We start from the raw sequence: 61,377 nt of genomic DNA on the forward strand, positions 1-61,377 counted from the left end.
ACAATAGGGATTTAGGGATATGGTTTAGTGGGCAATATTGGAAGTAGGTGGGTGGCAAACTATATGATCTTAGAAGACTTTTCTAACCTAAATGATTCTATCATTCTATATGTTAGCAATTTTCAAGCTTATTATTTCTCTTTACATTATCAGGAAGAAATTAAAACAGAAAAATAGTTCAGTAGGTGATAGCTTCCTTTAATGTCCTAGCTAAATATGAAAAAAAAATGTGACCTGAAGTTTACACCAATTCTGTGTGTTTTGTCTGTACAGAACTCAAGACAGCATATAAAACAATTCTGAATTCTCTCCTCAGCTAACAGTAATTTTATTCATGTTGCCATGGGAAATGCATTCTCATTAATTAGTTTAAGCATCCTTAATATTTTTTGCAATAGCTTGTAAACAGGCTTTTTAAAGTAAAATCAATCATATGTCAAGGATCTGATGGGTTGGCCATGTCCTTGTTGGAGAAAATGGTCAACACTTGATTGAGGAAACTAAAAATTATCATCTCTGTTAATGGAAGAGAGAGAGAAATATGTGTAAATCTTCTGGAATTAATTCTAAAATAACAAGGCACACCAGAGAGGCTTTCATACATTTATTTTCCACCTCATAGTAGAGAACCAAAAGTGGTTATAGACACCTAAGCAACTGAAGCTGATGGGAAAGACATATGGCATTGGATACATCATGTGTTTGCCTGAATGCAAAATACTGAAGACATCTGAAAATGTCATCTGTGAATCTTGAATATTGGTGGGAACATCTCTCACCCAGAGATAATCTTTTTGAAGTGCGAGGCCTCAGCTGTTTCCTCAGCACTTCCTGCTGACATCGTCTTTGATGCCAGCTCTGGCACTGCTGCTTTTAGCATAAAGTGTCTTTAACATGAGGCTAGATTTTATTCATTGAACCTTAAACAACATTTTTCTCTTGTTCTGTTTTTCCAACCATATGTAGATGTCATTTGTTTTAATGCAATTCAGGCTGTGACTATTAGAATATCAAATCCCCAAAATGCTAAAATGGGATAGTATTTTTTCTAGTTATCGTACACTCTGCTTATCTGCATAATTGCCCCTTCTTCCAAACCATTAATTACAAGCCAGCAAGTTTTGGCTCTTAGTGGTTGAAAACATACAAGAAAATAGAATTCATAAGATAAATTTACAGAAGTCTTCCTTTCTGACTTTCCTCTCGTTGAGAAAATGAAGGCTATTGGTTTCCTATTATGTATTTTCTGCTGTTCATAGTTTAAGATGTTCATAGTTACAACCTCAGGGGATCTAAAACTGCAGTGCTGAAAGAGTTAAGCAGATTTTTAAGCAAAGAAAATGTGTGTCCAGACTTACTGAAGCGTTCAAAACGCCATCTAAAAATCAGTGTAGAGGAGTCAGTACAGGCTCAGCCACAGCACAGTATGTAGTACTTTGAGAAGAGCTCTTTGTGTTCAAGTACTTTAAAAGTGTATTTTTAAACATCTGGAGATGTGAAAACTGCACGACTGAGACTGTTTGTTACGGGAAGAGGCAAGGGATGGCAAGCAGCTGTGAGATCAACATTGTAACACCTGGTTTCTGTCCTGGAGTGACTAAGAAACTGAAGATCTCATCATTGGCAGCCGCAGCCTTGCAACATGATCTATCCTCTGATATATTTGTCTAATGCTCTTTTTAGGCCTCCTGTAGGCTGTAGCTGCAGAAAACAATCCCTCTGAGTTCTTTTTTTTTCTTTTTTTTTTTTTTTTCTTTTTTTTTTTTTTTTTTTTTGTAGAAATTGACAAAGAGATAAGAAACAAAGTAGGAAAGATAGCAAATGGATCTTGGGGGAGGGTGATGTAGGGGGAGCCCTTCTCCACATTTAAAGAAAAGCCTGTTCCTACAATACAGAAATTCAAGTTCTGACTTTCAAATCTTCAGGCATCTCCTAGACCTCATGGATTTCCTAATTTTTTTTCTGTTTCTACTTTTAGCATTCACACTTCCTGTTGCAAGGGACTAACTGCATCAAAATGTTTTTAATCTGCCAGAAGGTTAACTTATAAGTGCTGTAGATTCATTTCAGTCCTACGCACATCTGTACGTTTTTTTGGTGCAGACGTGTACAAAGTTAGTGGGAAATATGCCTGTGTATGCCACAGCTGAATATGGCCCTAGATTTACTGTGTCATCAAGCATTTGCAACACAATAGCATTTGTCAAAATGCCTGCGTGAAATGCAAGTGGGTTTCAAACAGCTGTAGTACTGACATATGCTGCCCTTTGGTTAAGCCATGACTTAAAGTTCAGCTTTCCATTTAGAACAAAAATTGACAGATTCCTCTTTTCCAGATCTTCAGAAGCAGTCAGGCTCTCAGCTGTGCCTTTACTCATCTAAATCATTCAGATGGGCACTACCAACACCCTCTGCTCCTATTGAAACAAGTAGGTACCTTGATTGCTGAAAAAAAACTCCTAATAGAGTTCACTCTCCAACGTCAGTGATGTGTTTGGGATCTCAACTCAAGCCAAAAGCTCAGAGACCTTGCAGGTAAGTGCACTTCCAATAAGATATATACTGCCACTTATATACTGAATTGGTATAATGGAATATATATAATGTATTATTTGCAGTCTCTGCTGTGATGTAAGCTTTGTCTTCTATATAGAAAGGTATTTCCCTAAATGTCAGGTTTTGAGTTGTTTTCTCTTACCAAAGAGCAACAGAACGATGCCACTACCTATAAATCATGAGGCTGGATGAGCAGGTAAGGATCTCACTCCCTAGATCACTGCTTAATAAACTGCTGTTAGAGACTCTGTGCCCTCCCTAGCTGTTCAGCTATCAAAAGTGTTGATAATCCAACAGAAAAGAGAGAGAAACTCAAAAGACTTGATACGGCACTTACGTGAAATCCTATACTGATATCTCTGCTCTGAATCATACTGGCCATGTAAGTAAATGCAGGACTCTTGCATCCCTGTTGGATAAACTAAAATGGAAGGCAAATGAGTGTTTTTAGAGGCATAGGAGATGGTAGCATTGTGGCAGTGACACATAGTACCTATGAAAGTATCCAGCCTTTGCTTCAAGCATGATCTGTCTGCAAAAGATGGATTGAGGAGTAAGGCAAATTGTTGATGTGTGGATGATTCACTTGGTTTGTGAGGAAGGAAATGGATTAAAGTGGATATTTGAAAAAGGAGTTTTATGCATCAAGTTGAACTATACAATGACAGAGTATACAGAGAAACATTTCCAACCAATGTATTGTGAAAGAAATCCTGATTTTGTTATAGAAAAATGCAGGTAGAAAACCTTTAAATCTTTTTTTGACTGCAGTCAAAAATATAATCCTCTCTGGATAAGATGCATAAGAGGTGCTGAGTAGTTTCAAATCCAGCTACTATTAAGGCAAGCTGAAAGTGCTTATCGCCAAGCAAGATACAGATGTTTTACAGGAACAGTCTGCCACAGTGCTGTGGACAAAATAATTGGTTATGATGGCACCCAAACTGTTTCATATGCAGTTCTTACTCAGCCAGTCTAAGATTGCTCTATCAGAAAAAGCCATGTAATCTCAACTAGGAAACTATATATTCTTGGTGTCTTCGCTTTGTATGGATACAGCAGAAAGTAAGATTTCAAAGTACAGAGTGAAAAATAGTTTAGGGCATGCAAAAATCCATAAATGCAAGTAGATTGAGAAAAAAAAGAGTAGTATCAGAATGAGAATGAGATGAATGAACTGTCAAAAAAAAAAAAAAAAGTCTAGATACGCTAAGAAGTGATAGAATTTAGGAATTTTCCCTGTCTCAGAAGACACTAATAGAGTTTAAGTACATTAAAGGCGGAATGCTAAAAACTGATCAAAAAAATTGTTCTTCTGCATGATGAGTGACTGAACGACGAAACTCAGCTCCACAGAAAGCCACTAGGCATAGGATTTAGTAAGATTTAAAAAATCCTAATTCAAACACTGATTAAGAACGCTCAAGAGTCCTGACTTTCACTGTTTTTGGAGAAAAGAACTTGCTACACTCACATTCACCTTAAAATAGAGGGTGACAGAAGTTTTACAAGAGTCGTATTTGTAAGAAAACAAGGGCCTGAACCATTCATGCTACTGAAATCCGTCAGTGGCATGGGTGAGAAATTCTGCTTCACATTCAAGAAATCCCTTTGGCTCCAACACTGTTTCCAGGAGCCAGCAGCGCATGGAGTTTGTTCATGCTGAGTACCAGTCCTCCCTGCATCACTCAGCAGCATGCTGTCCTGAGAAGCCAGTGCCCACCCCCAGGTCTGTGAAGGCCTCACTGTGACATTGACATCTGCTCCTTCCTGCCTCGGTGGTTTGCACCACGCAGGCTGGTTCTGAGCTGTTAGTCAAGCCAGTTCCTCCTCGTTTATTATTTCTGGCAAAATAAAGCTTGGAAAGAGGTACAGAGGGAGAAGTCAGATGAACTACACATGCTGAAAGCCCTCCATCAGCCCCCACCTGCACTCCTTAGATGATCAGTCACTCTGAGGGATCTTTTGATTTCCAAGTGGTCCCTTTGTCACTGTCATCTGCAGGAAGCTGAACTGCTTGTCACCACTGCTCGGCCTCGCACTTATCTCTGCTCAGTGCAACCACCAGTGCTGTCTGTGCAACACAGAGCAGCTCTTTGCTTTGAGAAAGAGCCATCAAAGCGCTCAGCACTGAGGCCTCCCTACCTCCTATCTGCCTCCATACAATAGCCCAGGCAACCCAGTGCAGTCCCTTATTGAGAAAATAAGATCAGTCCTTACAATGCCTGCAGGCCTAGACAAGGCCCTTCGGCACCAAGCTGTATTTGTGCTTCAATCTGTCAGCGATGTGGCACAAGTGAAATGTGGCAGTCATGTGACAGTAAGTGATTTCCCAAAGCCTTGATATAAAATTAGCACAAAAATACGTTATCTTGAGTCTCATTTACATATTCGTAAGCTCTGCTCTATTAACAGTGACTTCACTGAAGGGATGCTGTGAAAACATTGCAATCATCAGTCAGCTACAGAGAAAAACAGAAGTGTTATATAACTTGATGAATATAGTCCTACCTTTAAAGTATTGAGGCTGGGGGAAAAAACTGTTTGCTGATTTAAAACGCATTAGAAAAGGATGGACAGAGGGGAACGGCAAAAGAGATTTATGTTTCTCCTGCAGAAACAGTGTATTTGTATAAATCTCTTGTATTGTGTGTAATCACATAGGTTACACCTACTGGTGGCCAAAGCATCCAGACTTTAATTTCACCACTGCTCATCATAAGAGACTTAAAAGCTACATAAATAAGCCCCAAGGTGGATGCCACCAAGCTGTTGAACAGACAGTAAAACCAGCAGTGCTTTCTGCTTTCCTGTACGCTCAGAAATAAAATAAAGCAAAATACTGTCTATTGGCAAAAGTCATTACATCTTTGCAACATCTTCACTCGTTTCTGAGCAGCACATCAATCACCATTTCTTAATTCTGCTCAAATAATTTCCAAAGCAAACTGCTTACACTTTTCTGGGAAAAAAAATAAAAATTAAAAATTAAATTAAATTAAATTAAAAACTTAACATTTTATTTTAAATCACAAGAAATATAGGAAAATATAACCTGAAATATTTTATCATAATATATTGATGAATGGAAATGTAAAACTAACCAGACTGAAATGCACTATATTTGAATTGCATTTAGGAATTTCGCTGTACACTATTTTCCTTAAGATGCAATTGAATAAATACAAAAGGAAGATACAAAGCCACATAAAAATTCAAACCAAAGCTGATTGGAAAATAAGGGGCTTAGCAGAAAACACACTCTTTGTACAAGAACTGTTTTCCATCAGAATGTTTTCTTTACAAAAATGTTACCAGCTGAAGTCCAGACCCGGTTACATAAAGGAAGAAAAGTCTAGGGTAACATTTGAAAAGAATCTTTCATAGTGAGCAACAAAAGCTTTGTCCAGAAGTGAAACCTTATCTTGGAAGATAAAGGGCTTTGAAACTGACAGGGCTGGTATACTGAGCAGGTGATCAGGGCATGGCATCAGGGTGCGTGATACAGGCTTAAAGGCTAAAGGAATGCAGCTACCATTTTCTGTCTTGGAAAGTCAGTAGAAGACCTCCAGAATTAGCAGTATGAATTTTACCGCCTGAAGCCAGTTTTGCAATCTGGAAAACTCACATCACAAAAAGGATATGTAGCGCATAATGCAGAGAATGTGAAACAAAGACAGCCCATATAATTTTATTTTTTTTTCATTTGTGTTATCATCATTTGGATTTCTTCAAACTTTTGAGATTTTTTTCAGACTGACATACAAGGAAACATTTTGCATCATATTCTGACTTCTGACCCTTCTGGCCTCATAGAGGATCATAGAATCATTTGAGTTCCAAGGGACCCTTACAGGTTGTCTAGTCCCTGCCATGAACAGGGACATATACAACTCAGTCAGATTGCTCAGAGCCTTGTCCAGCCTGACCTTGAATGCCTCCAGGGACGGGGCATCCATCACCTTTCTGGGCAAACTGTTCCACATCCTTTAGTGTTCTTCACTGTGACAAAGGCTGAAATGCTATTTCTTCTGAATAATTACTGAATTGTTCATGTCTTTCAACATGTCAAATTCCAAAAGTCAAATTTAAAGAAAACCAACTTTCAGTATTTGCAGCTAATTGTGAGATTTGGAAATACTGGGACAATGGTTTGTGCAGATGAATAGAAAACCTAAAAACAGCAGACAGCTGACCTGCCATTTATGTTTATGGAATAGGACTGAATGCAGGAGTAGGAAGGAATGAGTTTAAAAATTGCAAGAGAGGACAGAAAGGCACATTAAAATGTGAACTGTTTTTTATTATGTATTTGATAGTAATCCAACCTATTTTTAATGAACAGATACAACAAAATTGCTGATGATGTTCAATACTGTACAAATTACAATAGCTATAGAAGTATCTTAGAAAAGCATGTCATTGTTGATATGTTTTTTAGAACAGCCTTTATAATATTCAAGATGACACTCTTGTAAAGCACTTTCTCATAGTGTAAGAGGTATAATAAAATCTGTATGAGTATTGCTTATGCATGTGCACTTCTGAACTATGATAAGTAGGATCAGATACCAAACTGAACGATGCTAATATATCCACGGAAGGCCTGATCTAGAAGCAATCAGTTTTCCTACCCTCAATGGATTCTTCATATTATTAAATTTATGACTCCTCTTTAATGACTCCTCAACGTACTTATGAAAATACTGATTTTTTTCCATAGGTTTCAAGAGCCATGCACAATGTTCTCTGCTGTTCAGACTTTTAATAATCCATAGTTATTCACTTTTTTTTTTTGCAGACCTTTGACCCCCTTTCTCAGGATCCCATCTTGCAAACAACATCGAGTTCTGGTGTAGCGTCTTTGTCCTTCAGTGTCCAGCAGAGCAACCTGGTCTGGTCTCCTCACATTTTCATAACAGCCAACACAAGAAATTACTGTGTTTATTTGCCTTTCCTCTAATATTTTTCTTCTACTTGCTGTTACCTGTTCTCCACTGAACCCTCTATCAGAGCTGTGAAGACATTGTCTCTCTTCCTCCTTCCACAGCTGAGCTTGTCTTCTTGATCTGATTTTTGCCCAGGGATTTGTAATTACAGATGTCCCCAGACCTCTTCCCTGGGCAGCTGCTGCTAGCTCACTGGCCTTCTCTCTCCTCTCCTACTTCCTCTGCTCTGCATGAAGCCTTTCTCCAGGAAGAGCCACCTGCAGCTTCTCCCCATCCTCACCAAGTGTTGGCAGGCTCTTGCCCATAAGTTGTAAAACTTGCCAGTCCCCATTTAGAATCATAGATTCCTTAAAGTTGGAAGGAGCATTTAAAGGCCATCTAGTCTGACTCCTCTGAAATGAACAAAGACATCCACAGCTAGATCAGGCTGCCCAGGGCCTGATCCATCCTCACTTTAAAGTTTCCAGGGTTGAGGCATCCACCACATCTCTGGGCAACATGTTTTAGTGCCTCACCACCTCACTGTGAAAGACTTTTTCCTTGTATCTAACCATAATCTAACCTCTTGAAGCTTGAAACCATTTCCCCTTTTTCTATCACAGCAGACACTGCTAACGTCCACCCTCTTCTTTCTTGTAGCTCCCCTTTAGATTCTGAGAGGTGGCTGTCAGGTCACCTCAGTCTTCTCTTCAACAAGCATTTGCCACAACCTCATCTCTTATTGCAAGATCCAAGCACAGGCAAGGATCTCATCTGTACACTACACTTCCAATGGTAACTCTAGTTCCCCCATGAGTCCCGCAGTTTTATGTGTTGCATTATGCTTTAGTTAAGCATCAAAGTATATCTGTGAGTCATGTGAAAAACAGATATTATTTTATTTCATAGATCATAGCTCAGTCAGCTGAATCTGGCACCATACGAATTATGAATGGCACAACTATGAATACACTGTGGTATATTCTTCAACCTTCTTCTTTTTCCAAAACAAATATTACTTGATTTTTGATCTGATGCTTCATGTAATGACATGCCAACTGCATAATGAATACATTTGGTGTTTTTAAAAGCCTGGGCTTTTTCTCACTACAATTTCTATTTTGGCTACAAAGGTGAAGAATGTCTGAGAAAAAAATGAGTTTTTGTTTTATTTTGCTAACCACTACACAATTTTAAACTTTTCTGCAAAAAGGAAATTTACAGTGCACACAGAACAGAATGAGCATGCTGCTGACTGAGCAAGCATTTGATCAATGCATCACAGCACAGCTAAAGAAAGAGGTACAACATTTTAAACACAGGTAGTAACACTGTTATGCTTACATTGTAAAGTAATTTTTTATGTAATAGAATCTTATTCCACTCTATATGGATAACAACTGTGAATTATAATTTTATTTTCCACTTAGCAAAGCCTATTGACGTGGACTAGTTCTTGCCAGGGAGCCAGTTTCATAATAAAGGCAGTAAATTCTGATTTTGTGCTTGTTTGATAATTAATAGTGCAGTGTCAGCAGCAGTGCAAAATGCAACCATGATGTTTTTCTTCCTCTGCGAGTTATAAAAGACAGGTTATAAGTTAATAGCTTTATGCTATTTACTAAATAGCATTGACTATCATTAGCTACGATGAGTTTAACGGAGTCAGTGGGGGCTCAGTTTTATGTGTGAATGTGTGTGCAAGGCCCTTCCATTAACACAGCATCCTTTTCCCCAAGTGTATCTATACAGTTGCACCACCAAGCATTCATTCCCCATTTACAACAAAACTCCTTTGCCTTATTGCTAAAACAGTGACAAAAATAGGTGTGTGGGGGTGTCAGTATACATGCTAGCTAAAAATATTATAATTATATAATAATGTTTATCATGCATGGAGAAAAGAGGCACAGAAATGAAAATGACGTGTAAGCTTGACTCAATCAAATTAATTTTATCACTTTTCTCTGGGTGTTTATCAAGGCCTAAAATAAAAGCACTCAATCTAAACCTTAAATAAGCTAGGTAGTTGCTGTTCTAACAGACAAGCTGTATTAGAAAAGCTTTTAGTGTGGATCACAGCATTAAAGAGAGCCACGCAGCCACTACTGACATGGCAACTCTTACCACAAGCCACCAAGATGAGCAAGTGAAATTCCCCATGTGCAGGCACAAAGCAGGGAGTCTTGATCCATCTAAGTATTTCTGTACCTCTGATTACACAGGAATATTTCCTTTGAGGTAACTCATGGCCATAAATGCAGCATTAGGCCCAAGCGAATTACATGAGAAATCAGCAGATGCTCACACGTTGCACCAGGGCACAGCTTTCTGCTGGACAAAGGAATTCCCCCAGGGTCATATACAGCAGAGGCAGGAGGGGAACCTGAATGTGAATTGCCCTCCAAGATCAACCTCCAGCACTGATTCTGTGAGCTGGGTTGATAAAATGAGCTCCACCAGCAAGAGGCCATGCTAGCCCAACTATTAGTAGTCTCTAGGGCTTGCATAAACCTGCTTTGAGAACACTTGTGCTACTGCAACACATACAATGCCTCAAAGTTTACCTTTGCAGTCAGTCACTTTTTCCCTGACTAGTCATAAAAAAAACAATTTGACAAATGGGAATTGCAGGAGCGATACCATAATAACTTGCTGCCTTTCTTCAATGAAAAATGTGCATCAGTTGTTACAGTGATGAATGCATCTTTCCCCTCTGCTGATCTTTCCCACCTGTTAGTCCGTGAATGATCCTGCCGTTTATGCACTGCTAGCATGCTAAAGGTGGTTCCTTCACTTTCAAGGTGATTGGACTTTCCCAGAAATTAATGTATTTGTTAAATGCAAGGACTGATTAACCAAGTGAAAATTAGAGCAACGCAACCGTAAAATTTGTGTTAAGGATTGTGTCACCCGTGTACGTTGGCACCAAACTTCTTTAGCTTGGCTTTGACAACGGGTGACTTCAGACTGCCCTATTCGCAGCAGTGAAGCAGGGACAGGACATTGCATGGCCCCACTGAAAGACACATGCTCAGATGTTTTGACATCATGCTCTTTTTAATTCTTCACCATTCCTCCCAGCTTATTCCATCTCCTTCTCCTTCTTACTCAGCCCCAATGTCCCAGGCTTGGTCCTCCTCTTCATGAGCAGCAGCAACAGCACCCAGAAGTGTCCATGTCTTGTTTTCTTTTCTTTTCCTCTGGCTCTTCCCACAATATAAATCCTCCCCATAATTTCTAGGAGTTATCTGTATGTTTATAATCTCACCTCCCAGACGATCCAGGCAAGCTGTTTACTGTACCCGCTACAAACTCACTGACTTCTGTGTGTTTTAAATCCATTGATATGTGTAAGCAAAAGTCTGGAAAATAAGGAGGTTAACAGAAGTCAGTATGCTGTAAGGAGCTTGTTTGTTTATGAACCAGGTGAAACCAGGATAGAGAGATGGGGGAGGAGAGACAGACAGGAAAGGAAGGAGGGGCTGGCAGAGGTATGCTTGATGGCTTTCTTACTTAAATACATGACAAAAATAAAAAGAAGAACATACTTAGAAGGCGAGGTTTCCATAGGAAAAAAATATTTTATTTTTTTAAGAACAAATTCAGTTTGAAACAGACGTGGAATGTGATTTTTCATAATTTTAATTTTCTGGGAGCTAACTGCAGTGTGGAACTAAAGCAGATTTCAAACTTATTACCGGCTATTTTAAAAACAGAACAAAAAAAAACCAAAACAAAACAAACAAACAAACAGCAACAACAACAAAAAAAAGAAAAACAAAACAAAAAAAGAGAAGAAATTATTTATAACTCAAGCATAATACTGTGTTACTTACAAACTGGACAAAGAAATTCTTAAATAAATATTCATGGTACACAATTCCAGCACAAATATGCGGCAATTTGGCAATCTTTTATACCATTTTTTTCCTCAATACAGTGCAAAGGGGAATGACACTGCCTTTAAACAAGCTGTAGCTAAATACATTGCAAAATTCAAATTTTATACAAAACATCTTGCTCAGACTTTATAAAAAACCAACATTGCTTTATATACACAATCTGGTTAAGAAAAGCCATTTTTTCTTGTTTTCACGTGTTTTTTTTTTTTTTTTTTTTTTTAATTGAGATTTATTTAAAAAGGCGAATAAGGCTACTGTAACACCCCAAATCCATATACAGTAAATCTGAACCTATTTACAGCATCTTCACTTAGACATGATGGTGCAAATTTCAGGTCGGGTGACTAGGGATGATCATACAAGCAAGGCATTTACAGTAATTTTCAAAGCTGAACCAACGTCAGATAAAGGAACAGTTGGTAGATTGTCATAATTCTGCACCAGACACAAAGCAGACACACAGTACACTTTTTTTTTCAATTGGTTGCAGGTTGCTCTTCAGCAATTCATCTGATTTATTTTTTTTCACAGTTTAGTACATAACTAGAATGTAGCCAGCTGATAAAGCATAGGTTCAATCTGATAAAAATCAGTATCAGCAAAACCACCCCTTCCTCCCCCTCCCCCAAAATAAAATCTTAATGACTTACAAGAGAACCTTGTATGGATGGATTCACAGAAAGGAAGGGTTGTTGAAAAGAATTACATATGTAGTGTAGTTAGTCACCATGGTAACCTTCCACAGATCCATGGGTTGGGATTTTTTGTTTTGTTTCTCTCATTTGGACCAACATCTCGACATCATTTTCAGGTCCAAGAAACAGAGAGTGATAATTTCTATGACAGATTTTTTTTTTCTTTTCTTGCAGGTGCTCAACGGAGATCTAAGAACCCCAAAATGCTGTTGCTACATTTTCTTTCCAAATCAGAAAGCAAAGTGTTACCATAGTAACATGACTATGTTAGAAATGTCTATTTGCATAGCACATATAAAAGTAGAGTTTTCTTATTTCCTCCCCAGGGTGGGAGACGTAGGGGAACAGACATGCTAAAGAGAAAACTTTAACCTGAACCCCTCCCCCGCCTACAAATCTTAATGAAATCTACAGAACACTTCAGTCCATAAGGCAAGAGAAAACACAACACAGAATATATATGCCGGCACACTTTGTTGTTGTTACCTATGTGACTTCACGACTATTTCCCAATTTTCTCTAACATGATGCCATTAAAGGACTTTGGATTTATTTTTTTTTTAATACGTTCTGATTACCATTTTTTTGGGATAGTGGTCATTTTCCCCAGAATTGGTTTCTTCTTTATAATGTATGTGTATACATGCATACATAAATATATATATATGTACATGTATACACACACATACATAAGTAGAATGATGACAAGTTAAGACTATTTAATTGCCGCACATGAAATTCACATCTTCTGGTGTAGATTCTGTGCAATCTCAAAACACGTATTAGTAAAAACAAAACAAAACAAAAAAGTAAGTAAGAAAGAAAAACTCTCACTTTGTATCCCTTGTGTTCTATACACCTATTATAAATAAGACATATCTTCCTTCTCCATCTCAGTGTCATAATTTATTTATTTTATTCTTATGGACTGCAGGAGGTTTGCCATATGTGCTTTAACTTTGCCACAGAGCACCAACTAACTGCTGTGCCCATTACAGTACCTACAGGCACTGTGCAGGCACAGCACTAGGATAAACCAAAGTGTCAAAAGGCTCAGTCAGAAAAATATTCTGTTTTACTCTTAGAGATGAGAAAGGTTTGGTTTGTTTTTTTCCCCAAAACTTTACCAGTGATAGCATTACAGCTCATTTGACCCGTTGGCTTATAATCACCTTGGTTAGATTTGGCTCTCTGCTATTTTTTTAAATGCTTTCCCTGTGTTTAGTATAATGTGACAGTATAGCAGCTGAGTCTGCTTAAAAGTCTTCCAAAGCAGACTACGTTTTCGCTACAGCTTCGAAGCTGTATAATTTATTGCCAGTACCGCAACAGCCCTGCCCTAATATATCCTTGCTCTTGTCTTGTCCCCTCCAAGCTTGTTCACTTCCTAACAATACCCCTTTGTTCTACTGTATTGAAGGTACTATTTTTTTTCTGCACACTGGTATTTGATAACCGTGAATTCCTTCAAACACAGCTCTAAGTCACTGCAACGTATTATTGTGTCTCCTACTTGCCTCTTAAAACGTAGCATACCAAAGTGCTGTGCTACCTAAATGATTTTTTTCTTCCCAGCTTCTATTTTGAGGCAGCAGCATTCAATCACAACCACAGTCAGCCCTTCCCTCCACCACCCAGTCCTACTCTTGACTTGTTGACAGCCTAACTTTTTGGCTGGAAGGCTCCTTGCTATCAGACACAATTTCTAAAAATGCATTGCCCATTCAAGTGAGGCTGCTGTAGCAGATGGATGGAGCACGCATCTCTAAACATTAATGTTCCATTAGTGATTCAGGAGGTGGAGTGAAAGCAAATCTTATGTGAAGGATGGCAGAGCCCTGAATAACAAAAATAAATGGAACAGTGACGGACTAAAGCAAGAGAACTTTAGCAAGTGTTACTTAGACACCAAGGTCTGTGTGACAAATCTAGTATGCACTGAGAGAGACACACAAAAGTCAGAAGATTGTATTTCAAGCTTGATATCCTACAGCACCTTCCCAGGATGCCTAGAGCTATTAACATCCACAGATCACTTCATCTTCCCTTGGCTTTTGTACATGCCTGAAGGCCTGCAGCACATGGCTTTGAGGATGATGAATGTAACAAGAGTACAGCAATCAGAATGGGCATCTTTTACATAAAAGTCTTCCAGCTTTTAGTGAATATCAATTCACTGAGATAGGAATTCTACAGACTAGGTTAGCTGTCCAGCTCGAGTTGGCTCTCATAGAAATAGCTGTTGCCTTCTTCCCTCTGTGCTTGAGTCAATGCTAGCGCACAAGGCGTCATCACAAACCCCAACAGAAAGCGTTTGACCAGTGAGTGTCCTCTACGCCTCAACTGTACCACAGAATCAGTGGAGTGTTTTTCAGACCTTGTAGTAAATGTTTGCTGGACTCTGAGGAGGCATCTCTTGAACTATGTACACTGGATGTCCATAGTCACCGCTGACCTTTTCGTAGTGGGGGCAAAAAACACTGTCTGCAGTCCTTAGAGGAATGATAATGTCACTGGGCTCAGAACCATTGTTGTTGCCACTGCGTTTTGGGGTGGCTAATGTACTAAGTGAGAGAGTCGTGGTGTGCTGTGGGGAATGCTTCCTGTGTCTTCTCCGGTACTTCAATAATAGAACCACCAAAGTGATGATGATGACGATGAAAATGATGCACCCTGATGCAATTCCTGCAAATAAGGCCACTTCTGAACCCAGTATACTGGAATGCCCAGCCTTACTGCCATCTGTGCTAGATCCTGGAAAGAATGGAAATACAACAGACAAAAGTTATTGCCATCCTGTGACCTGTTTACGCTGCTTAAAAATGTGTAGAGTAAGCAAAGCTAGAAGAATTAACTGACAGCTATACTTTGACAAACCAATTACCCTGTTAGATAGCTAAATGCAAACAGCCGAAGTCAGCAATCAATATTAAACAAGACTTTGTGTCTGTTGGTCTCACTTTTGTGCTGTTCCCAAGCCACCCTGTTTCATACATCATCATCCATCAGCAGTAAGGACTGGCACTGACAAGGCAGCCTTTGATGCACACAGCATCTTTTAACAGATGCTGGCCAGCTCATGGCAGCAGAAAGGGGTGGAATAGGACTGCAAGGGAAAATTAACACAGTGAAACAGTAATTCTCAAAACAACTGGTACTGTTTAGTGTCACACAATTCTGCTATTTTATTCTTCCGATATTGATTTAACTGTCCTTAGCGTCTCTTTATGTGGACTCCTCATGCTTACAAATGAAACAAAAGAGCTTGAGACAGTGTGAAAGATGGGCAAAATGGTTATGGACTGTATTTGTTTATATTATGTATCTTACATTTATTTAAAAGAAAATAACAGCACATATTAGGTAGTCAGGAAAGGCTCAATTGCTGAATAGCGAGTTGAATATTGTCACATTATTTGTCACAGAAATCAAATCAACATTTACTTGAGACCTTCTCACTTGAAAATCTGAACTGACTTCCCTCTCTTGATGCTGTCTTACATGTAGAACAATGCTGCAGATACTATGTCCTCATAACATCTGGAACCTCAGCAGGAAATGTCTGAAACCTGCCCAGGAACTGTCATATCAATGATATCAAGTGATGGAGCTAGCAAGGAAAATATGTAGCCATTTTTGGGAACCCCAAAATCAACTATCAGCAAATTTTGCTTTGTAACATTTCCAGTTCACCGAACTTTCTTCCAGAGAACTTGTGTTTTTAAAGTTATTCAATTTCTTGCCTATAATACCTGAAATGCATCCTCAAGATTTTTGTTTTGAACCACCCCATCTGTTTATCTTGGATTTTTTTTTTTTTGTTTGCTTGTTTGTTTTTTAATCTTTAAATTTAGTGAAAGACCGGTCAATCATATGTAGACTTTATATGGTCAATTAAAAGATCAGGATATGAATTATAGATGTCTTGAAATAAACTTTATAAATGGCTGTCGAGAACCACTTGATAATGTATTATACGGGAAGAGAAAGACAGAAAGACTCGTTCATCTGCCAGAGTACTAAATGTAAGGCAGCATTTACCATCGTAAAGCTTCTTAGAGAATGCCCTATCCAAAAACTTTCCTGTAAATGAGTGATACTCTTACAAGATGTAATTAACTTCTACTGCAGAAAGAGGGGAAAGAGCAGCTGTTGCGAAAAACAGAAGCTCCAAAGTTCTATCCACCAGATAGATGGCTTTTGTGTCATCTCAGTTTGTGAAAACATTTGCTTTTCCAACATTTTAATGCTTAAAAAACCCCATATTTGGGAACAAAGGTGAATATGCTGGAGCCTTTCTGTTCCAAGGGAAAACCTCATAGTACCTACCTGAGTGGTCCTTCACAAAGGGACTCGTGGTGGAGCTCTTCCCATTTGTACCAGCTTCCTGTTCAGGGCGCTTGGTTGGGTCTGTGCTCCGAGGTAACCCTGCAGAATTGGGATCTGTGGGAGAGAAAAACGACTCACTGCAGCTTAGGCGCCCGAAGATATTAAGTTTTATAAGCCGGCTATAGGTATCTTGTGAGACACGAATAGCTTTGAACAGAAGAATCTTTATGCAAAGGACTAGGAGAAACAAGAATGTAATTTTCCATTTAAAGCAAAATGGTTATATTAGTTATTTCAGAGGTTTAAATTGTGAGGCCATCTGCAGAAACTATAGGGACTCCTGTAATTGGCAAGAAAAGCTTTGCAGATGACATTTCATTTTAACTGAGGAAGTTGATTGACTACTAAACCAACTTCTGCTTAGAAGAATAATTCTTTCTTTCTGCACAATAGGTTATCTATATATGAAAAGAGACAATGAACAAAAACCTCTCTGTAATCAGAATTCATAACAAGCAAACTATAGAAATATTAGCTTCTCTCCTTTCATGTATTTTAAATAATTTTGAACAGCGCAGTTGTGGCTTTTGTTTTTAAAATGAAAATAAAAATGACTGAAACACGTAATTCCCAGGTGACCTTTCCTCCTAGGGAGCTCTCCAGTGAAGAGATCTTATTACACCAACCCTCCTCCTGCAGAAATCTGTCAGTAGCTGAGGAGCAGAAAATAGGCTTTGCTTTCAGACTGTAAGGGAGGAACAACCACGCTAGACTCAGCTGGCTCACTGCTCTACGCTTGCAAAAGAAGCCTGAAAACTAAAAGGACACTGAGACTGATCAAAGTGGTTTCATGAAACAGCAGATGGTCTTTACCTTGTCCAACTTTCATGAGGATCTTCATGGTTTTTGTCTGGCACACCCCTCCCTCCTGGTTATTCAGGCCCTCCAAAGACCCATTTGATGTTGCTGATTAAAAAAAAATAAAATAAATAAAATAAAAATAAAATCAGGAAATCAACAGGCAAAGTAATGTGAACATGAGTGTCTGAAAGCAGAAATCTTTCAGTCTACCAAGATCTGTCCTTCTTGCTCAGGCTGACCTATGGAAAGTTGTGAAATGTTGAAAGCCAAAGGAATGAATACATTGGTAAGCTGTACAATACATACAAATGGAGGAATGTGTTATCAAGGTTTCAAATTTACCCAGCAAGTTTTTTTCTGCACACAATTGACTGGCTGACTTGGACGAAAACACAGCACCTGCTAAAAGGTAATGCAGTCAGCTGAAAGGGAAGCCCTGGCAGTCTCAAAGGAGCAAAGCATTGGAAATTCACCCTGTTGGTGTATTTTTTTTTTTTTTTCAACAATATCTTTATAATCACCACGTTACACCTGCTTCCTCTATTACAAATCTCCTGCTGGAAGAAGCGAAGGCGTACAAAAGACCCAGGTGAAAGCTGAGATTCTGCACTGATTGGAAAACCATTTAATATTTGAAAGTACAATCTCACTTTTCTCAGCATTGAGGAGCCTTCCTTGTTGGGGCAGGCTCGTGTGGGGACACACATTCCCTTCTCACAAAAACCTTCCGTCTCATGCAAACAAGCGGGTGCTTTCCCCTGTATTTATATTGTTCTCTCTTATCTCCACACTTGCTGGGACTGCACACCCCCGCATAATCCTGTCACTACAAGCTGACGTGTGTGCAAAACACAGCTTCCGGGGAGAGTCCAACGGTTTGAGTCACCACCACCACCACAATGAGGACTGCACGTCTTGTCAGCTGCCAGAAAACCCTTTGGCAGCTCCTGGACACTGGGCACCACTGCCACCACAACCCATGCCAAGGCTCAGCTGCCACCAGCGTGTACTGATGCCCAGCCATGATGCTGGCACAGCAAGCCTCAGTGGGGTGGCTCCAGAGAGACTGGGCCAGGCTCACACAATGGGGACACCTCATATGAGCCAGGCAGGGAAACAGCCCCTCAGTGACCCCCACCAACAGGTCCCAAAACCATGTGTTCTCCTGCACTCTTGTCATTTCTTGGACCTATGTATGCAAGGCCCCAAATGCGCAAGCAAGCAGACACATGCTCACGCACTGATACCAGGCCACCAACTGGAGAAAACAAATGGAAAATGAGAGAGCAGAGCTTGCTGTGGTTCTGGCAAACAGCTTAAGCAGCACTTTTCTATGTGTGCCTCCCTCTTTTCAGCTAGGGATCTGATTCAACAAGGGCTTCAAACTGCTCAGATCTTTGTTTTTAATTCTCGCTCCTTCTCTTTCTGCTTCCTTGGGGATTTTCTTTCAACGTATATTTCCTTATTCCTTCACAATGTCTTCCTAGCCCCATGGCAGTATTTTTCTTGCTCTTAATCTTCTCTCTAGCTGTAAAGATATAAACCCCATACTGCTGAACCCTGCTTCCTAGCCTTTGATCTACTTCTTGGTTTTGTTCCACTCCTGCCTCTTTTGTCACTAACTCAAATTACAGCCACCATACAAACTTCCCAAACCATGCTTTCTTCTCCTAAAATTCCTGTTTCCCTGTATACAGGCCTTCCCAGTTCCTCTTATTTTCTCCCCCCCCCTCTCCCCTTGCCCTCAAATCATGGCAAGGGAAGTACGTTAAACTACTGATTTTTTCAGACTTGGGAAGACTTCTAAAATATAAAATAGCACAATGAGTAATTTAAGATAAAAACAGATCTGAAATGTGCCACTGTATTGCCAGGCTCAAAAAATAATGGAGACGTATAGTTTTGTTTTCTTTTGTTTTTTTCCAGAGGGAAAAAAAAAAATCAATACTAAGAACCAGTTCTGGACATAAATCAAATGTGTCTTTGCTGAAAGTGTTTTTTATGACCTATTTGCCAGTGTACCAGAGCACAAGGACAAGGGAAAAAAGCAGTAAATAGAAATACCAAAGCTGAGCGTCAACTGAAAGTACAACTAATAAACACTGACTTTGTCTTCCTTTTCTGTAATTCTTCGTTTGCTTTTTAATCTAGGCTATGGGGGTTCACAGCTCTTTAACCACCTTTTTCTTGATTTTAATTGAATAGAGTGCTGCTTCTTCTGAACATCAATGTCTTTTTATTCTTTAAAGGCCTATCCATTTAACCTACAGAGCAGGAGATCTCAATAAGATGCAGAGGATGCAGTCTGACCTCAGTACAGAAATAAGAAAGTAAGACAGCAAAAAGAATGCAAAATTACTTCAAATACAGTCTCCAAATGAGAGAGACCAAACATACAATGAGTCTGGTTGTGTGCTTGTGAGAGTTCAATCTGCCTCACTTGCTTGCTAAAAGAATGCTTTCATAGCTTTGATGTCAGATGAATGAATTTGCAGAAGTATTCGCTTTTTCCACAGTTCTTCAAGGGGTTTTCTGAAAGCCTATGTTATAGCTCAGAGTAGAGAGCGCTACATCCTGAGGAACAGAGAATTTTCAAAGAGGAGTATTTCAGTGACAAAGCAAAGTTTCCATCTCAGCTTTTCCCTGTAATTAAACTGACAATTACCCAAGGCCACTGGAGGAAATTATTTTTCAAAATTCATTAAGACTATCGAAATATAACCTCACATATCCCTAGCGTACCAGGAAGAATGTGGGTAGTTTTAAACACATACTTCTAAGCTTTGAAAAATGACACAGAGAGGGAGAAGTAATCTGGGACATCAGAGAAAACAGTTTCACACTGCTAATACCCCTTGACAGTATAGTGCGCAAAAGTCAAACAAGGGAACAAGTACAAAATATTCCTCAAATGCTTGCCACTGTCTTTTTATATTGATCTTCAAGTGAAAATTATACTTGCTACCATCCAAACGCCTCCATTACACTCACAGTTCTGCAGAAAAGTAATGCTGTACCTGGATCTCTGCTTATACTGATGTGGTATTAAAAAAAGAGAAAGAAAAGCGTCTGTGATACAGATTTGGGTATGAACACAGAAACATAACACAAGATCCTTATGTTATGTTAAGAGGGAAAGGCTACTCTCCAATTGTTTACACGATCACATTTTAGAACCCCCTTGCAGTTTATTTTTACATACATGTGTATAAATAAAAGAGCATTTTTTAAACTTTTAGGTCCAAATATGGATATATTTAGAGAAATTTACTCACATTCACATGACCTTGTGCTAAGACCAGATACTACTTAAATGTTAACATTAATAAGAATAATTAATAATTACTATGAAGTTTCTCATGAGTATTAAATTTTCTCAGGATCCCACACTTTATTTTATATTAATACAGAAACTAAAGGAAAATTAATACATACAAAACTAAAACCAAGTATTAGTAACAAAATGTTTTTAATCTTTTGATGGATAGCTACCTCCAATTTTCTGAGACCTGTTCTGTTTCATTGGTGTAAACTGCAAAACTAATCACTATCAAAAGCACAATACATTACTCTTATTTACAGTCTAACCACACCTACAAATAAATCCATGTAATTGCCCTAAAATTTTTGACAAAATCATAATTTTTAGTTGATATTTTTTCATTAGTAAGTAAAAAATGATGTTTGAGATCTACACGAACCCCATGTATCTGCGTTCCTTGAATACAACTTCAACTGTCATTTTGTAAGGAATACAAGTATAGGCTTTCAACTATAAGAAAAAATGAATTCATATGAACTTATGGCTAAGAGTCTGTCGACGCAGTCTCTTACTTTGGAGAAGAAACTGTACATTTTCTGTTTCACGAAGCTCTTTCTTAATATATAATCTCATTTAACACAAGCAGAAATAAATTCATTTGGACCAAAGAATTTCATGCCAGCTCTGCTTTCCCTTCTTTGAAATACCTATATTATATATATATACATATATATATGTGTGTGTGTGTGTGTGTTTGTGTGTCACAATATATATATATACACATTTGTTGTTAAGAAAGGAACTCATGTAAATCAATGACTGATGCTTTACATTCATTTGCTTTTAAAACTTCACAAGCTCTGATTGTTGTATGAAATGCATTAGTCATAAATGCAGGGGCAGAGAATCAGTGAGCGAAACAGAATCAGCTGACAAGAACAGTTCCTGGCTATGATTCTTATACAGTCCCCGTGGAGAGGAAGTAATATTACATTTTAATATGTCTTCATTTGATTGTTATTACACTGCCTCCCAGGAGGCTAAGCCACTGCACAGATCTTGGTTGTTTTCGACCTATCGGGTTGGTAACATTGCTCTAATCAGATGGAGAATTAAGCTGCTGGATTTGTGCCTGTATAGCTTTTCATTCACAAAGAGATTAGAAATGAAGGCACAGTAACAAAAATTCATCCTCCCTCACTCTTAAAAATACAGATTACAAAATTAAAAAACACCATCACAATTACTTAACAGGAAACACCAGTAAACTAAAACCTCAACCACTTAATTCTGTCACAATTATATGTACTTTTACGCTTTAGGACAGTGAAAAACATTACCCACTTGCCAAATTAAATGTCACATCCTTTAAACCAACAACTTCATAACACATGTATTTCTGCACCGTGGATATGAAATGAACTACATGCCTGAGGAGGGAAATTTGGACCATCATACATAATTTGTGAAAATTAAACAAACCTTAAGCCACAGACTATAGGAAAGAATAAGTGATCTCAGCTTGTGGGTTAGGGCAAAACTGGTTTAATGTGTGTGGACAACATAAGCCATTCAGCAGTGCATCAAAATAAGAAATAATTGTTGCTGGTGTGGATCTGTTAAGAGGGAAGGAGAGAATTACAGGTTTCTTTGGGTTAGATCAGTACTGTTTTAATAGTAGCGACTGTCAACATCCTTTATCTTAGATTCTCCTTAAAGCCAGCATCAGAAAATAGGTTTCTCAAAAGCAGAGCTAAATAAAACATAAAAACTCTATCCATCTACACTCGTTCACAGCTGTGCTGTTTCCGTGCTTAGATGGAAAAGCCTACACGTTGCAGGAACAAAAAGTCACAGAAGCTATAGATCCAACAGTAGTAGGAAGTTATTCTTAATACAAAGCTACACTTGATCTAATGTACAGTCACAGGATTTTTAAGAACATGTAAAGCTTTTGAGTTTTTTTTTTTTTTTTTTTTTTAATTGTATTAAGTAATAGTACACTATTTTGGCCAGGCATCATGTATTCATGCTCTGACTGCTTTCATCTGCTTTCAGTTCTTTTAATGACTTTCTTAGTAAAGCACAGAATAAATAATTCTTCTTTCCCATAAATTATCTAAATTTATGGGACAGGTTTAAGAACACAAGAAATCACACACTGAGAAACCACAAATCACAGATCACAACACAGAGGTTGTTTCTAGACTAGCCAGGGATGAAGAACAAGGCATCTGAGGTAATAGAGTGTTTTAATTAAATGAATTTATTTTTTTTTTCTTTCTCTCTCTTTTCACTTAGTAGCAATGCCAGATTTGCACAGAGATCTGAGACAGCCGTACAAAAAATTGTTCTCAGGCCACTCACCAAAGAACAGGTAGTTTGGTAAATACATTGTGTTGGATGAGCTGCATAAAGTTTAAAGAGAAAAAATAGATAAGTACGCAAATTTAAACCACTAGTAACTAACAGTCTGCCCTTGTTTCTAGTTAGAAAAGTTCAGACTGACAATGAAACTTTCATTTCTTGCTTTAGAATGAAAATGTCTCCCAGTATGTAACTACGAGCGGTCTGAAACATGGACAATGTTACTGTAAGCAGTAACATTTCAATGCATTAGGGGCACTTGCACAAACTACTGTGAGAATGTTGCCTACGTTTCTATCTGCAGGCTGGAGACTTCTTCTGTTTAACTCTTTGTGCTTGAACAACACAATTGCGTCCTACTTTTACTCCTGATCTTACAGCAACAAAGAGAAGATCTTTAAATAAATTGAAACAAACAAACAAACAAACAAAAAACCTAAAACAAAACAAAACAAAAAAAACAAAACCAACATAGCTGGATTTGCTCAATTAATATTTCCTACTATAGGATACCAAAACAATCATTAAACAACTATAATCAAAATACACTTTACCAGTCATCTTTCATTATATTTTTAACACCTCTGTTTTTTGTTCGTCCACCTTGCAAAGTCAAAGTGGCAGCAGAATTTCATGAGGACTTTCTCAACCTAAAGACCATTGAGAAACTCCCACTGGTTCAATTTTATTCTATATATATATTTTTTTCAAATTAACATACAATTTCTCTTAAACTAAATATTATGGAGTGTTCTAAATACTCTTGCAGCCAGCTTTTTTTCCCGCTCTCCACATGAGGCAAAACTGCTACATGAATGAAGGACAAGAAGAATTTTCCCTTCTTTTTCATATTTCATCATTTCTTAAATTATGTCCTACGTTGCATCTGTCCAAATTGCTATCTAAAATGGATCCACAAACTGTACTCTGCACAGCAAGTAAGCAGCAATGCCCATCTCATTCAAATAAAGCCAGACAAAATGAAGTAAAATAAAAAACAGGCCTCTTCTTGCCTGGAAGAAGGCAAAGGCTCCACAGTGAAATTCAGTGATTCACTTCCCTAACTACTACTCTGAAATGTATCTTATCCAAATGCAAATGGTGTGACTGGTTGTAATTTGAACGGACTTGTGGATAATAGGGTTCTCTATAAAATTTTCCCTAAAATTCTCCACTTATATTCATATGACAAGAGCGGGGTAGATTTTTTTACTATTTAATTATTTGAGGGTGAAGTGTAGGGGACACAATCAAGACAGAGCCAACCGGTTTGTACTGTACAACGTACTTTAAAATGCCTTTTTATTTACCTTGTAAATGACAACTGTTTAATTAAAGGAACATCTCTGGAAATCTGTAGATTCTCCTTACTGAGTCTCACATTGCCTGACTGAAAAAAAGAATACCCAAATATCAAAGAATTAAGCACAAAATAAGGACAGAGTACTTGCACAGTTTCCCTCCTTTCCTATACTCAGAATGACTCTATTAATTCCATGTGGACATGGCATCACACAACAAGAGTACAGGTACAGGAAGAATACAATCATTTCATTTCATTTCATTTCATTTCATTTCATTTCATTTCATTTCATTTTTTAAACAAAGACTTTCCATTAAGGGAAAAAGAGACAATGAGCAACTTGTACCAAAGAAGCTGTGAGCTCTAACTGGTTTCTGCTGCCTATCATTTTAAAAAGAGCACCACATTATCTCTTGGTTAAGGAACACCACAACTTAAGCGTACTAAACTGTACACTATATGCTGCATTATTATCCAATACAGAAGGTCACAGCATCCATCCATCCACAGCAAAAGCCTACTTGTTTCACTGCTGTCGTGTCCCTTTTCTTTCAGAAAGATTTACAGATGATGAAAAAAAAAAAAAGCATCTCAAAATTGTACCACTACGAATGACAATTTGTCTTTGATTACAGCTAAGCATTTCTGAAAGTATTGCAGTTGTACATTCACATACTCTGAGAAATGTTTTCAGATAATGATCTACTGTACACATGGTTGATTCTAGTTTACATAAACAAATTATATATTTGTGAGCACTGAAGAAACTGTGGCAGATGTAAGCCCACTAATTATGATATATTCAGTGTATATCAGAATGTATACATCTAAAGCAGATTACTAGCTAGTTAATTTCACAAGCCATGAGCAGTGTTTTTTATATAGTTTATTCTTTCTCCCAGCACACTGCTGGCAAAAGGCTCCCATGGATGAGAATACCTTCTCACTACCACAGTGAGCTCTGCTTCAGCTGAACAGAACTAACACAATTAGCTACCATTCAAGTTACACTGATTGTCACTAATGACGAGTGGCCTTGCACAAAACAAAATCAGAGGGTTTAATATTAAATGAGGATCTATATTCTACATCATATGAACTCTACCCATTACTCTTCGAAGATGCTCATCTGCCTTGAAAATCTCACGTTTCAGTCTGCAGTACTTGGATAAGAAAGGGTTATAGTGAAAGTTCATATTAAATAAATAAGAAACCTCTTGCTCGTTCTACTGTCACTAATTGCATGCAATGATATTAATGACCCAGTAATTGCTATACGAGTAGCACTGAAGTGGAAAACATCATTCTGAGGCAGAGTTCATCTCTAGGTGGTAGGACTTCACCACTGACTGAGTTAATGCCAAGTGACAGTTCAGAATATAACACTATGGATGAGAAAATGCATCGGTCTCATGGTTATAACAGTTTAGATGGACATGACGTTATTTGCTTTGACCACACAGAGTCCAGCAGTAACCCCAATAAAATGCCACAGTCAGAGTTTGCCCTATAGATGAACCTAATTCCTTTCAGGGGAGATGCTCTGTACTATAACAATCTAGAGCAATTTTCCACATGTTTGCTCCAATAAAAGAATACCTTCATCTCCCACTTTTACATCAAGCACAACAAAAGTGTGCTTTATTGCAAAACACAAAAAGCTATTTACATCATCTAACTATCCTTCAGCAACACAGAGTTTGGCACCTCAGTACTGAGATCAATTATGATACTATTGGATGACTGCACTCTTGGCAAAGATGATCAGAAGTTAAGCAATGTTTTGATTGCTGCATGATTGTTTGTGCACAGAACTTTTAAAAAACTTCTGAATAACTTAATGAGGGAACATTGCTGAAAAAAGCAATATGAATTTTCAAGGTGCTACAGGACATTTAGCTTTTTTCTTTTCTTTAACAACACTAATGTCTTGATTCTTCTACTATTTCTGCTATGGCAGACTCTGGAATACAGGTGGAATCATAGAGCTGCAGCACAAGCTGAAGTAACCACCTGGGAAGAAGCTCTCCAGAAAAGGCCTTGGGGGTTCTGGTGGACACCAAATCAATCACAAGCCAGCAATGCACCCTTGCAGCAAAGATAGCCAACAACCCCGTAAGGCTGCACTAGGCAGAGTGCTGTTATTAGGTCTAGGGAGATGATCCCTTGCAAGTATTCAGTCCTGTTGAGACATCTGGAGAGCGGCAGCTGGGCCTGGGCTTCCCACTGTGGAAAGGATAGAAAGTTGCAGAGAAAATCCAGCAAGTGACTGTAGAGATGATGAAGGGACTGAAGAAGAGGGTGAGGACCCAGGATTGTTCAGCCTGGAGAAGGAAAGGCTCAAGGGGATATTATACATGTGTGTACCTGCTGTGGAGAGTAAGAAATAAAGGTTGAAGCTGCTTTCAGTAGTGTCAGGATAAGAGGCAATGTGCACCAACTGAAATACTGGGAATGCTATTTGAACTTAAGAAAACATTTTTAGCTGTGAGCCTCAAACAGGTTGTCCCGGCAGGCTCCAGAGTCTCCATCATTGGACATGATCCTGAACAGCCTGCTGTAGCTGATCCCACTTGGGGAGATGCCATTCAAATCCAACCATTCTGTGATTCTGTGAACAACTGCACCATAGCAGTCTAATGCATTTACTTGCTAACACGGAATATTTGAAAAACAATTCCTTCTCAGTTTCCCTGTCAGGATTCAGTTTCAAAGTTGTTTCTCTTACAGAACATCAGTGAGCATAAAGACAAGTCTGCTGCTGCAGTTTAGTTATTTTTTCTGTCATCTAATCAACTAATTCTGCTAACAAAGGCCTGAACATGCTTTTAAAACCAGGCTTATCAGCTTAGTAGAAACTGTTCTCCAAGTACTACTAAGACAACCTGAAGCTTAATCCTGGTTTTACTCACAAAAAAAATATTTGTAAGATTTCTTTGAGATTGAAAAAAAGCAACTGGAAGACTGCCCTTTAGGGCTCAGTCTTATAGTTAGACTTATCAGAAATTAATCCTGAAATACTCTTCCTCCAAAGTTTCCAGGACTGGGTAAAATCAGGAAAGAAAATATAAACTGACATTTAACCCTGTTTTCAGCCATTTCAATCCTGTGCTTTGGCTAATTCAATTCTCAGACAAAAATACATTTCCCATCAGTTCAACTATGTAAAGACTTCAAAGAGAAAAATGATCTCAAATATTTAAAACAGTTTCATTAAAGCCTTAATAAATGCTTACATTTTCCTGTTCTTTTATTTCAGGAATTAAAATACTGTAACAAAGATATGTTGTAAGCAACAGCATACAAGAAAGACTGATCACTCTTTGACACATGCATGCTCATCACCTAACTTAAGTGAAAGTTAAATGAGTTTCAGTATGCTGGTGTATTTCTCAGTTTCAGATCATAGTACTTTCCTCATAGCATTGTGTATTTCTTCACAGTACATCCCCACTATTTAAACAGTTACTTATAGTCTGAATATAAAGCATATAAACCACATGTTCATCCCTACCGTCTCCTGCTGCAGATAGTCCTATCAAAGATATATATGTAAATGTAAGAATATATACAACTGTTGAGGACCAGGGCTTAAATTGTTTTTTTTTTTGTTGTTTTTTTTTTGCAAAGTATTGTAATACTGTACTATGTGTACTATGCATACATATAAAGACTTCTAAATGAGAATATTGTGCTTTTCTTTGTTAATGTACTGTATTTTCAGTATGTATAAATTGTTAATAGGAAACTAATAAAATCAGCAAAGTGACTAAAAACATTAAACAGCTTCCTATAAAATTTTAAATCTTGTTTAATTCTTGAGTATTTCCTGAATAATTCTTCCTCACAAATAATTATTCTTCATTTTCATCTGATTCAGTATACCTGGGGGATGTGGAGGAAGAATAAATGTATTTTTTCATAACATACCATCAATTAACACACTGAGCATTCCTATCTTTCATTTCCCTCCCTAAGGAATAAAGAAATAACAGATTTTCTGCTCAACTATCTCTGTCTACTTTAAAGGAGATAAACGGTTGGTATTGCCTAGGTAATGGCACTAAATATGAACAAAGTCCATCAATCTAAAATTGCCTTATTCTCTTACAAGAAGATCTGTGTGGTCTGGGACAAAACCCCAGAGGGCCATGATTCCATTAATCCTGTAGGTCTTAGACACTGTTAGAAATCTGAAGCTGCACAGACACTGATTTTCTTCTCCAATAATATTATTTGTATGAGCTGTATTTATATTTAATTCAACAAGAGCTAAGTGGCATTGCTGATATATCCCTTAAAAGACTCTCAGCAAAGTCAGCGACTGACCTCTGGATATCATTTTACACTAAGGAATCATTTATCTAATTTGCTGAAGGAGGAGGAAGAGAAAGGAAAGAAAAAAATGGATCTTTGTGCAACTGAAATCAGGGTGGCTATTATCACACAGGCTTTCCTTAATACTATAAGCCCCACCAAAAAATAAATAACATTTGACTGCTGAGCTGTACTGTCTTTTTTTTAAAAAAGCATCCGTAACGTCTGTATTGCAAAAGAAATAAAATTGAAACTTTAATACTGTTTTTGTCCCAGTTTTAGCTAGTTGAGAATTAACCTCAAAACAAAGGAAAATTTACTGTTTTCTTTAGGGTACCTCTTGCTGGGTGTTTGCAGCAATGGGAATGAAGAGTGAATCCTATCTCAAAGAGGTGTCAGAATGTCCAGCCAGGCAGATTAGCTGGTGTTTGGTCAGAATACTAAAATAGCATTTTAATGTAAATCTATTTGGCCATGCAAAGACATTTATTCTTCCCAACTGGGCTGTATTTCAGGGTGCAATCTATATTGTCCTTTAATGTGTTCTTCCTCAGACAGTTATTGCCCTTTAATTGTAACAGAATGACAAAGTGAAAACATAAAAGCTTTGTGAATTTTTAAACCCAGCTAATGCTAAAGTTTCAGAACAACTGTTTCCATTTTAAAAGCCACCACGCTATTAAAAGAATTTATCCAAAACAAAGCACTGCTAGGCAGTATAGCCCTTTAAATCAGTCAGAAGTTGAATACATATATTTTTTAATTTAAGCCAGAGGCCATTTATGTATGTGGGTCATTTGAAAAAAAAAAAATTGACAAAAAAACGTTTAAGGAAAGCTGTATATTACATTTTGCCAGTGTCAAAGCCAATGAACATCACTAGCTCAGCAAGCTTGGCTAATGAAGTTGCAGGCAGAGCAAGCACTTTAGAAAAACCTTTTGCAGGACCATTCTGCAGCCCTTCCCTGAATCCCAAATATTCTTCACTGACCAAAAAAATCCACAATTTCAGTGAACAAATTTTGAGCAGGTAAAATTTCATTTCATTTTAAGCAATGTATGACTTTTTTTTACACTGATGGTGCTGGCATATAACTCTCATTTTATATAGAAGAGATGAAGTGAGAAGAGGACGGGCTTGCTTGGTCAAACTATCTTAGAAGCGTGACAGTGGTCTGAAGGCAAGTGGCAGCACAGCACTCCTTTCCCTCAGGCTGTGCAGCTTCTTGCAGGGTTCCCTGAGGCACTCCATCATTGCAAACTCAGCGTACTGCAGCTCTCCCCATACCCTGTGACTAGGGCCAAGTTTGTCAGGAAGAGATCAGGACAATTCCTATACACCACAACAAAATATCTTTGGCACAGTGCATATGCCTGTACTGCTCTACCACATCTTCTACCCATAGAAGAAATGCTGCAGCTGAGTGGTACCGAAGCAATTACACAATAACCCAAACACTTGCAGAGCCATCTCCTACAATCAAGGAAGTCCCCATTCGTTCTGAGCAATCCACACAGCAGAAAACTATAATTCATTCCTAAAGCACGCAAAGACATAAAAGGATTTTTTGGTGCAAACATTAGAATTTCAAACCTACGTACCCTTGTTCCGCTTAACTTTGCCCTTTGCACAGGTATTTATGTTGTTTGGCATGGTGTATCTTCATGCATTTGATTAAGGATTTCCTTAGAGACTTATGATATGTTGGCTAAATGGTTGAATATTTTAAGATAATCTAACATTAATATATCCATGATCTCAAGGGCATTTGACCTTCTCCTGAAAAGAGATCATGTAGCTATTGGAAAATGAATCTATTAGTTTCCCAGGAACCAAAAACTGATGATGGTAAAGAAGTGAAAAGCAAGGACATTCTGTTACATCACTTATTCCCTTACACAATACTATTCAGTATCATCTTTCTAAGTACTACAATTCACAGAATTAACTCTTTGAATACTGGAACCTGTATACTGAGGAGTATGTTGCCCTGCTGTTGTTGCAAGAAATTGATTAGATTTAGCTTATTTTAGGACTAAAATACCATTAAATATTAAAAGAAGTATCTGAAACTTACAATCATTTCTACTTTAAAAAAAAAAAGAAAAAAAAAAAAAAAGAAAAAAGTGAAATGGGGAATGAGAAAAGTTACATCTTTTATGTGCTTAGACCCAGGGAAGAAGTGAGTAGAAAAGTTCTTCTACTATATCTGTCATGAATACATCTAAGTGATATAAAAATTATGGCTTGAAGAATTCATGTACAATCACATTTCCCTAAAGGCACACAGGATTCAGGAAGCTTCTTTATCCTGTGTTATAACTCCTCTGCTTTGTTACTTAAAGGCTCCCAAAATGACTAACACCTTAACGTAAATAGAGATTTTACTGTATAATACAGCTTCACAAACCACATATAATTAGATTTAAAAAAAAGAAAAAACAACAACAACAAAAAACATACCATGGTTTCAAATAATGGCAAGATGATAAGGGTACATGACAATGCAGAGAACTTAAGGGCTGACAGCAGCATGCCTGCATAAGCAGCATAAGACATAGCCACAGCCAGCGCTGAACCAATGCTGGACTCAGTAAACTGGCATCTCAGGCTGTTTACTCAGGGGAATACAAGATCCAAGAGTACCTCAAAATCAAAAGCTGGCGTATAAAATGCACTGATGTATTAGCTTCAAAGCAATCCCCCTCACCTCCAAATACTCCAAACATCAACAACAAAACCAACAAAATTCCCAAACAAACAGAAAGGAAAGAGCAGAAAGGGGAGCAATGTTTGCGCTTCTGAGTCAGTGGGAGGGAGATGGGGTGCACTTCTCATTCGGGTCTGAGCACAGCTGGTGATTTACAGGTCTGGTAATAAGGACTTACACAAATGATTTATGGGCTAATTTGCGTACACGATTAAGATGCATTGTATTACTTAAAAAAAGACAGTAAACAACCTGACTACCAGAACTTGTATCTGACAACGCTGTATGTACTAGGTCATAAGCTTCTGAACACAAACTGTTAAAATGCTGTCTAGTCCTAGTGTCTCTGTAGTGTCCTAGCTGAGACACAGCCTAGTTTCCTGCCCCTCTTCATGTTTTTGAGGGCATTTTGATTACGTTGCTTTCTTCCATGAAAAACAAACAAACAAAAAAAAGCCCAGAGAGTTTTAGTTTAAGGATGGCTGGATTACCATGGCTTTTTTTTTCAACCTATTGAAATGTATGGGTATTCTGCTTCAGATGAGTTAGTACGCTAGCAATACATGATAAATCAGTCATTTGTTTATGCCAAATTGGGCAAAGAAGGTAATATTCTAAGGCAGTCCAGTATTATTGCAAGGCCAGTGTGACTTTCGAGGCATTAGACTGAAGTCTCAGCAAATTCTATCAACCAAACTCTCGCTTCAGAAAGCGCAACGTCTATTATGTCTTCTTGCTGTAATGAAATAATTATACAAAATTAATGAAAATGACTCGTACTTGATAATTCAGTGGGTAAATCCATGACATGGATAAGACAGAACTGACAGTGTGACAGAAAGCCCTGTTTGTGCCCACAGTTTTCAAGCAATAGCTGTAACAGTGCAATTCACTCCATTATAGCTGGTTTGTTGTGAGTTTTCTAAAAACTAGAACTCAATAATGTATTTCACCATCAAAACCAATGATTTGAGAATGGCCATTTTTATGCTGCACACTCTCTGTGGCATTTCAGACAACTATCTCTCAGCATCTAATCTTACTCCAGTAAATCCAACTGGATTTCAGTGGGAACTCTGACAAAGCTAAATGCTATGTAAGTAGCATCAGGTTTTTATTTACTCCCTGACTAAACTGAGTTAAGTGATTGCTTTGTCAAACCTTAAAAAGCAAGCGGTGTTTTATATCTCCCATGTTTGTTATTTAGTAAAATATGTTATTTCTATATATATTAAATACCATGAATTCTTACTTTGTTTCTATGACACACAACTTATATTCTACATAATGACACAGCATGTTCCATTATGACTGCAACTAGAATTAATTTATATTTAAAGCATTTCCATTCCCATTTTTGAAGTACTTACTTAGTGCACTGGTAAAATTACCAATAATTTAAACTAAGAAAAGAAGAAATATATAATGTTGCAGACGTTACATGAAACAGTTATCAGCCTATTTGAACAATCCAGTTTCAAGAAGATGGGAGAAATAAGACATACTAGTAGGTGACTTCATTGTAAATGCAAATCAGCCAATGCATAGTATCACAGGAAGGCTTAGCTTGGAAAAGACCTCAGAAACCAACCAGTTCCAACCTCCCTGCCATGGGCAGGGTTGCCTTTCACCAGATCAGAATATCCAGGTTCCCATTCAACCTGGCCTTGAACACCTCCAGGGATGGGGAATCCACAGTTTGTCAGGGCAAACTGTTCCAGTGCCTCTGAATAAAGAATTTCTACCTAACATATAACTAAATCTCCTCTCTTCTGGCTTTAAAACATTCCACCTTGTACTGTCACTATAAGACCATATAAAAAGTCTCTCTCCAGCTTTAAAAGCTGCACACAACCTTTCAGTGTGAATACAGGACATGATATTGTGCACAAAAGGAGCAGCTCTTTGCAAGCACAGAAGTACAGTCTGATTTGATTTGCACAAATCAAGGAAAAAAAAGACAGAGGCCCTATGAAAATTAGCAGTAATATCAAAACATGTTGCCAAGAAAATATTTTCAGGTAAAAAAATACAAACCCATTCGGAGTCTTCTTGGTTTGCTTATAGCAAATGAGGCAAAATACAAAGGAACAAACAATGATAATATAAAGAATGAACGACTGTTATTTTGAACTTACATATGACGTAATAATCTTTGTTCTTCTGAAATTCCAGGCCCCAGAGATTAGGGCTGAATTCTTGAAATTTGATGGTAAACTTAACATCTTGATCTGGCTTGGCACAGTTGAGTAGAGGTGTATTGTCCTTTCTAATAGCACAGCTATCTGCTTGGTCTTTATCAACCATGTAGACCTTATAATATTCATACTGGCCAACAGTTTTAGAGTCCACCTTTGGGCATATAATATCCAGTTTGTCTCCTATCTGTGGATATAGTACCAATCCTTGTCCAGGAAGGAATCTAAAAAGAGAAAAAGAAAAAAAGAGGAAAGAAAAAAAGGAAAATGTGAAACACTTGACAAAATCACATTCAGAAAACTAGCAATTAAAATGGACAGAAAGGAACAAATACACAGTTTCCAAAACCAAAATGACAGTGTAAACAAACTAGATCTTATTAGTCTGGGCCTGACTCAATATCAGCAAGATGTTTATTTAGATCTTTGAAATTACGGATGCATTGAGTTTTATAGCCAAAGTTCTCCGTTTTGGGAACTCTAGAAGGTTCTGTATCTAGGGCAGCACCACAGTTTCTTCCACATTTGGCCACTTGCAGCAGCCATTGCAGGCTGCAATCCTGTCTTTCCACGTTGGTAACATTTCTAATATTCTTGCACATATTTTGCTAATTTTGGATATGGGAGAATGACAAGAATGATTGCTCATTTGGAGCAGCCACATGGGAAAGGAAGCAACTTAGACTTTCAGACTTAACATATTGAAACGTTGATTAATGTTACTGGTATAGCACAAAAGAACATCAGTCACTCATCAGGATGATTTTTACAGATCTAGGATGGACTGGAGATCTACTTGAGCCAAGGACAGCACATGCTTCCAATAAAACACTCTTTCAAGATAGTGTGATTGCTACACTACAGTGATTTCTTTGTAAACTCATCATTATATTTATTTATTTTTTTTTCCCTTGTGCTATAAATGAAATATGGGTGTGCTTTTGCGTTTGTATACATGGAGAGTTCTCACATAGACTGGCAGAAAGCTTTAGTGTTTGGGGTCAGACTTGATATGTTATCTTTTTCATCAATATTAGTTACCAGGCAAATCTCACTACTTCTTCACTAATTAAAAATATAAATAATTACATATAGTACTGTTTTATCCACAAGTCAAGAAGCCTCCTTCTCACAAGTACAAAAGCCACAGCAGGTTCGTTTGTTCATTTCTTTTCTCCTTAAGATATATTTGCTCAATTAATGCCAGGAAGCATAGTTTTAGAACTACAGCCAATGATACAATGTCCTCTAATGCACAGACCTAAAAGTCTGACTCTCTTTTCTCTTTCTCCTGTCTGCCAGCCTTTTCCAAAGAGCTTCCTTAATGGGGAATCGGCCTGAAAAACTGACTGAAACAATTGCTGCCTAATGAACACCCTTCTACAAGAGCTAGCGCTAAACAGCACACATAGTAAATCTAGCTTATTCACAGGCAGCCTTCCTGGAAACTTATTAGAATATTAAGGCTCAGGAACAAAACTGTAGGCGTAGATTACTCCCAGCCTTTTGCTTTGCTAAAGGAGCCCACCAGCAAGCAGCACTACTGGAAGAGAACCTACAAAATGAGGAAAAAAAGTAGGATGCAATGCCCCAAATTTCAAACACATCATTTGCAACTGCTTGCTCCCATACAATGAGAGTTTATGATCTGTGCTAATTGAGTGGGATTATTTTCACTCACAAAGCCTGTGTAAGAATTATATTTGTTGTGAAGCAGCAAGTAGAAGGACAAAGACATGTAATTACAGATTTAGGGGAAAAGAACAATGAAATGTTGTGGCAAGAAGAGAGACTGTTGATGCATAAATCACTGTGCTCCTTTGTGTCGTGCAGTCTAATTTCCAGACTATAGAAACCAGGCTTGGCCACGACTGTGCAAAAAGACGTACACTGGAGACAGGACGAAGCTGCACCACCTCCTTCAGTTCCCAGACACAACATAAGAATGCAGTGACTACCACATCCCTGAAACTGAAATGGCACCAGAAATGCAAAGGTGGAAATACATCCTCCTTGGAGTCGCCAGCCCTGTGAGGAGCTACCAAAGGAGTGTCTGGCTCTGCAAGGGCACATCAGAAATGCGGAAAGAACTACCGCAGCAGGCAATGTTTCCAAGAGAGTAGCATGGATTCTGACTCAGCCCTTCCTGTGGGAACAATTCTGGCCAGGCAAAGGCAAAGCAACAACATTTCTGGGCTAACCCAGGTCACTGACAGCTGTTATCATCTTGTCTGACCACAACCCAAACTAATGCTGCAGGAGATGAACATTACCCTGTTTCCATCCACCTGCATGCCAGGACAAATGCAATCCTCCTGCTGTTAGTTCTTCATATCATGGAAACGTTTAAGGTTTTTTCAAGGAAGGCCCTTTACTTTTTAACTGACTAATTTAGATTTGTGTTCTTAGTAAATGCAAAATTCATAAAGTTAGAAACGTGCACCTGTCTGTCAATATCAATAAAATGACCTAAAAACTGCTGTCAAAGAACAAAAAAAGCTAAAATCTAACCTTGGATTTCATATATAGATTTGTATGATCAACTAGCAGCAATGTATGTTCTCCGTGAAAATTCTGAGCACAATCAGGACAAGTTCAGGGATAGCAGGGAAGCAATTCTCAGAAACAGCCATCAGACAGAAAGCACACTCATGTACCCTGGTTAAGCAGCCAGGAATTGCCCCATAAAAAGCAAAGGACAAAACCACCCCCAGCAGACAGCTAAAGCACATTTTACAAGAGCTTTAACCCAGGAACTCGTTAGACTTTATGGCAGGGGAATACTCTCACTATGCGCCTGCAGTCTGTACAGTTTTAGCATTAAACTCAGTAAATCTGCTTCCACTTCAGTTTCTCAACTTTTAGGATCTAACGCTGATAGGATTAGGAAAGAAAAAAGGCTGAAATTGAAAGGATTAATCAGAGAACTTGATCATACTGCGTTTTTATTTTCGACAGCTTGTAGTTTTGACTGTGACCTTTACAAGAAAGATAATTTTGCTATCCTTAGTATAACTCAGTAAAACTAGTTTTACTTTCCTTACTTCCTTACAACAATAAAGCACAAATGTGGATGGAGAGAATAAAAAGGCTTCACCTCTTGCATTTCAGTTTGACCACAACAACTCAGTGACCACTCCTAACCAGAGGACACTGCTACCCCTCTCTGTTTGCACAGTACTTGAGCTACTGTATTTTCACAAAGACTTAAAGTAAATTATTTGCTGGGTAACAAGCATTTCCTGAAACTACTTAATGACAAGGAACAAGATTAAGACAACTATTTTATGATACTACTCTAACAACTTTACATCCCAGAAAAAAAAAGGGTGGGGGGAGGTTTGTTGATATATACTTGGCCTTGGTAGAGGCCAATAAAAAATTCAGTGAGGCTGAATTTATCCTAAATCTTTATTTCTGCAAGTGCTGGTGTAGCCTTAAGTATTCTAGGATACAAACACACTTGTAGGGCTGCATCTGTAAAAAATAAAGTTGATTAATTGGGTTTACATTTGAAGTGGGCATGCGCCTTCAGTGACTAAAAAAAATTTTTTTTTTATCCAAACAGAAATATATTAAGGATGGATCAAGAGGTTTCCAGAGTCCTGCAGATGACTCTCAGGGAGGCTGCATTACATCCATGGTTGCTTAGGATACTTACATGGCTCTTTGAGCAGTCGGGAGCAGTGACAGCGCCAGAGCCATTGCTTTCTGTAAAAAGCTAACTTCCTAACTTTCTGCTTCTCAAATATAAATTCTCACTACTGGGAAAGTTACATACCAATGCAGGTTCCTGTACCCCAACAGAAACGTAAAAAAAAAACCAAAAACTCAGCTAGTTTCCTGACTCATTTGTTCTAGTAGCCAGATAAAATGACAGGGGCATTTGAACAATCTTATCCACAATTAATAATAGCATTTTCTGTGAGAAAGCACAGGAAAGTAAAAGAAGTACAGTAAAAATGCTGTATGATGAAATTAATCCACTTTCTGTCTGGGAGTTTTGGATACAGAGGACATTTTTGCTGGCAGCCCCAAATTGGTGTATTGTGGGTGACACATGACATCTGTGCAAAGCCCATGGATGTGAAACCCTCCCACACACATCCAGCCAGTCATGCAGCTTAGCGAAAAACAGCAAAATACAGAGTTCTCAAAGCTTTTTGAAAATAAGTTATGCTTAGCTCAAAAAATCACATGCTGCAGTAAGTGGGAAAAAAATAACAGAAAAAAAGAAGGAGCACTCTCTTCCTCACTCCCATCAGTGCTATAGTTATTTTCAGCACTTTACTTTTTTTAAGGTCCTACAGTTCCTGGGCATTAATGTGTCCTAAGTGGTCCAAGTCCTAGAAAAGTTAAATTTGATTTTTTTTTTATTTAATTAAAAAATACAGTTTCAAACAGCTTTCTTAAGGACAGCACTTTCGTTGTATAGAAACACAGCACATTCACACAGGCTAAATATTAATGGAACTTTCCTTAATGATAACCATTCAAACCTGCCTAATTACATAATAGTAAATTCTTAATAAAATTAGAACTCTATCTGCCGAAAGATTTTTTTCACTGAGAATATTTGACTGTTCCTCACTAGACAACCATTTCCGAAGCTGCAAAAGCATCAACAGATTTTTTTTTCAAAGAAATAAATTTTAGAAAGATTTTTTTAATAAACAGTGATGTAAAAAATATGTTGGCATACTCTTCATAACTTGTAAAATTTTATATATATATATATATATATACACACACACACATGCAAGACACTTATCTTTAACTATACCCTAGTAATTATTAAATAAATGCAGTTTTAGAGAGCATGTTACTACTTGTTGAGAGTCTCTTATATTTAACTGGGGAAACAGTGCCAAAATTCTGTTCTTTAATACCTTACCTGAACTAATCAGTGTAGGCGGTTAGTTTTAAATTAATATAACAAAAACAACCCTAGAAATGTGAACAATCAAGAGGCTTCTTAAAATACAGCCTGAAACCTTCTGTTGGGGAATCCTACACACTTAGCTTTATGAAGTTTAACTACCAGTCTGACTTTAAAATTATTCATTGAAAAGTTTTATTCAGGAAATGTCATGAACACTAATAGCACAGTGTTAGTCCGTTAGTCCGTTACTTGTGCAAGTGCAAATGGAATACAGAATAGCATGTCACACACTGGTCTTTATTGTTTAAAAAGAATGGTTATTAATAGTTTGTGTATTCATCATCTGGCTTTTGAGAAAAAAAATAAATAAATTAGATCTTGAACATCATTTTGTCTACAGCAAAAGAATTAAGCAAAGCAAAGCTCCTAACAGAGCTTCATGCAAAGCACATAAAAAGTTCTAGGAAAGGGTCCTAGTAATTTTAGTGATGTAGCAGTGCCTAACCATAGCCTGCTGAATGAGCTGAAAATATGTGTACTGATTCCTAAAGATTTGAACTGAAAAAAATCCAAAAACACAGACCAAAGTTCTCTATAAAATAAGTCTTTTGCTTCTTGCAGAGCTTTCATATTAGTTTCTGTCATATCCAGTATTACACATAAAGACACACCATGTGGATATAAGATATACACCCAGCTATAAACCCCAAATGCTTTTTTTCCAGATTCAGTCATTGTATAGGACTGATCTCATGCCAGTTTAAATGGATTAAGCGAACAAGAATTCAATGAAAACAGGATCAGTAACTGCTATGGAACAGACAGAAAAACAGGCTTCATCAAAAAAGATTAATGTGGAGTCTTTGTCTCAAAATGAGTAAGGAACTCAGTTAAAAAGAAAGGCACAACTCTTACATGAACTCTGCAAGAAAAATTACCATAGACTTAACACAGTAAAATGATAGAACTGGCTTTATACAGAGACTAACAAATGAAACTTTGAAAACACAAGAGGAGACACTCTAATATTATTAACATTCTTTTAAGTGAGTTTTGGAAGCTGCTTTTCTTTGCTAGTGCATATTATTAAATTATTTTAATACTATAAAAAGGCTTTTACAGAATATATTAAATAGGTATGTTGTTGAATTTCAATAAAATTTAAGAAGTTTAATCTGCTAACCTTTGTTTATATGCAACATTTTTCCAGGCAGTTAATGAAACTAAACCAATGGTTACTTGCATAAAAAGGAATTGAAGAATGGAAGCTAAATGGAATTCAAAGAAATAAATAAACAAATATATTCACATCCCTTAGAATCTTTAATGTTAAGCACCACATTACACAAAGCCAAATTATGAAATACAGTAGCACAGGTTTCTGAAGCTCCGGCTCTTGTGTTTCTCATTTCCATTGGAATGGAGGAGTCTCTACAGGGGGCTCAGCAGCTTCTGTAGTTAACCCCTGCAGAAAGCCCATAAATACACTGAAACAGTTCACTGAAACTGTAACTCGGCTCTATTCTGGGTTTTGCCATACACCATTTTGCCCTTCCCCTTTTTTCACCTCCTCATGGCCCATCTTTTTTTACCTCCCCAGTAGCCCATCTTCTTTCAGGCCCCCTGAGAGAAAGCCTTGCAGTGCCCTGAAAGAAGGAACACTCACGGATTTATTTTCTTTTAAACACCACCCTGGAGACAAAATGGTAAAAACAAAAACAAAACAAAAAAAAAAAAAAAAAAGTGCCACCATTTTGTCTCTCAAGCAGCCACACAAATTGATGCCGCTCTCTGTGCCTTTTCCTGAACCCTCATTGAAGTCAGTTGCAAAACATCCACTGACTCCACTAGGGCATGCTCATGTAACACACTCACAAATGAATGCTTAGCGTCCTGTACAAAAAGGAATATTTAATGTGTTTTCTCAAAATTCTAAACGGACAGAGAACAAAGCATGCATGAAATTTTAGTTGTTTCATTTAGCAATTCGTTATTCTACCCTTTGTAAAATACCACAGGAAAGCATTCAAAATACAGCAAATAATTTTTTATAGGCATAAGAATTTGCTGAGAGTGCATACACTTTTCTCCAAATAAGACTTTTTTTTGCATGGATCTGCAAGATTTGACAGTCAAATTGTACCATCACATCACAGTCCTTAAGGCACAGAGATTGCAGTGTATAGTGGAACACCCACGGACACAATGACTCTTCAAACACATTGGGAAATGCCTCCTTGAACGATGTGTCATGATAACCAAATAACTCCTGTGACTATTGCTGCTGCAGACATATATATGCTCACTTCTACTTTCCATTCAGTGTAAGAGTCACAAATCTAAAGCAGCCTTGTACTTGACAGAGCCCAATACCTGCAACTGTGACAAGTCTGGTGATAACCATACCTACTCCTTCATTTCCCTGTAGATGGAAGGTCACCTGGAGCCTGACACAAGATACATCTTTTTGGAGACTCTTCCATGCCTTGGGCCTTGCTGTACAGCTGAGTTCCTGCTGTTCCTGCTGCCAGAGATGGGCTAGCTTTGCTGGAAAAACACCCTTTTCCTTGCCGCTTGGTTCTCACACACAAAGCAAAAATAAAATGTAAAAATAAAAATAAAAACCACCTAGTTATATAAATAAAATCTTCAGATCATCTTGAGCTTTGCCTATCATCCCTTGACATAAATCCAGGCTGTAAAATTAATGTGCAGTTTTCCTCCTGTAAAAGGAAAGCACATTTTCCTCAGCCTTAAAAACTTCTCTGAGAGCAAACATCTATCTAGTTTTTTTTTGTTTGTTTGTTTCTAGATTATTTGGTTTTTTGTTTGTTTATTTTGTTGTTGTTGTTGCCTGTGGAACAGTCAGTCTATACCAAAGGGACACAAGATCTGGGCTTTTTTTCACAAAGCAGTGCATACTTTAAGGCTTGTAACACTGAAAATTTATACAATTTGATATTTTATCAATGATGGTGAAGGATTTTTTATTAGGTTTTATATTTAACTTTTCTACTTGATCTTCACATAAAGCACTATTATTACCAATTAACTTTTTGTATTACTGTGCATAAAGCAGTTACTGCTTTGCTAGAAGCACATACAGCACTACAGAATTGTGATCTACTTACTAAATCAATGCTGGTTATCACCAAAGAACCCTAATGTGCTTCAGAACAGGCTGCTAATTAAGAGGAGAAAAAAAAGAAGAAAAAAAAAAAGAAAGATGGATAAGACCAACATTTAACTTGTAAGTGTATTAAGTATGTTGTAATATAATTTCATCAGCATTTACAAAAATATGCACCATCACAACAGTGCTGGACTTATTTAACTTCAACAAAGAGGGAATTACTCCTCAAATTGTTGCCTGCTATCTCTCACGTACAAGCATGCAGACACACAAACACACTCTCTCTTTTACTGCAGCTCAGCAGAAACATGCTTTCTACGTAGAGTTTAAAAACTGCAAGTGGCTGCACTGGAGAGCAGAAGCCACTCTGTATAAATGGCTTATTCTGAGGAATTTCTGAAAGAGAAAACACTCAGTAGGTGCACTGTAATTAGTTGCTCTTTCTAGTTACCTCTTGACAAATGATGCATGTGGGTCTGGATGGGAGCCCAACTCTTGACCCATGCCACCACTACACACTTCAGTACTTCAAGCAGAAACCTCTAGCCTCAGCACTCTTTTCATTTTGTTTTTCCAGAAAGGCAGCATTGGTAGTGCACAAAATGAGAACTAGACATGATTAGCAATGTTGGAATTCTTTCAGAAATGCTTCATATAGCTATGCCCTAAATATATCTGAGGGCAGCCTTCCGCCTTCAATTCCTTCCAAATATGTAGCATGTTTCAGGATTAGGTTAAAGGACAGAACATGAACACATAACCTCCGAGCACTGTTCCCACAATGCTTACAGACACACTTTTGCTATATTTGCGAGCCTTTCAAACAGAAAATATTCATGTGATCATTATTCTAGATATAGAAGATTATAAGCCCGTTGAGAAATACAACTTTTACCACAAAAAAAAAGCACCTTTTAAAAAATAAACATTTTTTGGATAGCACTTTACTGCCCCCTTTTGCACTTTAACATTAGAACAGGTTTCAACATATGCATGCTTTTATGAAACACTGTTAAGAAATAGGTTAAGACAACGGCACAGTGTTTATACAGTAAGAGATTATCAGGTACTGCTCTGGGGACATCGTCTACTTACCTGAACTGTAAACAAGTGAAACATCTAGCTTTCATTGTCCCTAATTTTCCATAGAAGACATCGGTAAAGGATGGTTTAAATGACCATTTTCCATTTCAATCTGCATGTACATAGGCAACGGAGAAAGAACTAGTGTTCATTAACACTAGTTGTCCTTCTGTCACAATTTTCTAAAGCACAGATCATCTGCAACTTGAATTTGGTTTTATTCAACAGGAAGAAAAGAATGACAAAGGGCTTTCTAGTCCGAGGCCATTCATGTGTTAGCAATCTCTTAACTGAAAGGATGGGTGTATCCTTCAGAAGAAAACTTCACAAACTGGCAGGCAAGGATATTTTCATGAAAGGTGAAGACAAGAAGCCTAGACATTCAAATACCCTGCAAGCCTACAGGCATAAACCTGTTCTGCAACTCCACACTGCAATTACAGTCAGTGCAGAATTCATGTGTGTCTGTGTGTGTCCACATATATCTACAAAAGATAATAAATCTATAGTCTAGTGGCCAGTTATTTACAAAATACTAATTCATTATGACAGAGCCAGAGGGGGACTCGTCCTACCCTCACCCTCGGCTTCCACTTGACAAAGTCCATGTGCTGCTGCGTACGCTTGTATTTAAACTTAATCCATTTTCCTCTGTCATCCTACAATTACAATACAAGTCACAATAATATTAAATTTCACTGCCTACAGCATTGCACAATTGAACCATTACTGTAATGAAAACTGACTCCCTTTGATATTAACACTGGTGTTTTCTCTCATTTGCTAGCCATGAAATACAGGAAGAGACCAATGTTGTTTTAATTAAAGAATTGTTGTTCAAAATATGCTACTGGGAATATTAAAGTAGTTCTTTACTCTCTCAGCAAAGATAATCAGGTATTTATATGGTTTGGGTTTTTGAAAAAAATAAAAGAAGTCTGTGCCATGGATTCAGCGTAACACAAAACCACTGCTCTACTTGTGCTCACAGAAGCAGGGCATGCCAAACCTAAGAATCATGGCGCTTTGTTGAAAAGATGCAGAGTGGTAGTTAGCATGGAACACAAAGTCAAACCAAACCATGTGTGCTTCTTACAGAAGTCAATGAAGTCTTTGCTGTTAGAAATCTAACAGAGACCAGCTGGCATTTGCCAAAAAAACACTTTTCAAGAAGAGCACTGTAAATCACGGGCTATGGATGGGAGAAATAAACAATGAAAACAGATTGTTCTATTGCTGCGCTGTTCTGCACTCTTCTCCACCATTTTTATTACAGAAACAAATCTTATGTCAGCCACAACACAGGGAAACAAACCAAGGTTTTTGGTCTTCCTCCTCTTGACTACAATTTGTTCACACCTGCACAGTCTTGTCCCAAGACATGCTTCAAGCAAAGTTATAAAAGAGGGCAGGGACTGTCTTGTTTCTTGATGAGACATTAATTATCAGTGATGATATCTCAAATTCAAAGAAAAAAAAAATTCAGCTGCTTTGCAGTTGTTAGAAAAGATATTACTGCATACCATTTGCCTGCATAAGGAAACAGTGGAAGCGGAACAAGTTGTTAAGTCGCAACATTCAGGAAAAGCTAGGCCAAATCAACTACACCATCATAAGACAAAACAAATGCATTTTGGCAAACCTTTGCTTCGCAAAGATTTTCAGAATTTAGCTACAACTCTCTTTATCTCCCAAATTGCATTCTTTTCCTATTTATTAAAAAAATACAGGTCTGGATGGGAAAAAATGACCTTGAGCAAAAAAAAAAAAAACAAACAAATGAGACACCTGCACCTCACATTAAGCCAATATAGGGATCCTATGTTAAATACCAACTTTTTTGAAGTCTGATTTGCAGAAGCAGAACAAAATATATTTGCTGCTGCCACTTCCAAGACAGCAGTAACATCTGAACTACTAAAAATCAGCTTTTGGTCCACTGCAGTGGTGAGCCTCTCAAATTAAGATAAACTGACTGTAGAATGGTATATACACTCCTGCAAAGGTCTAGAGGTGTACTCATCACTAGACTGGAAATCCCTACCCAGCTGGAAAAGGGGGTTCACCAAGCAGCTGGAGACTGCAGGAGCTTCAGCCACTCCATTTGACTCCACTCACTGCTCTGCATTTGGCAAAGTTTTGTCTCAGCCTCTAGCACAGGCAGGTTCACAATAGCCATTTAGGAACCAATGGGTTGCCTTTCAGGGGGTACACCTATACTGGTTTGGGGATCAGCAGATTTGTTCACAGCAAACAGTTGTCTGTAGAAATGCATTAGCATCACACTGAATTGCAAGCAAAAAGGACATAAAACTTGGTACTGGCAGAGCTACTGGTGCAGATACAGACCTGCTCAAGCTGTCCCAGAGAGCAAGAAGGATCATCACCGGCACGGCTGCCCTGACAGCTGGCAAGCTACATGGAAATTAAGAGTCATTCCAAGTGCAGACAGAGCTGTAGCTTCTGACATCACTTTCTGATAGAAAGAAATGTAATGAAGCTTCAGAGAGATGTGTATTTGTTCAACCCCAAAAAACCTTTTCACACTGGCTTTGGTTCAAGACAGCTCATGCTTAAATTCGTCCCGCTTCAGCAAAAATATTCAGCATTCAGCACATGCTCAACATGAGCTCTTCTGAATGAGGAAAGTTTTCTGAGTCAAGCTCTAGGAGCACAGCTCAATCTTATTCACCTTGCTGTCATGCACTGAGAAGATTACAGTGAGCAATAAATTTGTAAGATCTTTTGTTTCTCTCCAAAAACAATGTGAAAACTGTCTGATAAAATAAAAACAAAAGGATCAATGACTACCACCAAAAATCACATATTTTAGAATATTTATCATGCAGACCAGGAGTCTTGTCTTCCAACATGACCTGTTCAGCTAACCCATACATCTTGGAAACAGAGGTTAAACAAAAAAAAAAAAAAGAATTGAAAAAGCTAACAGCCAAGTGTTGTGCAGTGATTAAACTAAACTGCTTCTGAACTAAATTGAAATTAATTAAAAAAGCAACTTTATACGGACAGTGAATGCTATGAGACTGCAAAACCTCCAAAGAAGTCAAGATGTGCCTCACTTCAAATCTACACTTTCATCCCACCAGGTATAGAAACCAACCACTGTTCAGGCAGCAGGTAAGCAGATGGAAATGACCAGCAAAAACGAAAATGCAAAATGATGCACCTCTTGAAGAGTATGAACTGTAGTTATGTGTGCTTTCACCAGCACTTGGTGCATAGGTTCCTTAAACAAACTGCTTCAAACTTGCAGAACATCAAAAGCCAGATGGGCCTTCCTGAATGAATCCACAGGCAAGGAGCCAGGATTCCCGTCTACTGCAGAAATAGGCCTGGACTTGATTTGAGTCTTCTCAGTTCTGACAGCCTGGTGTCTGGCAGATCTCCCAGTTCAAAATAAAATAGCTTTCAATTGCAACTAGGCTTTAACTAATAATAATAATAAATTTTAAATCCCTCTTATTAGCTTTAACATGCACTTCCCTTTACAGAGCATTGTTCACTTTTCCCACCACTGTTTTTGGTATGGGTACCTAAGTAAATACACTGTTCAAATGAAAGCTAACAAAATAGTGAGAAGTAATTTACAGCACCACAGATTTTTCAGGCTAACATATCATTCCAGTATCTAACCTATCCTCCTGTGCAAGGTAAACCATATAATTTCTTGTTTTCATTGATGCACAAAACTTGTTTATTCTTCGAAGAGTACACAGTTCCAAATGCTACTACAGAGAGTTTTGGAAATTCTATTTTAGCCAATAATTGAGACATTTTAAAAGAACACTACAGGCAAAAAAGAAACTTATGCATATGCTCTACATCAGGAATGATTCACCTAGCAACATAATCCTCTATCAGCCTTTATCTTTTTTGGCTTGGGACCCGTGTTTAATACCAGAAGAAAGCACAGACTATTACATCAAAGTTTAAATCAGCTGCATTATAATTATCATGCTGATACCGCAATAAACAGTGGGTGTTGGCTGGCCAGGATTGCCAAAAAAGATAGAGGTCCTGCCCTTATTCGCTGTATTTGACAATGTATATAATCACATCAAAGGAAAGTTCTCTGCATCAGAGCTGGCAGAAAAAAAGGAACCTGGATGTTCTCTTCTTCAAGGAAAACGATAGATTTTGCTTGTTGCATGAAAATTCAAAATTTTGCCTATAATAATAATAGTAATTTTAAAAACCCAAACAATTATACTGTAGAGCCCTTGAAGGCAAATGTAATTCCGAAGTCACTGGAAATATTTTCATGGAGTTGAACAGGAGCTAGACAGAAGCCTTAATCAGGCTTATCAGCTGAAAAGTGAAAATACAAAATCCTTAAAGACATATTCAAATAAGGAATTTAAAATTATTTATTGTTATCCTGTATTTAAGACTGCTTGAAGATTTTTGAGTATCTGGCTAGCCCTGAACATGTATTTATAACAAAAATAACAAAACCATCAACTAATTCAGGCTGAGACTGCAGACATTATTATTTTAAGGAATTTCTATGTGTGCTTTAGCAGTTCAGTTTCGAAGACCTAGTTTACTTGATGGCAGAGGAGCAATGGCAAAACTGTTTTTTGTTCTGCTTCTTGATTTTCATACTTGGCGTTCAGAAATAGACTGAGTGCAAATATGCTTGTTTTCTTACTGCCTCAATGCTTTTTTTACCCCCTCAATTAGGGAAACAAAGTGCAAGTTGCAAAACCTCCATGTTTTAAGTGCATCTCTGAATTGACGTGCAATAGAATAGTGCAAACTGGTTCAGGAAAGTGAAACCTGCAGATTGTTTGGGACACAGCTCAGGCACCCCCAGCACAGGAGGCCCTCCACAAAGGATTACCTACTTCTTTCTGCGCCTTGCTGAACGGACTGAGTCTTATCTTGCACATTTCTGAAATGTGACATGACAGGCAGGTTCGAAAGCTAAATGTTGGATAATGGTTGGCAAACAAAGGACATCGGTTTTTGCATTATTTCTTTAATTACTTTAACCCTTGTTCTAACAGAAAGCATAAGGCCAGAGTAATTCAGCTTCTCTCTTTGTCATTTGCCTGCCATAAATATGCACCAGTCTGCATTTGAAAAGCTGAAGGAGGCCGCAAGCTTGCTGGACATTTATCATGCTCTGTTCCCTGTTAACAAGCAAATACTTTAGCTGAATGGCCCATTAGCAATCATTGTCAAATGCAGAATGCAAGGTGCTTGGATGTGACCGGCCTGTAAATTAGATGAGGGTGCCCCTGCGCTTTGGATAATTTCAGCAAATGAATTGGATCTTTTGATACAGATTTCTGAAGGTTAAGCTGCAAAAGAGGAAACATATCTGAGTACTTCAGACTTACGCCAATCTGTTCGGCTCCCTATATGCACTTGTTTATTTTTCGTTTGCTAAATCACATCGACATCAGCAGCTTGACAGTTTGGATTCTGGAGTTCCCTTTCCAGGCAGAATTGTGAAGCATTCCAGCTTACTATAGGGTAGGATAAGAATGATAAATTCACGCATGTAATTAACATCTTCATTTGAAAAAAAAAAAAAAAAAAAAAAAAGAAACCTGAAAAAGTATCCAAGCCACTGCCAAACAAACAGCATGAATCCCATTTTGCCTAGCTCATCCGAGGCTCATTCTCACTAAAGAAAGACACAACTGTTATTGTAGGCTTGGTGCTTTTTTTCCCTTATGTCTAGACTGCCTAACAAATGCAGAGTACTTTCTTTTTCCCCTCAGTAGACAAATGAGCAGGCAATAAAGTAAATATTTCTCTTTCGAATGGTAACCCCGATTTGCAATGTAATGCTGACTTGAAGTTCTGGGCGTTTATGGTTGCTATTTGGGTAGAAAAGCAAGCCTTAACTACTTGGAAGGCACTTTATGAGAAAAGGCAAGAAAAAAAAACACACAAGCAGCTGCATGGGAGAGGTATTTTACTACCTTTGCAGCTGCAGATCGCTTAAAATAAATGACAAAGCAATGGCTATATTCTGCAGGCTGAACCAAGAAGCTGACAGCAAACTCATCCCAATGACTGGGGATGGGGGGGGGGGGGGGGTGGAGATGCTTATCTCTGTTCATTTCTAGATTTCAGGCAGCCTTTCAGGAGTAAACACCACCTAGAGACTAAGCCAATCAATTCGGTTATCTGCAAGCTTTCCTGATAAATAGGAAAGAATGCTGTTTTTGGCTTTGGCTTCTATTTTTCCTACTACTTTTGTATTTTTGCACAAGAAATGCCTTCATATTACCCGGCTGAGGCAAGGACAACGCAGCGTGTTTGTGCTGCTCTCACGGAGTTTGGGATTGACAGCAAGGCCCAAAACACATCTGAAATCACAAGGTCTCTGTTTTTACGGACAGATAACCCTAGCCCCACCTGTCCATGTGCAAGTGAACGAAGGCAGGCACATGGCTGCTGCCAGGCCAGGCCTCAAGGAACAAGGCTTTCCAAGCCTCATCACCGCAGCCTGCCGCTTCAGCCAGCCCCTTCTCCAGATGGAGCAGCAAAATGAAATCTATCTTTACCATATTATACACCACCAATGAGCAAGAACTGAGCAGCTTTTCTTCGCTGCTTTACCCAGCCCGAGCCACAAGTAGGGCTTTCATACCTCCTAATCCCGCTCCCAAGTTCTGTGAGGCTCTCACATAATGCCCCGCAGCCCCGAGCAAGGCCCTTAGTCTCCAGCACCCCTTTCAGAGACGTGTCATTTCTAACATCAAGCTAATCTATATGTTGCCATGGCATCACCCTTTATCTGCCTTTGCATCTTATGAACTGCATGGATTTACCACATTATTTTTATCTGAAAGACAGAAAATGGTGGTTTTATTGCCATACAATCAGATTACTGCTGCTAGTTTCTCTATGCCTTTTTACCATACTTCAATCAAAAGGGATCAGTTTCTTTATACTCTGCCCTTGATTTACATTACATCTGTAAAGACCTAGTCTGGGTTGTAATCCCCTTATTAACTATGACCAGGGTTGATTTGCCTAAAAATAAAAGCAAATTGTGTCAGACCTTTTCACTTTGTTTTTGATTCGGAACTACAAAATGGATTACACTAAAGAAATCTTCAGAGTTCACACGGCCGGTATAGTGCTGAATTTAAAATGGGAATTAAACAAGTTAAACATGGGAGCTGTGTCAACGGTTTACATTTTCCATCATGGGAGAAAGGCTGAGCTGCGTTTGTCTTTGTGTTCCCCAGCTTTAAGGAGACAATGAAGCCACAGGAGTTTTTCCAAGCTCTTCTGACACCGTGGTCCCTTTGCCATCCTCCCTTCCTCTGCTTTCCAGGCAGCTCCCTCCCAAACTCTGCTCCCCCGCCACTCCCTCCCCCCCTCCACCCCCAGAACCGTGCTCTGCTTGAAAGTTTATAGTTCCATGGCACTGCATATTTTAATCAAAATATTTCAAGCAGTGTAACATTCCTATTTAAGTTTCCACAATGCCTCACAAAGAATGAGCTCATAAGCAAATCCATGTAGATTGTATGATAAATGACCTGAAAAACAGGTTCCTTTATGTCAGCAGTCAAGGCAGGCAGACATTAGGCTCACATGAATAACATTTTAATCACTACTTTTTTTTTTTTTTTCCCCCTCAGAAGAACACTTTCTTCTCATTTGCAATAAGCAATTTCAAGTACTGCAGGTTGTGCGACAGAGGCAGACCAGATCCTTGAAGAAGCTGCTGTGCAGGCCTGCAAGGCCAGTATCTGTGCCAGAACATCACCACCATCACTTCAGGCCCTCCACCACCTTCCCACTGCAGGAATCTCGGATGAATCTGAGACCATCCCAAGTATCACACCTCAAGTAATGAAATCAGGAAGGAGGAAGGGAGGAAAAAAAAAAAAAAAAAAAAAAAAAAAGAGGGAAGGAGGTGTTCTTGTGTGTGGGAAGACAGAACTTTGTGATTCTAGCTTGACTTTTAGTCACTGACTTTCTAAAGGCAATTACTTCATTAAACAAAGTGAAACAATACAGCACAGCTTACAGATAACATACTTTACAATAATTGCTATAAGTCATATAGCAATTATACTGCACATATGAAAGGCTGGAGAAAATAACCAAGTGAAAAAATTTGGCTGCCAGCTCATTCTAAATTCATTTTGCTAACTCACTTGTCTTAATACCTGGCTACAAACACCAGAGATATCAAATGGACTGGAGGCCACCACTCACTGCTTGTATTAGCGTGCCAAGTGTCAACAGCTATGTTTTGGGTACAATTTAGAAGCATGTGTTTAAATCGTTTTAGCCTTCCACTCCTGTTTCTTCAGCTTGAAGCTGCAATTGTTGAGGTTAGAAAGTGCACTCCCATGACATTCGACTCCCAAATAAATTCTTGTCTAGCAAGAGGCTACCAAACATGTTGTGAGATATCGTTTTAGCAAGCTCTTTGTGCTTCGCCGGGCTCACTTGTCCTGTGGAACAAGGACTGTCCATTACCTACAGTTTATCATCCTGACAAAATGTGAGGAATGTGGATGCGAAAGCACTAACAATTCCACCCCTGGTGCTTTCTCCTTTTTTCTCTCTATATTAAAACCGACAAGATTAACCCAAATGCAGACTGCAGAGCATAGTTCAAGGGGCTATTCAATCGGTAGTGAATGTGCATTTGTTTACCTACAAAAATAAGAATTTCAGATACAATGAGAAGCAGACTAGTCTATATGCCGCTGAACAGACCATTTAACAGGGTCATCAATTGTAGTTTATTTTATTGGTTTCTGACATCTGAGCATACATTCAGAGATGGACTGTGAAATATCCCATATATAATTGGTTATCAGAGATAGAGAAAAATAGCTATGTAATCTAACTTACTCAGTGTCAAATGCAGCAGTTCTGAGGATAAGCTACCACATGTTACCAAGGAGAACTGCTTCGCTCACCAACCTACGGCACGAAAGGCATAGCAACACTGAGACAGAAACAATGGGTTCTGAATGAGATTTCTCTGAGGTTTGACTGAAATGCACTCCACAGTGCCATGCTCCATCATACATTTCAGAGGCAGCACTCAGCGCCTGGGAGGTGTAACGGAGGAAATCTATACACATTGTTTATCTTGGCAGAAACGGCAAAGGCAGAAAGTCCCCAATTAAAAACTACCAACAGGAATTAAATGTACAGAATACGTTTTTTCACTGTACTTTCAATATCATGAAATCTACTGTTGTTCAAATGAGAAGTCTGTAACACCTACAAACGCATCTGTAACAATGACACTTAGCCTCCCAAGCTATAAAGTCACAGGTATAATTATCTTGTGTGTGTCACCTAAATACACCTCCTGTGATTGGGCTGAGGCAGTGAAAGCAGAGCTCTGGGAAGGGAGAAAAGCAGGAGAGCAGGGCAGGGAAGTCTGTGTTCAAACAGCTACCGCATGCTCTCAATCCCTGCCACCTGCTAGAAATTACAACCTCTAAACTTCAGTGCAAAACCAATTCAGTTTGTATGTTCACCTTAACCTAAAATTTATTATTTCTTACTTTATATTAACCTGACTAATAACTTCTCCCAGCATTTAATTGCCTACCTGTTCGGCAGATTTATGCACTGAGGCTTTCAATGGAGTTAAATGCATAGCTTCCCTGAATAAATTAACCAGCACTAAAGATAGTTATTATTTTGAGCCTGGAAAGGAGCTTTATTATGCTATGCTGAGATCCATTCAGCAGCTTACTTCTCAAGCAGCTTGAATTCCCTGTGAAGACAACCTGTCTAAGGAGAAATTATTCAGTATCCTTCAGGCAAACAATTGTGACAAGAATTAGTAAGAAATCCTGCTCCAAGAAGTGGAACTGTCTCACCGGCAGCAATATCGGTAATGCATTTGTAAGCTTCCTCAAAGTAGAGGCCTCCGAGTGGCCTATAAATCACTAGCCCCAGCAATTGAAAAGACTAATTTTAATAGTGTACTTCTTCACTGTGGTGATTAAGCCTCAATGAATCACTCAAGAAAACTCAATTACATCAACAGCAGAACCTATTTTTAAGCATGCATTTAAGTTGAAAAAGTAATTAGATATTATCATTAGATCTACCGTTAACAACATTCAAGCCTTAAAAATAAAAATAAATTTAAACATCTTAGAATCCGCCAAATAGAAACACAACTTATATGTGATAAAGGAAACGTATCCCCTGGCTCTGTAAGACGGGTTGAATTCAGCTGCTTTGGATATTTTCATTTCACTGGTGGCCGATAAAAGCTACCACGGTAAGTTGGAAGGAGGAAAGAAAAAAAAAAAAAAAAAAAAAAAAAAAAAAAAAAAGGGAAAGCAGGTTGGAAACGGAACAGCTGCAAAGGCCGGAGCAGCGGCTGTTCTGTATTGGAAGAGTGACCTCTGTAGGAAAACACCGCGTACAGGGCTGAGGAAGCACAGCCTCCCCCTTCCTGCCGGGCTGCGCCCTGAGCACAGCAGGCCCACTCGTGCAGCGCAGCCCGGCCCACAGCTACCACCATAGCGAGCTCAAAGTGTATGGTAAAGCCCGCCGCAAGCCGGGTGGTTGGCCTTATTCTCAGGTGTCCTGCCATATCTTTCCTCAAGCCAAATAAATGCTTTGGCTGCACGCAGCATGGAAGTGCAGAGTCAGAGACCAGAGCTAAACTTTGTTATCTTAACAGGCTTCCCACCTGGTGTATATGTGATGTGGTCATTTGTCACACAGTACTGGGAGTAAGAATGTAGCAGTGAGTAGTCTGCAGTGTTCCTGTCAGTCTCTTTTTTTTTTTTAAAAAAAAAAAAAAAAAAAAGAAAGATTAGAAAACTTATCTGGAAAGAAGTCTCACAGCAAATATTTTACTTACTGCTGATCTCTGCCAGTGTTTTTCAATGAATTTTTTTCCTCCAATAGTGATGGGGAATGATGACAGCAAAGTGAGCCTACTTGGTCAACATAGGCTGCCACTTTGAGCCCAAACTTGGAAACCTTCCCCAAATTTTCAGAGTCTGCCACCCACGCAGGATTAAACCCCAAATCCAGGAAATTCTCCTTTCTTTTCATTTCTGCACAACATTTCCTCCAAAAAGTCCCTCGGGAATACAGACATGTACTCACTGGATTTAATGGGAAATTTAAAATTCAATTAATTCAGTGTATACGGTTTGCTTTTAAATACATATATCATTAAAGATGCAGTATGAGTTAGATGAAATTACTCCAACTCATTTCTGGTGGGAAGCTTCCTATTTCATTACAGACTTTCTCCCTAGCATGGAAAAACGTTGCTAAGGAGCTGCTCATCACCCAAGTTCAAAGGGATTCACCGCTGGAGAAAGCCAACTTTTACTTTGCATACGTCAAAAATGAAAGGGACAAAAGTTCTCTCATCCTGTAGACTCCTCCTCAGAAGAGCGGCCCACTTTCCAAAAAGTTCCTGTTCCCCAAAGCATTCATTATTTCTTATGCTTAAACTCCTATTTTAAGGGTGTGCTTTGATAGCAAAGCTCTGGGAGCGCATGTATTTTTTTGCCTGGATTTGTTAATGAAGAATGACACTAAATGGTTGTGTGATGGGTAATGCTTAGTTCATTACTCACTGCCATGTGCCTTGATACCATCAACTCCACAACCAAATTTAGCCCTGCTATAAGCAGATGGAGCTTCGCTGGGCTCAGCGGGCTGAGCGTGCATCTGCAGACGGAGAAGTTGAAGAGGATCACCCCGCAAGAAGAGGTTCCCTCCCACACCCCGGACGGGGGGGGCGGCCCCGCACGGTTCGGCTCAGGGCCACCGCCCCTCCCAGGTTCCCTCAGCCCCTCCTGGCAGAGCCAGACGACGGGGGTACCCCCCCAACCCCGCTCCCTCCCGGCAGGGCCGAGCCCCTGTACCCCGTCCCCGGACTGCGGAGGAGGGCTGCTACTTACTTGGGGTTGGAGGAATTCCAATAGATGGGGTCTAAAACGATGGACTTGGCCAGCGCAGTTCTCCATAAAACCATGAGGGCTCCCCAGCAGTACTTGCAGGCGGAGGCGTCGCGCCGCCGCGCTGCCATGGTGCCGACGGGCGGCCCCGAGTCCCCCGCCCGGCTCCCCCGCACCTGGCGGCGGGGGCTGCCGCTGTCCCCGGCCGCCGGGACGGGGCGAAAAGGCGAAAAGGACGCGCTGCGGCGGTTTGTCGGAGGCTGGGCGAGAATCGGCACCGATCTACTGAGTCATGTATGCCAGGCGCGTGTGGGCACTCCTTCCGCGGGGTAAAGATCCAGGCCACCTCCGGAGCGACGACGGCAGGAACGAGCAGCACCTCAGTCCTTCCTCCTGCTCGGGATTCCCCGACTGCCTCGGAAGATGCCACTCACACTGCCAACTCCCATTTGGATCCAGTGCGCCGTACACATTCACAGTGTCTAAGGCTCGCGTGAAACGGAGTAGAAATAATAATAATACTAATAATAAAAACAATAATAAAAAGGCGGTGGGAGAAATCAAGAGGTTAGAGCAGTGCCACGATTGAGGCTCCTCCCGCGGATCTCTCTCAGCACTCCCCGCAGCGTGAGGTCCACACGGGTACCGGCCCGCGCTGCTCCGGGCGGCTCGGACGCAGCCGCGAGTCCATAAATCCACTCCTGGAGACGGCACCCGTGCTGCCGGGCAGGCGTATCCGCAACGCTCCGACCCCCGGGGGCTCCGCTGCTGTCCTTGGCGCCAGCACGGACCCCAGAGCAGGGCAAAGGACGATAGCAATAATTAAAAAACAACAAAAAATAATTAGAAGAAGAGGGGGTCGCGGCGTCAAAACCTCCTTTTCTCTCTCCCTTCCCCAAGATCCGCAGTGCGCGCCGCGGCGGCGAGAGGAGGAGAGCCGTACGCGTAGCTCAACACGGAGAAGGTGGAAAAGAAGAAGCGGCGCCCGCCGCCGCCGTTACCACCGCGGCGCCTTCAGCCGCGGCGCCTTCAGCCGCGCCGCCGCCGCTGCGAGCGCTCCACTGCCACCGCGGCGAAGTCCCCGGCGCAGGAGCGCGGCCGGCGGCACAGCGCCGCCGTAGCCATATAAGCGCGGCCCCGCCGCCCCGTCGCCGCCGCTCATAGGGCCGCCGCCGGGCCGCCGCGCTGGTTGGGCGCCGCGCGTGTCACTTAGCGGCGGGGCCGCGGCGGGCGGGGCCGCGACGGGCCGGGCTCAGCGGGCAGGTAACACCCCCCGGCCCAGCGGGCGGCCGACGGGGAAGGGGAGCAGCCGAGAAGCGAAAAAAGGAGCTTAAAAAAAAAAAAAAAAAAAAAAAAAAAAGCAAGCACTAAAACTCATTGCTAAAATTGAGCGCTTTGGAAGCACGCGTCTGTCTGGAGCCGGGGATGGGACAGGGGCTCTCCTTGTCCGCTGCCGGCCGCCCGCTCCCACACGTGGGCTTCCCAAGTCTCTCTGGTTGCGCGGCGACCCGGCGGCCCGGCACTCAGTGGGAATGGGGCCGGAACCGGAGGAACCGGCGGTGACATTCAGAGCTCCGCGCCGGGTTCATGCCCCCGCTGTTTCATGCCCGCCGCTTTCTGCCCTTCCACACTGACAGGGACTGCATTTTCGGATCCGACTTTTTTCAGCCTCTCGCACATCCCGCTAGGCCCTGTTATCTCATGTCACCATTCACTTTACTGATTTTTAAGCCCGGACAGCGCTGGATGCACTCGCCCGGTGGCGGCGGGGGATACCGCCGCTGCCCTGGCTGCGTCCCTGCCTCTCTCGACCCGGCGCCGCTTGCACGGCCCCACAGCTCCCACTAGCGGCAATAGGCGGCCCCTCGGCTGCGCCCCTCGGCCGTGCCCTGGCCGCGAGCCCACGCGGTTCCCCCCGAAAGGAGCCGCGAACTGCGGGTGGCGGTCTCCCATCTAAGCTGAAACCGAACGGACTGCGTTCAGAGCCGCGCGGCGGTGAATAGCCGCTAAGTAGAAGGCCAGAGGGGTTGCAGAATTTCTTCCGGCAGGGATTTCATGCCAAAATAGTATCTACAGAAAAGCTTAAAAGTTAAATCCCAGAAAATAACGGCGCCGCTCCCTCAGTCGTTTCCCTACCGTTTAGTTCAAGTGAGCAAAGAGTGCGCGACAAAGGACTGCAAATAAAGAACCAAATTCGTGTAGTTTTATTCTCAGAGGAAAATCGGCATTCATTTAAAAATCAGCGGGCGAACGTCGCGCAGACGGGCAGGGAGAACGGCTGCAGTTTGCTTTTCGCACCAAACATCGAACGCGTTCTAAGTAAACTGCTTAATTCAATTTGAATTCGCAGGCGGGACGGAATTGCAGAGCCGGAGACGCGCTTTGGTGGGAAAAAGATCCGCTCCCCAGGGCTTAGCGCCCGAGTGGGAGGCACAGATTGCGCGTCGGGGGCCGCCGCGGAGCGAAGCGCTTCGTTATCCGACTGTGAGCAAACGCGCGGCGCGGAGCCCGGCGGGAACCAAGGTAAACACGGAGCCCGATAGTCGCTCCCAACACCACCGAGGTGTAAAGTGGGTTTGCTTCGATTTTGTCACGCTGCTGCTTCTGTTTGTTTGGAAGCAAAAGGTGATGGGCGGTGTTTTGTGAAAGCTGCGAGTAAACGGTGACCTCTAACTCGCCGTATCCTTCCCGTAAATAAACCGGAGGAAATGAAGAGCGCTGGTATTGTCTGAAAATATCCTCCTGCGGCTAAATATATCACTTGACTCCTATTGTCCAGCGGCTAATCATTCTGCGTAAATACAGCTGTTTTCATCCTCACCGTGCTCGCTATAACCCACAATAACAAAACCATCTTGACTTGGGAACCCGGCGAAAAATGGGAACTTATTTCTGGGATATCCTAAGCAGAAACGGTTAAAAAACCCAAAGCGACGCGGCTTCGGGTCCTGCCAGCGGGGCCGAGCTGCGGGTCGGAGCAGGGGAGTGGGAAGCGGGCGGTGCTCGGCTGCCGAGGGCCCGGCGCTCTGCTCCCCGCGGCCCCGCTGCTTCCAAGGGCATAGCCTCGGACAAGGAGACGTGGGAATACGACACGGGAAGGGGATAAAATAATAACTGAAAAATAAATTATAAGGAGGCTTTTTTTTTTTTTTTTTTTTTTTTTAACGCGGGAGGTGACTTCAGAAGTCGAGGAGAAGCGCATTTTGGGATTCGCGGGGAATGTGGTTTCCTGGCAGACTAACTAGAAAGGGACAGGCTTTTGGGGGAGGAAATCCTGTCGGTGCCTTGGGGAGCGATGCCCCACATCCCCTCTAAACCCGGACTGCCCATGCCGGTCGGTGGGCCGCCACGGGCAAGGACCGATAGGCGAGCAAGTGAGAGCCGAGAGCCGAGAGTGGGTGACCTTCAGGGAAAAAGTAACGATAAAAATCAGGGCTCTGTTGTTTGCACTGCTTAAACCTCTATTTCCTTTAGTTCAGCCAGCCTCACGGAAAAGTCGGGTTTATCCAGGAATAATTTGTTTTGGCTTCTTTTTGGCACTGAGGAGGGCGATGCATAAATATTTGCCCTAATCCTAAGAAATCTGTGACAAAATTTGCAGCTAATTTGAACCGGAGCAAGATTGGGCCCGTACCCTGCATTCGCTTTTTTAAGCACATATCAGAAATAACAGCTCATCATTTCCCTGCCCGTGGCAGGGGGATTGAAACTAGATGATCATTACAGTCCTTTTCAACCCAGGCCATTCTATGATTCTATGAAATAAGAATACAGGGGGCAAGAAAATTTTAATGGAAATTTTGAAATCTTGCTTTTCCACAAAAGCCCACCCTCATTTGTAATTACTCAAAAAATTACCAAAAGAAAAGTGGAAAAGACCTAACAAGTATTGCCACATTTGATAGAGATAAATGATTGGGCCATTGCTGCTCCTTCAAAGCTATTTAAACACAGCGTTTATTGGTTGTACAAAAGGCCAAGCGTGCTAGATACTTGAAGAAGCTCCTAAAATACCATTAACACCATAACAATGTATCTTCTGTATTTATGGTAGAGTTAATGTACATCCAGATGTTTCAGTACTTCTCCATGCCTGTTTTATAACTGCAATTTTGGTTAACCATAGCTTTTTAGAAAATGAGCTTGGCTCTTCCTAAATATAGCCTAGAATTGACGCAGCCTTGTAATAAAAATTGGAAAAGAACGTGGTACGTTCTAACCATGCGCTTCAGTTCTCTGATTTATTTTTATATGGACCCTCACTGTCATTTAGTGAAAGTAAGAATTCTTATTTATTTGTGGTCCATAGAGAGACAGGGTGGGAAAGAAAACAGGGACTAAACCTTTACTATGCTACTCCTCTTTTTGTAAGGGTTTATGTTTCCCTTTCCACAGCTGACCACTGAGCCAACACAGCCTAAATGTCAGTGCAGGAAAGATGATAGGAAACATTAGCTTGTTTAGTATGGAAATGTCAGGAGAGATGCAGTACTCCCCAGCTGGCTAACGAAGCGATGGGATGGCAAGAGAGAGAATACCCCTGACATGCATGCATTTGGTGGCACTAGCATGAAAATGAAACAGAGATGTGTGAAAAAATCGTGATTCAGCTCCACTCAGTTCACTCACGGTCCAAAACTATTCGAGCCTGGGCACTGCTACCATGTATGCATCGAAAAGTCTTTGGCAATAAAAAATCACCTGTGCAGTGCAAACTGAACAGTATTTATCAAACCTGAATTTGACTTGAACTTGCACTTAAGACTCTACAAGAGCACGGCTAATCATTTCACTGCCGCTTGCCAAAGTACACAGCCCCAAATACTCTGAGAACACTTAACAAGACGTTTTGTGCAGTTGGAAGCGAATCACAAACAACTCTGAGAGCAGATCTCTCCACATTTGGGGTACACTTAAAGAGCAGCAGAGAAATACTCAGAGAGCACATTAACAGCATCAGAAAGACGGGTGTATGATCCTCCAGACAGCAAAGATGTACACTTCTGTTTTAAAACAAGAGAATGGGTGAAATATTGATACTTTAAGCTAGTACTGGCATATTTTCCTATACGCAGTATGCAGTCAGCAGCTTAAGAGGTATGAGCAACTCAAGTCTCTGACTTGTGAAACTTCTAGGACTCCAGCTCTCCAGTACACCTCACAGCACTCAGCCTTCCACGTTTTTACAAAAATAATAAATGAACACGGGAAGCCCAATGGGCAGTTTAACCTCCAAAGCAACTTCTTTCCGCTATGAAATAGAGCATGGACTATGATACCTTCTGCTGTTTCCTGCATCTGCCAGAAGGATACACTGCCTGATATTAAAATAATTCTCCAGGACCTTTATGATGGTAGGTGAAAAAGAAAAGTAAAATCTCCTCTAGAATCAAGTATGGAAAATGAATACTGCTCAAGGCAGCAACTACTGAAAATGGCTTACTTGCCTCCCTGGAGATGAGAAGGAAAAAAAAAAAACACAAAAAAAACACAACAAAGCTGCTCTAGTAGCCAAAAAATGGAAGTTTAAACTCCAAACTGTAATATAATAACAAATAATCACCTGATACAATTTCTAGCAGCAACTTCAGCAAGTTTTCCAGGTAAGTTAATATCTTAATGCAGACTGACACCCACTCAGGTTAATCATTAGCTAAATATGAGTCTGCATATTAACAGACTTTATATCAGATGTGTATCAAAGGAAAACAAATATATCTGAAGTTCTTATCAAATGTCAATTTAACCATCCCCAAACTGCACCCCTCATATTTCCCTAGAAATCAAAAGCAGCCCTGAAGTCCTACAGTAACTAAAAAACAAAAACAAACACCCTCACCAGAATAATGCAAATATGTAGCTTATCTGCGCCACGTCTGCAGGACACTAACACCTAAAACATTTCCCACCACCTGTACTTCTGTCCACCCCCCAAAACTATCTGTTTGTACCTTTTTTGTTTGTTTGTTTGGGTTTTTTTAGTTGAGTATGAAGAAACACAGGTAGGAAGTTGTGGAATGGATTAGTTCTAACTAAAACATTTTGTCCACACAGTAGTCCTAGAAGTGTGAACAGAAATAACCTTTCAAAGTTTAAGTCTACATGATTTTAAGCAAAAAGAACAAATACTACTTTTTAATGGAAAACCATAGACTTAAAACAAAAATTCCTAACAGCACAGCTGCACGTATAACAACGTAGCTTCTTGCTTTTAGAAGAGGAAACAAAAATGCATAGGTCTGTTTGAGTATCCACTTTTAATATCTTGTTTCTCTTAAGGGAACAGGGGTTGTTTTGTTTTAGAAATACAGGTATCAGTTGAGCTTTAAATACAGCCTGCTCCTGCCAACAGGTCACGTACATGATTTATTTGGTTTCAGCCTTTGTTTTTATGCATTAAGAAACCTTCAACCTCCTTTTGTAATACAATATATAGAGACAAATTTAAGTACAGTTAAAGTGTAGATATTTTACTGTCTTTGCATTTTTCTTGACATAGTGGACAAAGCAATACACATCCATCTGCCCCCAAGCCCAGGTTTCATACAAAGCATGTTGAATGCTGCTGTCAGTGACACACTCAACTTGCTTTACATTTCATTTGGCAAGTCTACAGAAACAGATCCGTAGAGAATATCAGGAATTATTTCCACCTTTATCCAGCAATGCTCAAATGCAGGCAACTACTGATTTCTTTCAATTTTATGTATACTACAGATGTTGCATACTGGTAGGAGAGAAGTTTCAGAGGTGGACAAGCTATAGTAATTCAGGTTCTGGTAGAAGAATTGTATACAAAAAGGGGATTTTTTTTTAATATAATTTTCAATTTGTTGTTTCATTTTTCAAAATATTGGATAACATTCAAGATCTTGCATTTGCAGTCTGCTAAAACAATTTATTTAAACAGAATCTTAGTTTCTGTTTTCCTTTTG

The 61,377-nt window shown here is 39.6% G+C and overlaps 1 protein-coding gene across 1 annotated transcript; it reads right to left on the minus strand.

Moving 5' to 3' along the window:
• Positions 1-14,455: 14,455 nt before the first annotated feature.
• On the minus strand, positions 14,456-54,573 carry EFNB2 (ephrin B2; the record flags this gene model as incomplete). Its single annotated transcript, XM_079549830.1, has 5 exons — positions 14,456-14,838; positions 16,414-16,527; positions 17,287-17,379; positions 33,373-33,656; positions 54,446-54,573. The coding sequence occupies 5 exons, from the start codon at positions 54,571-54,573 to the stop codon at positions 14,456-14,458; spliced, it is 1,002 nt and encodes a 333-aa protein (XP_079405956.1).
• Positions 54,574-61,377: the final 6,804 nt, after the last annotated feature.

This window comes from Tetrao urogallus (genome assembly GCF_951394365.1).
Source record: "Tetrao urogallus genome assembly, chromosome: 1".
NCBI lineage: Eukaryota > Metazoa > Chordata > Aves > Galliformes > Phasianidae > Tetrao > Tetrao urogallus.